Source organism: Trichomycterus rosablanca, chromosome 27 (assembly GCF_030014385.1).
Source record: "Trichomycterus rosablanca isolate fTriRos1 chromosome 27, fTriRos1.hap1, whole genome shotgun sequence".
Classification (NCBI taxonomy): Eukaryota; Metazoa; Chordata; class Actinopteri; order Siluriformes; family Trichomycteridae; genus Trichomycterus; species Trichomycterus rosablanca.
The window spans coordinates 9,481,130-9,548,248 of NC_086014.1; the positions used below are offsets into that span (position 1 = coordinate 9,481,130).

Sequence of the window (67,119 nt, forward strand, 5' to 3'; positions counted from 1 at the left end):
TGTTTTTAAAGAGAACCGAGAGCAGAAGAGAATCGTGGATGCGGACGGTTGGATAGGAGAGGATTTGACGCGCGTTTGTGCGTCTTTCAAAAAAGACGCTCTTTTCCAAGGATGCGCGCGTTCTGATCTAAATCATCTTTAGGATAAAAAGCCCAGACTTCCCTTTTACTTCTGATAGTAAACAGTCTGAGAGAACTTTTTTTTTCTTCCCTAGAGGTGGAGATCTAAACCAAACAGGACAGGGGAAACCTTTTGTCCCCTCTTTCCTTTTTTTCCTATACATCAAATCTTAATTATGGACACATTTTGAGATCTTACCTGTCTGTACAAAGCCCAAACTCAAACCTCTCCATTCTGTCTGCGCGCTGGGAAAAAAAAGAGAGAAAAAAATAAAGAAAACCTGAATTTATAAACGTATGCTCTTCCCTAGCTTGTTACGTGACTCCTTGTGTTTTAATAGAATAAAAAAAAGACGCTCCTGGCTTTTAAATCCCGCAACACAAAGCCGAAAAAGAAAAAGTGCTATAGTAAAAGTGTTTTGGAAGTAGATCTGCGATCGGTGCCTGGGTCCGACACTCCCCCCTCCTCCTTCTCATCCTCCTCCTCCTCCTCCTCCTCCTTCTGGCTACAAACCAGGGGCCAGGGCTGTCCAATCACACGCAGATCTCATCGATGCCTGCGCGCTCACCGCGCATTTCGGAGGCGCACGGACAAAATTAGACAAGCGGGCGAACGGCGCGCAACTCAGTGCGTCTCTTGCTTTAAAAAATCTGCCTTTTTTTTTTTAATAATGGACGTTTAAAGTTTGGCGCGGAGTGTTTGGGATTTTAATGCGTTGAGAGGCTGATTCTCATGGATAATATCATGCGATCGAGTAAGTAGTGCGCCTTTTTTTTGGCAGGAGCACGTATTGTATTGTGTTGTGTTGTGTTGTATTGTATGGTATTGTGATGTGATGTAATAGTGTAATGCATGGTGTGCGTGCATGGTGTGTGAGTGCGTGCACGCTTTCCATGTTGGTGATTTCTCTATTGTGTTTGCTATGCAGAAGCATGTGTCAGTCAGTCAGTCAGTCAGTCAGTGTAAACAGGCGCAGTCTTGTGCGCCTCCATGGGTATACTTCACTATAGCGTGCGTGGTACGAGTGCCTGCAGTAGGCACCCAGAGGTGGAGAGAGCAAGACAGACAGGCTCAAGCGAAACCCATCCGAGGTGGAAGGAGTTAATGTGACAGTGCTTGATGTTTGCCCCCCCTCTCGCTTTTGCAGGACTTTTGAGTGACGCGATCATTTTGGTCTTTTTTTTCTCCTCTTCTCTAAGCTCGCCTGTTGCGGCTGCCAGCTCGGACCGACTGAGAATCGAACTAAGAGCATTTTTCCTCTCCTCTCCTTCCCTTCTTCTCAAACCGATCGACCCTCCGGCATCTGCTTCACCACCCATGCCCGTTTTCTTCGTCTTTTGAACGGCTCCGGGAGCCCCGATGCCAGCCTGGTGAGCGAGCGGCGGCGAGAAGAGCCGAGCAGCTCCGGTTTGAAACTCCGCAGAGACGCTTTAGAAACACGCACACACGCACACACACACCGCAGCAGAAACCAGCACCATGCCGAGGAGGAAACAGCAGGCACCCCGGCGCTCGGCAGGTACCGTGTTTTCTTTATTTCTGTCATGTGTTTGGTTGGGGTAGAAAAGCGCGATTATTTGCGTTTGCGCTCCGAGTGTGTGCGGCACGACTGGGTGATGTGCGCGATTTTCCGGTCATACAAGCGTTTAAGCTTAGAAGTTTTGTTTGGGTTTTATTATTAATTATTATTATTATTATTTTATTTTATTTTTTTAAAATAATTTTAACTTTTTAATTTTAATTTTTATTTATAATTTTTATTTTTGCTTTGGAGCTTATTATTATTATTATTATTATATATTTTTTAAATAGTTGTAACTTTTTATTTTATTTATTATTTTTATTTTTGCTTTGAAGCTTATTATTATTATTGTTGTTATTATTATTATTATTTTAAAATAATTTTAAGTTTTTATTTTATTTATTATTTTTATTTTTGCTTTGGCGATTATTATTATTTTTATTTTAAATAATTTTGACTTTTTATTTTATTTATTATTTATTATTTTTGCTTTGGAGCTTATTATTATTATTATTATTATTAGTGTATTTCAGCTACTTTACACTAATTTAATAATATTATTTTTAATTATTATTTCTTTTTTATCCTATTATTAATCTTAGACCAAATCCATTCATCATGTATTACTTATTATTTACTTATATTTATAGTTTTAAATCTAACTCTTTGGCATTTCGGTCTGACCTTATATAAATAATACAAATCAACCCGTAACGTCTTAATAAACTTTTATACTTATATACTGGATGTTTGGAATAATGCTAACGTATGGTCACTGTGTATGGTCAGCACAACACGTATGTACAAAGGAACCTTATTATTATAGTTATATCAGCACACACGATCAGGATCTGTTTTACTCTAGACTAAGTCTAGAAAACAAATAGTGACATAGATGCAAATGGGATTTTGTGTGCAAGTGTGTTTTTTGGATATATAGAGTATAGCACTTGTAGTTGCATGGGTTTGAACTTGATTGTGGACCTGATTCAGTTCAATGCATTTGTTTTATTGATTTGGCTATAATTAATTTGATATGAACTATAAACTATATCATTTGGATTGCTGGTTCAAACTGTATATACGTGTATACTCTGAATGTATTGTTTAGATTATTTATTCATGTGCCTTTTTTAATAGCTTATATTTAATGCAAAAGGCAAACAGACACTAAACAGACACTAAACAGACGCTAAACAGACGCTAAACAGACACTGTAGCCTTTTTTACCCAACTTTACTTTTTGAGTTTTATATTTTAGATTAATGTTAAATTGTAAAATTCCACAGTGTGATTAGAAGAACAGAATACTGTATATAAGTCTAGATGTACAAGGGAAAACACACATGCTGTGTGTGAGTGAGGTCAACCCAACCCTACAGTAGATGTTGCACTGATTTTCTCAGATTTGATCCTAATAGGAAACGGTTAGGTTGGACTATTTTGCTCATCGACTCTGTTTAATAGGGATCCATAAAGAAACGTCAGGGATAAACAAGGCTTGGGGGTATCAGCTGACTGTCAGTACTTTCTTTGATGCTGCTGTGTGCAAACATTTGATCATTTGATCAACTTCTTTCAACTAGTTTTATTCCCCCCATTCTTCTTAAATCCCCTTTAAACACGGTCTAGTCTGTGGTGCCCGAGTTGAATGGAAAATCGCCCTCTTTTGATTTGACTGCTGATTGATTGGCCGTCATGTGTCTCCGCTTTGATCTATTCATCCCAGATAAACATCAATAACTCACTCGCCATGGTAACGCCAATCCCTGTGACGTCATAGTACCATTAAAGCGTCTCGAAGTTGCTTTTCTTCCAGTCTCCCATGAGGCCACACTTTTGTATATACTCGGTAGTGGCTGAAACAGGTGATTTTTATGATGTATATAATAAACAAAGTTATATAACACATACTTTATGTTGTCGGGTAGATGTTTTAAGGTATTCAGAGTACAGGGTGTAAATTATACTCGTATGATTTGTTGGTTTGTGGTCAGAAAAGGTTATTCTGTATATAACACAGTTTCATCTTTATTCTGATTGTAGCATGTAAGACCCGATTGTTATGCTCTGACATTTGCAGGACATAGCTGTCCTACATAGGAAGCTCTGTCACTGGGGCGGTACCCTGAAGGGTACGTCTTTTAAAATGAATTTCAATACACAATTAGACCATTTTAAAAGGACTATTTATATACCTGAACAAGTTAATGTATCTAGGTACACTGATGGTCCAGGGTGTAAAGTTAAATAATGTCTATTGGTATTTATTTAGATATAAAGCTCCTAGATACAGTTTAAATATACATATGAATATAAAGCTCCCACCCCTATTTTGTCTCCATACATCAGTGCGTTTCAAGGTACACACACACACGTTATGGTGCGATACACTCAAATTAAATACCTAAAGGTACCTAGTTTATGTACTTAATTGATATAGCACATTTTAACATTATTGAGAATTTGGCATGTATAATAATTTACCATGTAGCATTTATTTTGTCTCTAAATTAAGTATTATTGTGTATTAATAAACAAATATGTATCTTATACTCACATATTAAAATTAACAAGCTGATATGTGTGTTATTAGACTAAAGGGAGGAAGTTTTGTACTATTGTTGAATACAATAAATAATACAGATAAGGTTAGGGTAAGGGTTAGGGTAAGGGTTAGGGTTAGGGTTAGGGTAAGGGTTAGGGTAAGGGTTAGCCCCATGAATCAATACAGTATCATGTTAAATAATGTAAACACACATACACTTAAAGGTACATGAACACACATCTTTATTCTGATTATAGCATGTAAGACCTGATTGTTATGCTCTGACATTTGCAGGGCATAGCTGTCCTACGTAGGAAGCTCTGTCAGTGGGGCGGTACCCTGAGAGAGGGTACGTGTTTTAAAATGAATTTCAATACATTATGGCACACATTATGGTGCAGCATGTTCGAGTAGGTCTCTTCTGGAAAATTAAATACAGTAATAAAGTGTATCTAGTGTATGTAGTTAATTAATATAGCATATTATATTATTGACAGTATTACTGTGTGTTTATTAACAAATACAAGCTGATATGTGTGTTATTAGACTGAAGGGAGGAAGTTTTGTATTGTTGGTTGGTTGGTTGGTTGTTGAAATTTAGTAAGTTAGGCACCTGTAAATGTTAGTATTTGTGTAAATTATTAGGACACGCTGTGTAGGATGAGCTCTAAAAGCAGAAACTGGTCATACATATTCTACACCGGAGTCTGTTTTTACTTTTATATAGTTTCCAAAATACAATGAATAATACAGATAAGGTTAGGGTTAGGGTAAGGGTTAGGGTTAGGGTTAGGGTTAGGGTAAGGGTTAGCCCCTTGAATCAATACAGTGTCATGTTAAATAATGTAAACGCACATACACTTAAAGGTACATGAACACTCCCATACACGGGTATGCATGCACACGGGTATAGTAGTCGCTATGAGAAATGGTACTAATAGAGCGAGCCATTTTTCTGTGTTTGGATTGCTCTATCATCCGGACCCCGTCAAAGCGACTTTGTTTCATATTTGATTTAATTGTCTCCCCCCTTGACAGCCACATTCATCAATGGCTCTAATGGTCAATCAGAAGTTGGCAGAGTGAGTGCTCTCATTTTTGCTCCCTCCCTCCCCACCATACGTTAGTTTTGAGTTTTACTTTATCAAAATGCTTTTGCCTAATGGACACGCAGAAGGGGTTGAGCGAGCGAGGGAGGGTGGACTGAAATGAAGGATGACTGAAAGGCTTCTCATTTCACGAGGGCGAGAGAAAAAAGGATTCGGGCATTTACGCCTTTGATGAGTGCATGAAGACAAATACGAGTGCGAGTATGAGTCTTAGGGTTTTTTTTTTTTCCTCCAGACGAGCCAGCTTCCTGTGATTTATGTTTTTTTTTTTTTTTGGTTTAACGCTACCCCCTTTAAGTCATGCCCCTCCTTTCTCCCTCCGTTCTACCTCCCAGCAGCCCTCACAGCTGCAAGTTATAAGGTTGACGAGTGTGCCGTGGCATACAAAGAGTGATGACAAATTGATTGCACCGCAGTGATGGAAAGAGCAAAGGAAAGATGGCAGATGATGGGCCTTGATTAGGAACTTAGGGAAATCCAGTCCCCCTGCAACCTTGAGCTTTTTGCACGAGAACGCTTTGCCCTGCTGCTCCGTTTTCGCCCCTGCCTCCCTGTTTCCCGCTTTTTAAAGTCTAGTCTGGAGGACCTGCTCAGGCGTAGAAAGAGAAAAGTTGTTTTGCCAGCTTCATTAGTGTTCACCTAATTAGCTGTAAAGCTGATGGATTCCTGACGGGCCTAATGATTGGAGATGACAAGCTCCGCACACTGTCATCCAGCCCAATTAGGTTTGCAGCTAGTTTGATGTAATCAAGTTGATATTACACAGTCCTCCATGCCTTTAGTCCGTGCGCTAACTCAATTTGCCGCTGCAGGTGACAAATGGGCCCGGGTACCTGCGTAATCACGTTGACTGGGTAAAATAGTCCGCGTTGAACGGTCAGCGACAGAGATCGGGGAGAAAATACATATCGACACGGCGTGTTTACCTTAGGATTTAGGATAGGTGGTGGTGGGGTGGACAGAAGCATGATATCTAGAATGTTCTTTGCATAGCGCTTGTGTTTTATAGACGTCGCAGATCTAATTGAGGACCACTGTGTATTTAAACACTGGACGCAAGGCAGAAATACAGACTGGACGACATACACACCTACGACCTACAAGCAATTCAGGGGTGCGTTTCCCGATTTGATCTTAGCGATTTACGAACAACTTTAAGAACACCAATTTTGCGAGTGTTTCCCAAAAGCCGAACGAGGTATAAGTAGTTCTTTGTTGACTCCGCCTCCATATATATATATATATATATATATATATATATATATATATATATACAGTATATATATATATATATATATATATGTATATGTATATGTATATATATACACTGATCAGCCATAACAATAAAACCACCTTCTTGTTTCTACACTCACTGTCCATTTTATCAGCTCCACTTACCATATAGGAGCACATTGTAGTTCTACAATTACTGACTGTAGTCCATCTGTTTCTCTGCATACTTTTTAGCCTGCTTTCACCCTGTTCTTCAAAGGTCAGGACCACCACAGAGCAGGTATTATTTAGGTGATGGGTCATTCTCAGCACTGCACTGACAATGACATGGTGGTGGTGTGTTAGTGTGTGTTGTGCTGGTATGAGTGGAGTTTTTAAATACCGTGTCCACTCACTGTCCACTCAATTAGACACTCCTACCTAGTTGGTCCACCTTGTAGATGTCAAGTCAGAGACGATCGCTCATCTATTGCTGCTGTTTGAGTTGGTCATCTTCTAGACCTTCATCAGTGGTCACAGGACGCCGCCCACGGGGCGCTGTTGGCTTGTGGTTGGTTTGTGGTTGGTGGACTATTCTCAGTCCAGCAGTGACAGTGAGGTGTTTAAAAAAAAAATCAGCATTGCTGTGTCTGATCCACTCATACCAGCACAAACTGCTCTGTAGTGGTCCTGGGAGAGTCCTGATCATTAAGGAACAGCATGAAAGGGGGTAACAAAGCAGGTAGGGAAACAGATGGACTACAGTCAGTAATTGTAGAACTACCTAGTACCTACTGTATATACTTAGTACTTAGCGTTATGGATGTTTTGGGACACCTTTAATATGTTTTTAAAAGGTGAAAAGAAGCTGGAGTAGTCAAAGGAACTCACGTAGGCACTGAGTGACCGTAGATGAGGTTTAAACTGAGATTTTCATATTTCCAGCACCCTGCTACTGTGTGCCCCCATGCCACACATACTCAAAAATAGAATATTACACTAGTACACAAACTTGGGGCAGGAATTGGGGCTCACATAATCCTGGAAGTGCCTTAAAATAGAAATAAAATATAGTTAATACATCCAGGGCTCCTATTAAACATGATCAGAGTTTGATTTCATAAGGTTTATGATGCTTATGTTATTTTTAGACGTTGAGAAGTACAGTTAGTCAGGGAGTGATACTTTTAGAGGATCGTAAATGCAATTCTATATGTATATTTATACATATTTAATCCGGAAGGTTTCACTGTAGTTGAGGTCAAGTTGTCGTACCATGTCTTGGGCCTTGCTAAAAAAGGAATACGCCTTAACCAAACCAAAAGCATTTCATTTATTTTATAGAATTTATTTTATATCCCCGTTGAGGAGTGTTTACATACTCTTAGCCATATGTATGCACCACAGATTTACAGTCTTTAACATTCCGTATAGTATACCACACTCGTAGTGTCACATTCTATGACACTGTCCGTTTCCCTTACAGTTCCCCCCTCCAAACGCTCTGAACTCTCACACACTGCTCTCTCTGTCTAGCCGTATTTTTTTCCTCTTCGCTCCCACAATACCCTCCTCCATTCAGGCTCAGACAATAGCATGTACACTGTGGTTACTTTTTTATTTAGTTCACAGGCTTCAAAGCTTCGCCAGACCAAACATATCAATTGTTTTGAGAAGCCTGAGAGAACATCGGGTCCCTGGAGGTGCGGTGTAGAAGTTCCGAACGGGTTCTCACCCCCGATGCCATCTCATCTGCGCCAGTCAGGGTGATGTATTAAGTATTAAGCATCAAGTATCAAGATGGATCGTGTTGACATTGGTCATTATGACAAGTCCTTATAAGATATTCAGAGTTGCTTTATCTGGAGGGCGTCGGGGAAACGCGAACACCTTCGGCGTCGTGTTCGGGGCGGATAAATACGATTCATAAAACGTGTGACGGATGTGAATGGGAGAGAAGCGAGATGGATTGGGGAGCTGATTTCTGTGATTTTAGAGGAAGGTTGATTGATTGCAGATGAGGAGAAGGGATTAATCAAATTCAGTGCTTGAATAGACGGAGGGAGTCAAAGTTGGTCGTTAATTTACATACAGTAACATTTAGTGTCAGTTTTGCTAGTGCTTTATTCTGGTCAGGGTCACGGTGGGTCCCGTTTATTGGGCTGAAAGGCTAGAAACACCCTGGACACACTATCATTTATATACATATCAGTATTAGGTACCACTAATATAAGAATGAATCACTGCAATGTCTTGTATTCATAATTTTTTACTACTGTCCTTTTATTTAGTGTATTTACTCTACTCTATTTTTTGTCTCATCACTTTTCACCGTTGATTAATGGTTGTTTTGATGTAAATTCATTTTATAAGCTTGCGTGTTTCAATTGATATTTTCAATGAATGGAATGACAATTCGTCCGTGTTCTGAATGACTTAGATGAGGATTAATTAACTTCAGATTCTGACAGGCTGACATGTAAGTGCAGTGCAGTAAAACTGGTGGTGTGAGCAGTGTACACTCGCTGATTTATAATGTAATAGCACATGACCAGTAAAGGCATGTATGTCCTACTAGATCCTACTCATAGCACACACACACACACACACACACACGTATATATGTGTATGAATGTATGTATGTATGTATATATACACATGTGTGTGTTCATGTGTGTGTATATATATATATATATATATATATATATATATATATATATATATATATATATATATATATACACACACACATACATACATGTATGTATGTATGAGTGCATGTATGTATATATAATTGTCTTGTGTATGGTGGAACTGCTAACTGGGCTATTAAGCTAACTGTTCGCGTTAGAAACACATTAAAGTTCCCTACATAGTGCACTAGATTGTGTATCAGATCGCGGATTTATGTTCCCTACATAGTGCACTAGATTGTGTATCAGATCGCGGATTTATGTTCCCTAAATAGTGCACTAGATAGTGAATTAGACAATTGGTTTATGTTCCCTACACAGTGCACTAGATTGTATATCAGATAACGGATTTAAAACGCGTTTGTGTGCATGAAGCTTGTCGTTACTGGCAACGCGTCAGCGGAGTAATACAGTTGTGGTGTGAAAAGGCCGTGCTGTTATCACGAATATCAGCACGGTTAGAACGCTTCTCAACCAATCACATTGTAAGGTCGGAAGTAACTGTTGTATAAATAGGCTACATATCACTGGTGTAATGTATAGTACATGACCTGCAAATGTGGTATTACTCTTGTTATTATATGTATGCATATAAGTACAGTACAGTACAAGTGATCCACACTGTATACAACGTTATACTGTAGATTCATAATGTATAGTGCGTATACATACACCTAGAGCTGTACACAGCGGTAGGTCCAGTGATATTTACAATATATCGTATTACTTCCCACATCTGTAATGTGTGACATCTGTAACAGTAGTAGTACTACTAGTTTATTTAACTGGGTGTATAACTAGTCTGTTTACTTTACATCCGCTGTATTACATCGTCCAGGGTTTCCTAAAAGCACAGAGGGAGGCAGAGCGGCAAACGTTCCTCAATTTAATTACTTAAAGTATAATGAAACATGCTGTCTTAATTATGCTAATTATCCTTATTAAAAGCCAGCGCTCATGCCTGATAATCATATGCATTATTAAGGGAAAGGAAACGATAGCGTTAACACTAGTCCCCGGGATTACCTTGAAGTATTCAGTGGAATCCGAGCCTACTCATTTTACAGGTAGTTAGATCTTTCATCAAGGTCCACTTTATTTAAGATTAAAGGTCCACATAGGAAGAAATAGAAGTACATACGGGGTAATTATGATAATTAGGTAAAGTGTCATGCATATAATTGCAATTAAGTGTTTCGTTTAGTAAGTTCTGTTGATTTTATGGCACATTTAAGACTAATAATGATGTATATTCACTTTAATAAATGACAAAAAAACTATTATAGACTATATGGTCAAAAGCATGTAGACGCCTCTTCTATTTAAAGTCATAGGTGTATAAAATAAGCAATGTCTCCAATGGGCATCATGGTGACGCAGTGGGTAGCGCGGTCACCTCACAGCAGGAAGGGCCCGGGTTTGATTCCCCAGCCAGGGTTCTTCCTGTCTGGTGTAGGTTTCCTCCAGATGCTCTGGTTCTTGCTGTCAGGTTAATTGGAGCTACTAAAAACTGTCCTATATGTGTGTGTGCATTGGACTGGTGACCTGTCTGGTTTGTTTCCTACTTTTCGCCCAATGAATCAGACCCACTGCGACCCTGACCAGAATAAAGCGGTAGTAAAACAGACAATGATGAATAAAGCATGCTTTGACAATTTTAACGTAAAGGGACTAGTAATGGATCGCAAGCCAGGTGTCTAACCTCTGGCTTTGGAAAGAGATATCCATCAAGCTCATGATCTGGTGTCCATATACATTTGGCCATGTGGTGTATAACGACTACAGAACATATTTATTTGTTACACAGCATAAGCTGGTCATTTACGTGGCATAAGTTTGTGTATTCTATTAGTTTCCTTTAGAATAAATCACAGTCTTATAAGTCATCACTGTCAGGAAACAGGATATGACATAATTTGGTTTTTTTTTAAGTATTAGAGCTAAACGTGGACACCTAGTCATTTCTGAGAACTGTATTTAGGTTCTGGGACTTGGTCCAAGCTTGGTGTCGGTTACATGACATGATTTTGGATTTTATTTTGTGTCCTGTTTTATTTGTTACAATTTGTTTGTTGTTTATTATTATTATTATTATTATTATTATTATTTACTTATTATTATTATTATTATTATTTATTTATTTACTTATTATTATTATTATTATTATAATTATTATTATTGCTATTATTATTATTATTATTATTATTGCTGTTATTATTATTATTATTATTTATATATATATATATATATATGTGAACAGAACATCCATGCTGTTATTAGCGAAAGGTGCAAAAGCAAACATCTGTCATAGTATAGGGTTACATCAGGAGGCGGTGGTGTATGTTGGCACATATATTGTATAATTTATTAAAATTTTTTATATATATGTATTTATTTATTTATTTCATGTATTTTTTGCAAACATCTTTGTATGTTGGTGTCCATGGCGATGCCAGGCCTCATTCTGTATGTGCTATAAGCCTGGCCTGCCTGCAGGTGCAAAAGCCAACATCTGTCATAGTCTAGGGTTACATCAAGAGGTGGTGGTGTATGTTGGCATCCATGGTTATTGTATGCGCTATAAGAGCATGGCTTTTGTAGATACAGAGCGTCTGTGTCTTCCTGACCTGCCTGCAGTCTTCTGTTGTCAGTGTATGGTGCGTCATTAAGAGAGGAATCCAACAAACCGAGACAAACTGTCTGTTCTGATAATAATAATAATAATAACAGGGTCATGATTAGGCATAACCATAAATATTAAGACAAGCCTAGAATTAAATCTTAGGTTAGTTGTTTTTCGTCCTCCGGACAGTCGGCCGTGACCGTGTGTCTCCATGCTGTGAGCGTTCGGATTATGGGGACATTTCCCGAGCCCAAACCCGGCGCTCCCAGGCAGCCAACTGACACCACGATTAGTTATGGCCGTCCTCTGCTTTTTTACACCAGTGACAATAAGACGGGTTAAGAGCACAGAAGAGAGAGAATGAATGGCGAAAGGATGAAATAAGTGAACGAGGGCGAAAGACACGGGGTCTCCGAATAGCACTTAGCCGAAGGGAGGTTATGATAGAGATAGAGATGAAGGGAGCGATGTGAGAGAGAGAGAGAGAGAGAGTACGGTAAGTTCTCCTCCCTACAGATCCACACCGAGGCTGATTCTCGATAAACAGATTTTTTTTCCCTTCAGAACCTTCCGTCATGGCTCCCATTAGCCTGACAGCTGTCAATTAGGACTGCCTTGGTCTCACGGGCTGCAGTTTATTGCAGGCGGTTGATGCTGTCATTTTCTTCGCAGTTTCGCCTTGAGCGTTATCACGAGCACTGAAACAGTCAATAGCTGATGCATCAGCAGTTATTTCTTAAATTGGCTCACAAGGCTGCATCCTATCCTCATTCCCCCCCCCCCTTTTCTTTTTCCCTCCCTCGCTCAAGCCATACCACCCCACCACCACCACCACCACCACCACTATCACAACCACCACTATCACAACCACCGTCCTCTGTTCTCTTCTCCTCTCTTCTCTTAAGATTGTTTTGTGAAGAGATGACGATGGATTGCGACTGCAGCAGGGTTAGCGAGAGTGCAGCGAGGCCAGCGTAAACGCTTCTGTATTCGGATCTGTTAATATTTGGAAATCGACGCATCGTGTGTAATATTCCGGGACGCCTGAGTGGGGAAAAAAAAAGAGGCGTTTAGGATTCGGGAATGTCATGCTGGGTGGAACTGAAAGGGGCATTTTTCATACGCTTAGCATATTGACTGTAGGGGATTTTGCATGCTGCTTTAGGGTTGATGATGCGTCCCTGTTTGATTTTGTGTCTGCTCTGGTACGGATCCATTTATCTTGCTGGGGATAAAAATAGAAAATCAGTGGAAAGCTGGATAGGCAGTTTTAGTTTGGTTTGATATGGATTGCGCTGATAATATGCAAAATTACGTTGTATTTTTTTAAATAAATAAATTATAAAATAAATAAAAAATAAAATAATTAATAATCAAATAAAATAATTATTTTTATTTTAAAATAATAAAAACAATAATGAAATACATATGTAATTTTTATGTAATTAACATATAATTCAATTCAATATGAATTGTGCAGATAATAGCCCAAAATTATAATTTTAAATAATAATTAAAAATCTTTAAAAAATAAACTATTTATTTATTTATTTATTTATTTATTTATTTATTTATTTATTTATTTATTTATTTATTTATTTATTTATTTATTCATTTATTTATGTGCACTAATAATAATTGCCCCAATAATAATAATAATGTCAATAATAATTCCTTTTAAAAGTAATAACATTTCTTTTTTTTCCCCACAATATAATTTTTTTTTTCTTGGCTGAATGGCCACAAATTCCCACAGACACACTTCAGAATCTTGTGTTTGAATATAATTTTAGTTGTAGTAAAATGTAGTTTTTTGTAGTATTAAAAATAACTAAATTATATAATTTAAAAAATATTATTAAAAAATAAATAAATAATAATAACATATATATATATAATTTATAATGAATTTATTTAAATTACATTTAAATAATAATATAATATATATATATATTATATATATTTTTTTACATAATCTACATAATAATAACAAAAAATGTCAATAATAATTTAAAGTTAATTGACCTATTAAAAGTAATAACAATTCTTTTTTTTCCCACAATATAAATTTTTTTTTTCTTGGCTGAATGGCCACAAATTCCCCACAGACACACTTCAAAATCTTGTGTTTAAATTTAATTTAGTTTTTGTAAAATGTGGTTTTAGTTTGTTTTGATATGGATTGCACAGATAATGGCAAAACATTTTATAAATACAAATTATATAATTAAAAAAATATTTAAAAACGAATTATATATTTTATCATTAATTTATTTCATTTATAAATGTATATATAATTCTTTTTTTCTAAATAAAAAAAAACTATCAATAATAATTCCTATTAAAAGTAATAACATTTCTTAATTTTTCCACAAAATAATTCTTTTTTCTTGGCTGAATGGCCACAAATTCCCACAGACACACTTCAAAATCTTGTGTTTCAATGTCATTTCCAACAAACTCACGGTCAGGTGCCCACATACTTTAACTTTAACTCTAAATATGCAGCAAATGAAAATAACACCATGGATGACGATACGATATATAGTATGTAATATGTAGTAAATAGCGATTAAGTTAAATAGAGGTCCTAGTGAGGGATCCTGTGGTGCCCTGATGAAGCCAACTACAAGCATTTCTATTATTTTGGTCACTTGAGTCATGATCAGACTGGTTTAGTTTACAGTGGCTGTAATTATGAGACGTGAAATTGTGCATGTGTCTGATACAATGTGGACATTACATTGATTCATTTAAATAAAATGATATTAGTGTTAAAGTTGGAGTATGTGAGCTTTGGAGACCCCTGTGGTGAAAATATGGTACTGCAAGCGAAATGCACCACTAGCTTATGTCTATTATTGTCATGTATGAGAGTCTTCAAAAGTGGAATTATTTATTAATTCGAACTCAAGGACGGTTCATACCACTGCTTTATCCTGGTCAGGGTCTTAGTGAGTCTAATTAATTTGGCAAAGATGCAGAAAACACCCCGGACAGGTTGCCAGTTCATCACAGGGCACACACTCTCTCAGTTTAGTAGCTCCAGTTAGTCTAACTGCATGTCTTTGGAGTTGTGGAAACTTTCTTGGACCCGGGGCGAGCATGCAGACTCCACACAGAAAGGAATCAAACCCAGACCCTTCTTGTTAGATGTATTAAAATAGTCCAACAATCCAACAGTTACAATACACAATAATTCGCCATCCACTCCAGCATGAAACTCTTCCTCATTTTTTGCCAAGTCGTCCCACGCCATTCAGTGCTGCCCCCCCTGGGCGGAGCCTCCTGGCCGGTGAGGAAGTTTGGCAGGAAACAGGAAATGAGAAGGGTTCTGCGATTCTTGCTTTGGGCCAGGGTTATTTTTACTCTGCCCGTACAGCGGAGTCGGCGGTGAGCGTCTCGCTGCTATCCGATCAGCCTGAACTCTCGCTGACTGTAGTCTTTTCTCTGTATCTCTCTCTCTCTCTCTTGTATTCTCGCTCGTCCCGGGGTGAGACGTAGATACTGTGGGCCCTTTGTGAGCGAGTGTGTGTTATTGTGTGTGTTTGTGTGCAGGATTGTGCACACTCTGGCAGCTTTGTGTGTAGGGGGATTAAATCTCTGTAAGAGTCCCAGTGTGCTCGGTGAAATATGGCTGTGTGGAAGTAATCCCTGTCTGTGTTGTTGTCATGCCGAGGAGGACACGGGGTGGAGGGGTGTGTGTGTGTGTGGGGGGGGGGGTGTTGTGGAGAAGCGAGAGAGGGAAAGGACGGAAAAGGCAGAGGGGCGAGACGGTATGAAATTGGCAGAGGGTTTGCTGGTTGTCGGTTCCTGCCAGGGGTTCCAGTTCTGAGTGGCAGTTCTGCCAAGTACCTCCACGTCTCTACTGTATTGATTCTTAATGATACACGTTATTAAATTAGATACCAAACTGTTTACGGACTTTAATGCTATACAGCGTTCCACTCCTATAGTCTATATTTCTACTAAAGCTGTCCAGACAGGCAGTCACATGACCATATCTGATATAGGTGTACAATACGTGTCTAAATTTACGGACTTTTATGCTATACAGCGTTCCACTCCTGTAGTCTACGATTCTACTAAAGCTGTCCAGACAGGCAATCACATGACCATACCTGATTTCCAAACTGTTTACCAACTTTTATGCTATACAGCGTTCCAATTCTATAGACTACAATTTTACTAAAACTGTCCAGACAGGCAGTCACATGACCATATCTGACTTCCAAACTGTTTACCAACTTTTATGCTATACAGCGTTCCAATTCTACAGTCTACAATTCCACCAGACCATATCTGATTTCCGAACCGTTTCCGAACTTTTATGCTATACAGCGTTCCACTCCTGTAGTCTACAGTTTCTGAGACCGAGTCACATGACCATATCTGCTATAGGTGTACGATACGTGTCCAAATCCGGGTCGGTACAGTTCACGCCGTGTGTGAGTGTATGTATGATTGTGACTTGCTGGTGCGGGGGTACTTTTCGATGACCATGCCGCTGATGAAAGGCAGACCTAAAAGGCGCAGAGAGCATGAGGCCCCGGTAATCAGGGCCAGCCCGGGCCCTGACATCCTTCTCCAGACTGACAGGCCTCTTCCTCCTCTCTCCACACTACCCAGAGCCGGAGAGAGCGACTCAGCAATGCCTTTCTCTCCTGTCCTGATCAGTCTCAGATGCTGGGAATGACCCACCCCCTTCCTTTTTTGTGTTGTGTTTTTTTTTTATTTAATGAGTAGAGAGGAAGAAAGGGGACAGGGGGGGCGCAGGGGGTGTTGTTAACTCCGGCGGGGGTCCGGATCGCTCGGCGGGCCCGGACGCTCCGGCGCGTTCGGTCCCCTGTAACACGTAGGTGTGTATAAGTGGGTTTAATGATGTATGTTTTCCTGCGATGTTATCTCACGCTTTCCTTCCCGTGTCTGTTTTCGTGTCCACACACACACACACACACACACACACACACGGACGGATCCCGTGTAGCGTGTACTGTTTAGCGCATATGATCACGCGTGTGTGTGTGTGGGAGTGCGAGTGTCAGCGGGTGGCTGAGCATTCTCTACGCCTTGGCACAGCCAGGCAGGTGTGAGAAGCCGAGAGTGAAAGATATATAGCGCTGGGGGGGAGGATGGGGGGGTCGAGAGCGCGAGCGCTAGCGAGAGAGGAAGTCTGTTTTATTTTATAACGTGGGCCTGTTGCTAATTAATGTTTCTTGGTAGGATTCTGTCGGAGTTGAGTAATGTTTTTGATCTTTATGCCTGATAACTGCATACCTAATGAGATTTCAAAGCTTCCCGAGATGTGTGTGCGCGCCGCTCCCCGCAATTATTGACAGATGCCTTTTCTTCGCCATTGGCTCCGGCACCATAAATCCTCGGGCTGTAATGAGCTTGAGAAGTGCCACCCTGCCAGTGAGCTAATGAAAGGGAGCGCGAGAGGCGGGGGCATGTGGTGGTGGTGGGGTGGGGGGGATCACGCTTCCCTGACACATTTTTTTCTTTAAATGCACTCTGCAGATGTCAGGCCCCCACCGCCAGTGTGTTAAAAAAGAAAAGAGACGCGAGGAGAGTGAGGAAAACAGGGATAGGTCGAGGAAAAAAAAAAAAAAAGAGGATCCTCAGGTTGAGGATGAGTCGGGAGTTTCGGCTGGCGAGGAGATCGTGTTTCGCTCCCGTGTTAAGGTCATTTGTCTGCGTTACATCGTTTTTATTTGAAATAGTAGGCGCAGTGTTGCTGAAGTTGACTTTGATTGATACGCCTGCCTTCTTGCTCCAGTTTGAGCCAGATTTTTTTCCTCCTCGTTGCTCTGCCTTCTTTTTTTTTGCTAAAACGACTACTTCTAGACTGCGTTACGTTTCTTCAGGACTTTTTACGACTGTCCTGAATTCAGAGCCCTACACAGAGCGAAAGAGAAGGGAAGAGAAACAGAGGACCGGGGCGCTCCATGCCAAACAGTCGATTTCCTCTGCTCTTCGGTATGGTCATACATCACGGAGCCGCCCTTCTCTCCTGACAGAATGACATGTGTCATTTATCAAACGGGCCCTTGCCAGGGAGCCTAGTGTTAGGGGCCGTCGTTTTCCCTCTGGAGAGCAGTCGCCGCCTCCTTGCCATTGGGGGGAGGGGGGGGGGGGTGTGGGTTGTAGTGGATTGGGGGCAGGTAAGAGAGGCGGATCTGGCGGTTTTGGTAAAAATGCCAATCAGGCCGTTCATTCTAAAGTTCACTTGTTTATAGCTTGACTTGTCAGAAGCTGATTAATATTCATAAAGGTCAAAAGTAAAAAAATAAAATAATAAATAAATTAATTAATACAAGATTTTTAGCACTTCGAGCACTATAGAAATAATAAAAAAATTATGTGTCAAAGACTGAATAATAATTGTAAACTAAATTAAATTATTTTAAATAATATTTTTTCAAATATTAAGTAATTAAGGTGTTGGTTTGCCCTTTGATCTCTGTGTGTTTCTGCTCATTATGATTATTATTATTGTTATTTTAATTATTATTTTTATTAATTATTATTATTAATATAATTATTATTATTATTAGTAGTAGTAGTAGTAGTATCAGTATCGTTATCACTATCATTATTATTATTATTATTATTATTATTTTCATTATTATCATTATTATTAATATTATTATTATTATCATCATTTACCCCCCTAATTTAGTAGTAATCAATTCCTACCTTATGATACAATAACTACCAGCATAATAGAATGATGGCCAACACGTTTTCTCCTAAACAAGCCAGCTAACAGATCATGCATTTTATCATAATTGTACACCCATAGCTAAGGCAAGAGGAGGGATAGGAACTCCACCCTTCCTACCCAAGTAATTACTTTGTCCCTGGCATTTGTCCATACTCAAACTAGTGACCTATAGACTCTAGTGTGACCGCTTTACTGTTAAGTCTATCCAATAATAGTTCACAGTCTTTTAAACTGTTTTGCATTCACATTTTACACAAACAACATTCAAACTAATCCTAGACGTAAACGTCTGGCTGCTAAAATAAACATATGAACAAACAAAAAGCTCATTTGCACTTCGGATTTCATATTTCTTACTTACATGAACATAAGCCATCATGGACAGAGTATAAAGTCCCCACACTGTACGTGGTCCCCACAACGTACGTGGTCCTCACAACGCTTGTCTCATATTGATACTCACTTAAGTTCACAGGGTGTTGCTGTACCACAGATCATTAAAAAAGCCTTTTTTTGGTCCCGTATTTGATTGGTCTTGCCAGGTGTCAATCAAACATGGGACAGGGCTGAACACAAACATGGTTTTCAAGCCAGATAAACAATGCAGCTTTATAAACACCAAGCTTTAAAACACACCTAATGTGGTTCTGGATCTGGATCGATCATTGGTCAGTCTGTATGATGTGATCACTGATGTATAATTGTTCATACTGTGGTATTTTTGCTTGTGCATTTAGTTTAACCTCAACATCTGTACTCTTAGTTGGTATTTCTGCTATATCATATCTAACATACAGATGTTAGCTATGTTAGTTGACTCACATTACAACTTACTGAGCAATAAAAGCTCCTGTTGACTTGTTGCTTGGCTTTATAGAAATCACTGTCATCATGTGATGTTTATCGGTTAGGGCTGTTTTTGAAGTATGGTGGAGGTTGGGCGTTAATCTGCGTTAGTAGTGGTACCGGTCCGTGGGTCATTTATTACCAGGCCGCCCAGAAAGAATAGTTAATTAGAGATCGCTACATCAGCAATGAAAACACTGCTTCCATTTCCAACACACGGGTGTTTATCATCTCATATCACCCCCAGGTGGAAGCAGCGTCTCGTTGCAGTGAAAAAAGCTCAACCTCACCTTAACCTTTCTGTATAGCTTACACTGCTGGTAGTTATGCCACTGATATCGTGTACAGTATAATGATAAGTATCTTGACTGCATTGGCTAACATTGCCTATTAACTAAGATTGGCTATTTTTATCATAGTTTACGATTATATACCGAAACAGACCAACGGGTATCAGTCAAACCCATTGCCCCCGTGCCCTGCTTCTCTTCTCTGTGCCTCCTGCCATCTCTCATGGGGCCTGGATGAGAGAATCGGCGCTCTCTCGCTTTCCCATGATTCAAAGGAGCATTACCGAAGATGGATGCTGCTTAAAAAAAAGAGATGGATGATGGATACAGGCCTGGCCACGTCATTCATCATTTTGAATATTATTTAGACTGGCCGTGTAAAGCTGTAACCCGAGCTCGGTGTGTGTAGGGCTGGGCGGTGGGATAAGTGTGTGTGTGTGTGTGTGTAAAGGAAAAGGTTTGTGAGGCCAGAGATTCTGGCTTTCTCTGATGGATGGGGACAGCTCTGGTCTTGTTTGTTACCAGATAGCAGAGGAGCCACGATCATCCGCCCGCTCTCGCGAGGTCTGTTTTTGCCCGAAAGGGTCTATAATAAAACCAGGGGGTGGAAACGAACCACAAAGCGAGTTTGTTTATTATAGCCGTAGCGTGTAACCCTGGTAACCTCGCCTCTTTATGTCCCATAAGTAGCGTCGTTGACACGTTTTTTCATCAAGGTCGTTAATTTTTCGGAAGGCCCCCGAGGAACGGAGTGACCACTGTCGTCATGGCGGCGAAAGGAGCGGGAACAGCTGGGCTTCATTAGGAGGAAATGAAGTCGACCTTTAAAGAAAAAAACAACAACGCACTGGCGCAGATGCATGGCACTGTCGGGTGCTTTACTGATATGCTAACCTGTGAGTCGCTCTTATTCAAACCTGCGTAACACTTGTGCACCCCTGATCAATTGATAAATCGATTGATCGATCACATAAAGGGATACTCTCGAATTTCAGCTAGCATAGACTAGCATAGGGCTTTCCTAAAATGTGATAAACTTGAGTTACCATGGAGGTCCAAAGTTCATTCTTGTCCGGGAACGTTCTGGAACAACGGGGTCTTTCCAGGTTTCTAGATTACACAGTTAAATTTGTAGTAAAAAAAAATCTACAGCTATCTACAACCTATTTTACTAAACTTTTTTGTCAGTTCAATTTTTTGATTAGTTTGTGCTGCTTTTCATCATAAACAAATAAATAAATATAAAAAAAAAATAAAAAAAAATTAATAATTACATAAAATTAAATAAAATAATAAAACATCAACTTCAGTTAAAGGATATAAAAAATAATAGAACATTATATATATATATATATATATATATACAGTGTATCACAAAAGTGAGTACACCCCTCACATTTCTGCAAATATTTTATTATATCTTTTCATGGGACAACACTATAGACATGAAACTTGGATATAACTTAGAGTAGTCAGTGTACAACTTGTATAGCAGTGTAGATTTACTGTCTTCTGAAAATAACTCAACACACAGCCATTAATGTCTAAATAGCTGGCAACATAAGTGAGTACACCCCACAGTGAACATGTCCAAATTGTGCCCAAAGTGTCAATATTTTGTGTGACCACCATTATTATCCAGCACTGCCTTAACCCTCCTGGGCATGGAATTCACCAGAGCTGCACAGGTTGCTACTGGAATCCTCTTCCACTCCTCCATGATGACATCACGGAGCTGGTGGATGTTAGACACCTTGAACTCCTCCACCTTCCACTTGAGGATGCGCCACAGGTGCTCAATTGGGTTTAGTCCATCACCTTTACCTTCAGCTTCCTCAGCAAGGCAGTTGTCATCTTGGAGGTTGTGTTTGGGGTCGTTATCCTGTTGGAAAACTGCCATGAGGCCCAGTTTTCGAAGGGAGGGGATCATGCTCTGTTTCAGAATGTCACAGTACATGTTGGAATTCATGTTTCCCTCAATGAACTGCAGCTCCCCAGTGCCAGCAACACTCATGCAGCCCAAGACCATGATGCTACCACCACCATGCTTGACTGTAGGCAAGATACAGTTGTCTTGGTACTTCTCACCAGGGCGCCGCCACACATGCTGGACACCATCTGAGCCAAACAAGTTTATCTTGGTCTCGTCAGACCACAGGGCATTCCAGTAATCCATGTTCTTGGACTGCTTGTCTTCAGCAAACTGTTTGCGGGCTTTCTTGTGCGTCAGCTTCCTTCTGGGATGACGACCATGCAGACTGAGTTGATGCAGTGTGCGGCGTATGGTCTGAGCACTGACAGGCTGACCTCCCACGTCTTCAACCTCTGCAGCAATGCTGGCAGCACTCATGTGTCTATTTTTTAAAGCCAACCTCTGGATATGACGCCGAACACGTGGACTCAACTTCTTTGGTCGACCCTGGCGAAGCCTGTTCCGAGTGGAACCTGTCCTGGAAAACCGCTGTATGACCTTGGCCACCATGCTGTAGCTCAGTTTCAGGGTGTTAGCAATCTTCTTATAGCCCAGGCCATCTTTGTGGAGAGCAACAATTCTATTTCTTACATCCTCAGAGAGTTCTTTGCCATGAGGTGCCATGTTGAATATCCAGTGGCCAGTATGAGAGAATTGTACCCAAAACACCAAATTTAACAGCCCTGCTCCCCATTTACACCTGGGACCTTGACACATGACACCAGGGAGGGACAACGACACATTTGGGCACAATTTGGACATGTTCACTGTGGGGTGTACTCACTTATGTTGCCAGCTATTTAGACATTAATGGCTGTGTGTTGAGTTATTTTCAGAAGACAGTAAATCTACGCTGCTATACAAGCTGTACACTGACTACTCTAAGTTATATCCAAGTTTCATGTCTATAGTGTTGTCCCATGAAAAGATATAATGAAATATTTGCAGAAATGTGAGGGGTGTACTCACTTTTGTGATACACTGTATATATATATATATATATATATATATACGTATATATATATATATAAAATGTTATATTATTTTTTTATAATTATTATTTCATTTAATTTTATGTTTTTACCACCACTTTACATTTGTAAGGGTCATTCGTGGGGGTCTAGTGTCCCCAGAATCACTGTCTGCAATGCAGTAACACACCCCAGGCTGGGCACCAAACCATCACGGTGCCCAATCATGGCTTTTTGTAGATGCCTGACCGGCTGATAGCACTGGGGATAGGCTGGGTATTCAAACTCTGGATCCTTGCACTAGTGGGCTGGAGTAATTTAGCACTGTGCCACCCAGACACTCAAGCTGTAGCCTAGTGGTTAAGGTACTGGACTAGTAATCAGATGCTCACTGGTTCAAGCCCTACCACTGCCAGGTTGCTGCTGTTGATTTCATTAATAAAAGTTCAATATATAATTTTAGATTTGACTTTATCTTTCTATTGCAAAAGTCTTGGAACATTCTGGAATGTTCTGGAACAACATTGTCTTTCAGTGGTTCTAGTTATGTTGCATTTTTACCACCGCTTTATATTTGTAAGGGTTACTGGGTTTCCCCAGTTTCCCCAGAATCACTGTCTGCAATGCAGTAACACACACCAAACCTTCACAGTGCCTTGGCTAACCAGACTCCCCCTCAGACATGGCCAATCATGTATTTTTGTAGATGCCTGACCGGCCGATAGCATGGCTAGGGATTCAAACTCTCAATCTCTACAGTAGTGGGTTAATTTAGCACAGTGCCACCTGAACACTCAACCTGTAGCCTAGTGGTTAGTGCAGTGACACTTACATGGTGGTGGTGTGTTAGTGTGTGTTGTGCTGGTACAAGTAGATAAGACACAGCAGCTCTGATGTAGTTTTTAAACACCTCACTGTCACTGCTGGGCTGAGAATAGTCCACCAACCAAAAATATCCAGCCAACAGCGCCCCTTCTTGAAACTTGTTTCCCTGGTTGGAATGAAATTGCTGAAGTAATTCTTTAACCCTGATGGATTTCTGCATTGTTTTGGAAGGAGATTGTGTTGCGTTGGATTGTGTTCGATTTGATTAATCATTCTGCTTTGACATACATTGTTCATATGTTGTGGATTGTTGTAAGTGTTCTTGAACCTTTCTTACTGTATGACATATGTTGCCCTGTGACACGCCTGTAATGCTTCAAAGTGAAGAAAGCGCCATGGGAAATTTTTTATTACCTGGTGTAGCCTTTTTAAACAGTAGACCATCATACTGAGATCATCATACAAACGAGTCTAATTTACTTCAGGTACAGGACATCGAAATTTACATTTACGGCATTAAGGAGACGCGTTTATCCACTAGTTATTGAATACAATGCAAGCAAATGAGGGTTAGGGGCTTTGCTCATGGGCCCAACAGTGGAAGCTTAGTGGTAGAGTGGGTTCGAGGGTTCAAGCCAGCACCTGCCAATCTGCTTTCATTGGGCTTTTAAGCAAAGCTCTTATTGCCAGATTGTTAGAAGTATATTCTGGCCATATTGGGTAACATAAGTACTACAGTTGTGTCCAAGCTTTATGAAGCTTGACGTATTTGGGGAAGGAAAGGAAGGGCAAGAGAGGTAGGGGGAGAATTAGAGAGAGAGGAAAGTTGGAAGCGAGCATTCATCTTTAGTGATCTCTTCATCCATATGTAGAAACTCTAGACGAAAGACAGAGGTCCTTAAAGGACAAGACACCAGTGACTCAGAGCAGCCAGTTTACCTTCTGCATGGCTGCCAGATTGCCAGGCATCAGGCTGCCACCTATTCACTCACACACAAGTTACAGTAGACGTGATTGATTCAATCTTGGTAACCTTGGCATCATTTATTCATTCATCTAGTGATCTCTTCATCCATATGTAGAAACTCTAGGTGCAAGACACCAGTTCATTGCTGGGCTGCCTAATTGACAGGCATCAGGCTGCCACCTGGAGGTGATTGATTCAAGCTTGGTAACCTTGGCATCATTTATTCATTTATCTACAGTGACCTCTTCATTTGATCTAGAAACTATAGGCGCAAGACACCAGTCCATTGCTGGGCTGCCTAATCGACAGGCATCAGGCTGCCATCTATTCACTCACACAAGTTACAGTAGAGGTGATTGATTCAACCTTGGTAACCTTGGCATCATTCATTCATCTAGTGATCTCTTCATCCATATGTAGAAACTCTAGGTGCAAGACACCAGTCCATTGCTGGGCTGCCTAATCGACAGGCATCAGGCTGCCACCTATTCACTCACACAAGTTACAGTAGTGGTGATTGATTCATTTGTGGTAACCTTGGCATCATTTATTCATTCATCTAGTGACCTCTTCATCCGTATGTGCAAGACACCAGTCCATTGCTGGGTTGCCTGATCCTGACAGCTCCTGACTTGACGCAAGGGTTCTTCAAGAACTCTGGTGCTGCGTGGCACTCAAACTACCTAGGTCAGAGACCAATACTTAGGACTAAGATTGATCAAATTTGATGTATTTGAGAAGGGAGAGAGGGATAAGCGAGAAAGCAAGCAAACTAGGGATAGGACAGGGACAGGGTTTTGTTTTTGAGTGCTCTTTTCCCCTTTGCTTGTCCCTCTCTCTCTCTCTCACTCTCTCTCTCTCTCTCTCTCTACCCAGTTTTATAGCAGGAGACATGATTTATTGTGGCCATCCATCTTTGGGTCTCATCCATCACCTCCTGGTTGCTAGGCAATCATGGCAGCAGCTGTTTGCTTTGACTCAGACAGAGGCGCTGTCAATCAAGGCGGGCAGGTGAAAAGCATTAGAAACACACCATTGTCAGAAGGAATAATTAATCAAAGGCAGGAAAGATAATTAAAAAGATATGACCCTCGCTAGCACTTGCTCCGGGTTGTCGGCGCGGTGAGGGAGCGCACGAAAATACGTAGAGTGGGAAGGAAGCGGAAGACGGGGAGAGCACTGGCGTGTGGCATGTCCGCTTTCTCTCTCTCTCTCTCTTTCTCTCTCTCTCGACCCTTCTTTTCTCGCTCGCGACACGCTGAGCGAGTGGAGGCAGGGATGATAAAGCTTACTTACTCCGTCACCGGCCCAGGTTGTAATTAATTAAAAAGAGATCGGAGGAGAGCGAGAGAGGAGAGAGAAATAATAAAAGGGCCGGCTGAGCAGATGAGAGAGAGAGAGGGAACGATCGAGAGAGAATGAACGAGAGCAAGGGGTGGCACATGAAAGCTTAGAGTGCTTCGCTCTGATACGGGCAAATGCTACAAACGCCAACTTTAAAGTGTTCCTCTTCAAACCCGTGTCGCCGGCTGGCGTGTGAGTGTGTGTGTGAGTGTGTGTGTGTGTTCAGACTTCATGCACAGCCTCGGGCCTACATGGCTGTGTGCCTGCTTTAAGTACAGCTAGATGTCTCTTTTGAAACCTGTGCACACACACACACACACACACACCACACACACACAATACCCATGGATTATTTACCAAGTGATAACGTTATACAGATAGGTACAAGTACTCGGGATACCCTTGGGGGTACATTGTGGATCCGGCTCCTTCCGAAAACACTGGGCACGACTGCAGGACATCACACACCCTAGTCTACCCACTCGGCAGTTCTCCCACTTAGCTGGATGGGGCACAGCACTGTGATATGCAAGCCTACCACCACCTTGCCACAGAAGTTTAGCATGGGGCGATATAGCCATTTACTTACTTGCATACAGAATACCCCTTCCATAGTATTCCTGCCTTGCTTTGTTCTTCCTTATAGAACCAGACTTGCCACCCTGACCAGTAAAAAGTGGCTGATGAAAATAAAATGGACAGTTGGTATCACACCCACTGATCAGTTCTCCCACTTAGCTGGATGTGGCACAACACCACCTTGCCACAGAAGTTTAGCACATGCCAGACTAAGTATATCCAAATTGGGGCGATATAGCATGATCCAGTTCCTTCCGAAAACACTGGGCACAACTGCAGGACATCACACACTCTAGACATTTACCTACTTGCCTACAGAATACCCCATCCTTGGTATTCCTGCTTTTTGCTTTGTGCTTCCTTATAGAACCAGACCTGCCACCTGCCATCCGATGGTCCGTTCTTTACTATAGGTGTATTATAATATGTACTGTACCTGTACGGTCATTTGTCGTCACACCACTGATCAATAGGTGTATTATATTATAATATGTACTGTACCTGTACGGTCATTTGTCGTCACACCACTGATCAGTAGATGTTTAAGCAATAGAACACGAGAGGGAGTGTGTTATCGCGAATAACATCACGGCTGTGATTTGGTCGCAGGATGGATATGGGTGATAACAGAGCTCTTAGGAGCTGCTAACTGGGCTATTAAGTTAACTGTTCACGTTACAAACACATTAAAGTTCCCTACATAGTGCACTAGATTGTGTATCAGATCGCGGATTTATGTTCCCTACATAGTGCACTAGATTGTGTATCAGATCGCGGATTTATGTTCCCTACACAGTGCGCTAGATTGTGTATCAGATCGCGGATTTAAAACGCGATTGGGAATAAAGTCTGTGTCGCCTGCGTGCGCGTTTGTGTGCATGAAGCTTGTCGTTACTGGCAACGCGTCAGCGGAGTAATACAGTTATGGTGTGAAAAGGCCGTGCTGTTATCACGAATATCAGCACGGTTAGAACGCTTCTCAACCAATCAGATTGTAAGGTCGGAACTAACTGTTGTATAAATTATATTATAATATGTACTGGACCTGTACGGACATTTGTCGTCACACCACTGATCAATAGGTGTATTATATTATAATATGTACTGTACCTGTACGGTCATTTGTCGTCACACTACTGATCAACAGGTGTGTTATATTATAATATGTACTGTACCTGTATGGTCATTTGTCGTCACACCACTGATCAGTAGGTGTGTTATATTATATTATGTACTGGACCTGTACGGTCATTTGTCGTCACACTACTGATCAGTAGGTGTGTTATATTATAATATGTACTGTACCTGTACGGTCATTTGTCGTCACACTACTGATCAGTAGGTGTGTTATATTATAATATGTACTGGACCTGTACGGTCATTTGTCGTCACACTACTAATCAGTAGGTGTGTTATATTATATTATGTACTGGACCTGTACGGTCATTTGTCATCACACTACTGATCAGTAGGTGTGTTATATTATAATATATACTGTACCTGTACGGTCATTTGGCGTCACACCACTGATCAGTAGGTGTGTTATATTATATTATGTACTATACCTGTACGGTCATTTGTCGTCACACCACTGATCAATAGGTGTTTAATCTATACGTTTAATCTACGTATACGTTTCAAATGCAGGGTGTGTGGTCAAAGTCTTCTGTTATTTCATTAGTAGAAGTTTGTAGCTCTTCTCAGAGACATCTCAGTACAAAATGAATGATTTGATTCATGGTAGAAGCATTTTATAGAGCTGTGTCAATAAAGTGATGCAATAGGAGGAAATGCAGCATTGTTCTGTGTTATTATTTTGGAAAATAAACACAATACGGTAGTCAAAAGTGTACATAAACTTGGAACTGACGTGTAAGCATGTATGGCATGTCAGTCAGGAATCATTTCTGCAACGTTTTTAAATCATTAGAACACTCGTTGGTCCCAAAGGTGGACCAAAAAATAAAATAAAATAAATAAATAAATAAATACATAAATGAATGTATAAATATATTTTTTAAATTATTTATATTATTTATTATTATTTATTATTTATATAATTAATTAATTGAGGCACGGGTGGCGCAACAGGATATTCTCCTAGCACACCAGCGCCGAGATTCTGAACTCCCCGGTTTGAAACTCGGTGTTGCCACCGGTCGGCTGGGTGCCATCTAGCGGGCATGATTGGCAGTGCCTGCAGCAGACACGGTTCTGCTAGGGTGGCATGCCGGACTATGTGGGTGGGGTCTGTGTATATATATATATGTGTATATACGCTTTGTAATTCTACAATTACTGACTAGTCCATCTGTTTCTTTACATACTTTTTTATTCTGCTTTCACCCTGTTCTTCAATGGTCAGGACTCCCGCAGGACCACCACAGAACAGGTATTATTTACAGGGCCAGTGATAGCTCAGTGGTTAAGGTACTGGACTAGTAAACAGAAGGTTGCCGGTTCAAGCTCTGCCACCACCAAGTTGCCACTGTTGGGTCCCTGAGCAAAACCCTTAACGCTCAATTTCTCATCGTGTTCCGCTCATTGTGTAAGTCGCTTTGGATAAAAGCGTCTGCTAAATGCTGAAAATGTAAATGTATTATTTAGGTGGTGGGTCATTCTCAACACTGCAGTGACACTGACATGGTGGTGGTGTGTTAGTGTGTGTTGTGCTGGTATGAGTGGAATTGTTGGTCTACCTTGTAGATGTAAAGTCAGAGACGATCGCTCATCTATTGCTGCTGTTTGAGTTGGTCATCTTCTAGACCTTCATCAGTGGTCACAGGACGCTGCCCATGGGGCGCTGTTGGCTGGCTATATTTTTGGTTGGTGGACTATTCTCAGTCCAGCAGTGACAGTGAGTATTTAATCATAAGTTAAAGAGGATACCAAGACCATGATGTATACAAATTATTATAAGAAGTTCTTACTTGTAAGTGTCTTGCCTTTTTGGTACTAGGCAACTGCAATCGTTACATAATGATGCCGCCCCCAACCCCCTGAAGCATCACTGTCTCGACTAGTTTTGCCAGCCAGTAACTGGCTATTTGGCAATGGAAAAGCTTGGGGCGATCTGGGAATAGGTAGCGACAATAAGAAAGAGGCAGGCAGGCACAGGGACAGTCCAAGAGGACACGTAAGAAGAAAAAAAGACCCGAGGGAGACCTGCTGCTACAGGCAACATGACCTCATATTACCTGCGAGACTCTAGGAACTAAAGAAGGGACCGTTGTCATTCCGGTAGGACCCGGGCAAACACGGCGGAGTGTCAAAACAAATGTCACCGTTCCGCTTCCATTTGAATATCAAAGAAACAGAAATGTGAAGGTAGAAATTGCCATTTGAATTTGTGACAACGCCGACGCGATGTGTAATTTTTATAGAACAATTCAACAAAGGGAGCGGACGATGGATGCGTTCACCTAACGTGTAAAGGGTGTGTCGGAGTGAAGGATTTATTTCGTCTGGTCTGATGTTGGACAGCAAACAAAGGCTCTCAAATGCCGTTTTTTTTGTCCACTGGGTGAATTTAATAATAAATGCCAGAACAAAATAGCTTGTTGTGATTGTATAACAATACACTGATCAACCATAACATTAAATCCACCTCACTGTCAATTTTCTCAGCTCCACTTACCATATAAAAGCACTTTGTAGTTACTCTACTCTACATACCTTTTTAGCCTGCTTTCACCGTGTTTTTCAATGGTCAGTACCCCTACAGAGCAGGTATTATTTAGGTGGTGGGTCATTCTCAGCACTGCAGTGACACTGACATGGTGGTGGTGTGTTAGTGTGTGTTGTGCTGGTATAAGTGGAGTTTTTAAATACTGTGTCCACTCACTGTCCACTCTATTAGATTCTCCTTCCTAGTTGGTCCACCTTGTAGACGTAAAGTCAGAGACGATCGCTCATCTATTGCTGCTGTTTGACTTGGTCATCTTCTAGACCTTCATCAGTGGACACAGGACGCTGCCCACAGGGCGCTCTTGGCCGGATATTTTTGGTTGGTGGACTATTCTCAGTCCAGCAGTGACAGTGAGGTGTTTAAAAACTCCATCAGTGCTGCTTTGTCTGATCCACTCATACCAGCACAACACACACTAACACACCACCACCATGTCAGTGTCACTGCAGTGCTGAGAGTGATCCACCACCTAAATAATACCTGCTCTGTAGTGGTCCTGGGAGAGTCAGGGTTTTAATGTTATGGCTGATCAGTGTATATGGTTGCAAGTGGCAAGTTAGATTTGAGTTTGTTTTCTGATTGGTGCCCAATCGATGGGAAAGTGATTGATTTTAGACTGATAATAATGAGATATGTCAAAAATATGCTGCCAGTAATTGACGTTACGTCATTAATTTCAGCAAGGAGTGGCGGCATGGTGGCGCAGTGGGTAGATCGAAACTCAGCTCACAGACTCGAGAATAATATCTAGCATGTTAAATATGTGGATCATTCGGGCGACTGGCAATGAGTGCGGTGCCGAACTACAGCCAATGAGAATGCAGGATATGGGGTGAGGGGAAAAACATGGGACAGGGGTATAATATAGTTTCAGTATCAGAATACATGGGCACACACACAAGCTTTACAGTATTTGTGGTCTTATCGTCCACGCCAAACCATATTACCCACACTGCATTGCAAAAAATATTCATTAACTTCCAACTCACTACAGAACAGACAATCCATGCTGGTCGCGTTGCCCAATCCACTCACATTTTTGGACGTGCTATCATTAAACCCCTCGTTACTTCTCGTGTGTTTTCGTGAGAAAACGTAGTTTGGTGGACCAGACAGACTCGCCTGCGATTCTTTATGGTGATAGATCATGTAGTGTGAACTTGGGGCCAATAAAAGCTACTAAGAATTGTGAGTGTTTGGGTTAGGGTTAGGGTTAGGGTTAGGTAAGGGCAAAGTGATGGACTGGTGACCTGTCTGGGGTGTTTCCTGCCTTTCGTCCAATGAATCGGACCCACCACGACCCTGATGAATGAATTTAGTGAGAAACAGAAGGGTATAACAAAACAAATGGTTAAGAAGTGCCAAATTCACTGTTTTCTTGAAATTAGATCAAAATTAGACTTAAAATAATTCAACAGGTTAAGATAAAAACAAATATATATATTTTTATAATGTATTATATATTTTTTTTCACTGACGTATATCAACAATAAATAAAAAAAATAAAAAAAACAACTGGCAGCTTACTAGCATCTGTGTCCAAATCTATGTTGTTCTGTACTAATCAAATTATTACTATTTTTTATATTAATTTTTTAATATTAAATATTCTTTTTGAAATATTAATAATAAAATTGAATAAAATTTTTAAATAATTAATATATATTTATTAATTTTTATCATTTTTATTTTTATTTTTTATAATATTAACTACATTGTACGTGATTTAAGATGTTTCTCCACCCACAAACACACCAGTAACACACATCAACCAGTTTTCTGACCCTGTGAACGCAGCCCCAGTCTCACACCCGCACCTGCTGCGTTCTCAGTAGTAGATCTTATCTCACCTCGCAAAATTCAAACAGTCTAGTTTTCGGCACAGCTTGTCCCAAAACGTACATACTCTCTTTGTTTTGACTGAGGAACGGATCAGAGTGCGTGTCAGGAGCACTGCTTTCTGGTTGCCAGTCAAAGCACTCAGAAGTGTTCGTCTATCAGTTGGTATCTGATTGAAGAGTCACTCTGATCCTCACACACAGGTGCAGAATCAGTCAAAACAAAGCAGGAGATTCACAAGCGCTGCACTGCTACAGTCAGCATTTGGGTTATTGGTAGTGGTGGTGGTGGGGTTTCTCTTGTTAACACCCCGGGGTGGGACCGCTGGGACAAGCTGAAAAGAAATGTCAAGGCTTTTTACTCCATGTTAGAGTAAGCATTTTAAATGTCAGTGTCAAGTGGCTTTAAGTGACCCTAGCATTGTTCTTATATGTTGCAAGAGGAAAAGAGCCTCACGGTAAAGCTGGTAACAAATTCCCATATACCATATATTGTAACAGGACTTATTTTGTAATCTGCCAGCCCAGTACCGCTAAGACCTGGGATTTGAATCAGTGGTTCTGTTAGCTGGTCGGGCATCTACACAGACATGATTGGCTATGTGGTGGAAGTGCTGTCTCTCTCAGTGCAGGTCCTAAGCCCGGATAACAATAGGGGGGCTCTATCAGAATTGGCATCCAACAAAAATGGTTCCAGAATGATTAGACACTTTAGTAGGCTCATTAGTAAGGAGGGATGCCCAGGTAATTTTTGCCATACAGTGTTGCATAGAGGCATCAGTTTATCAGCTTGCGTTACTGCTGTGGGGCTTTTTCGCGATTAGCAAACCAGTTGAATTGACATTTGTATCATGTGCTTCAAGAGTGTGAATAAAATTAATTGGATTTCTTTAAAACGATACAGAAAGAGAAATAGTTTATTATTATTATTATTGTTATTATTATTATTATTTGTATTATTATTTTTTTTTTTCTGTAATAATTATAATAATAATAATTATTATTTTTTTGGTATTTTTGTTATTATTATAAGTATTATTATTATTATTAGTAGTATTTTTTATAATAATAATAATTATTATTATTTTATTATTATTGTTATTATTTATTGTTATTATTATTATTATTTATTTTTATTGTTATTGTTATTATTTATTTTTATTATTATTATTATTATTTATTTTTAATATTATAAATTTTTATAATTTGGTTATTGTTTACTTTTGGGATGAATTGGAACATTTTGTTAGCCTGGCTTTTTCATCCAACCCCAACGTCTGACCTCTTGAATGATTATTTGCCTGAATGGAGTACGTCTGTTGAAATCTGTGCCCAAATCCTTGTGAAAAGAAAGACCTTCAATGCCAGGGGGGCACACAGTTTGGTCATATGTGTCCAGCTATACTATGCAGAGCCATGGTTAGTAATGCTGATTAGTAGTGCCATTAGCTAGGATTTGACATGGTCATCCGGTGTTTTGCATAAACGCACTTCTAAAAGCTGACCATAGGATCTCATATAGGGCTTGGGGGGTCATGACTGAGAGTCCAATCTAGTCCAAAGTACACCGATAGTACAAATAGCTTGCTGTGAGGGCCAACCTTTGGTGTTAGGTAATGTAGTAGCAGATATGACACAGTTTAGATCTGTATCTATATAATCAGTGTGTTTCTGTGGTGTGTTTTATGACACGCTCATGGTCTTCCTCACATGTGGGGGCAGGATGTCCCTCCTGACAACGGCCTTTGTGTTTATGAATTCTTCAGGCCTGATCCAGCCGCCCGTAATCTCTAGAAGTGTCAGGGTCTATTTTAATCTGCGTATGTATACATGGTCGTCAACAGTGGGCTGTGTGTTGTGTGTCGGAGGATTAAGATGACTTGGATCCGTTGGGGATGTGAGATGGAATTCCATTTATACTGGACTGTACAGCTGTCTCCAGATGTTTACTAGTGTTCAAATGCACATCACTAGACTTAGATTGTCTGTCCAGTCTAATTTATTTATTTGTCTGTCTATCGGTTTGCCTGTCTGTCCCTTGGTTCTGACTGTCTACTTTTGCTTATGTGTCTGTCTGTCTGCTCACCTCTATCTATCTGCCTGTCTGTCTGTTTGCCTCTGTCTGTCCTTATCTTTCTGTGTCTGTCTGTCTGTCTATCTGTTTGTTTGTCTGCCTGTCTGTCTGTCCTAATCTATCTGTATTTCTCTGTCTCTGTCTTTGCCTACCTGTCTATCAGTCTGTCTGTTCATGGGTCTCTATCTGCCTGTCTGTCTGTCCGCATCTTTTTATCTATCTGCCTATCTGTCTTTGCCTACCTGTCTGTCTATCGGTCTGTCTGTCCATCCATCTCTATCTATGTCTGTTTGTCCGTCCACCTCTATCTATCTGTCTGTCTTTCTATTTGTTTGTCTGCGTCTATCTATCTGTCTGTCTCTCTGTCAGCCAGACTTTATCTGTCTGTCTGTCTCTACCTGTCTGTTAGTCTGTCTGTCCGTCCGTCCATCGTCTCTATCTGCCTGTCTCTATCTATCTATCTGTCTGTATGTCTGTCTGTCTGTCCATCATTCTATTTGTTTGTCTGTCTGTTCTTATCTCTGTCTGTATGTCTGTCTCTGTCTTTGCCTACCTGTCCTTCTGTCTGTCTGTCCATATATTTATCTCTCTGTCTGTCTCTATCTGTCTGTCTTTCTGTCCGCCTCTATCCATCTATCTGTCTGTTTCTCTGTTTGTCTCTATCTACCTGTCCATTTATCCGTCTCTCAATTGGTTTCTATCTATCTGCCTGTCTGTCTGTCTTTATCTATCTGTGTCTATCTATCTATCTATCTGTCTGTCTGTCTGTTCATCGATCTATATCAATCTACTTATTGTCTGTCTGTTTGTCTGTCTGTCTTTACCTACCTATCTGTCAGTCTGTCTACCCATCTGTCTTTAAACCTATCAGTCTAACTATCTATGCAGATTTGCTATTGGTGCAGGTGCCACCTGTGTATTAAAATCAGCATCTCAATATAGAGCTAATCTATATATTTAAACTATATTCAAATACTGTAATACATTTTTAGCATTGCAATATCCAGTATTGATTCAATACAGGTGTTTCCACAGTGATCAAGTCAACACAACTGTAATTCAATACCTTACAAGCTACAAGCACGTAAATATACAACAAGAGCATCAATCCCAATGCAGAAGGGACTGCATTCACATTAACTAGTGCTATAGGAGCAGACAAGCTAGACTGAGAGGGACAAATCTCGCATCCTGTTTTCGCAAGTGTCTGTGTGTAGGTGTGTGTGTGTAGGTGTGTGTGTGTTTTAGGATAGTGACTGCGGCGGCTGCTTTGCTTGCTTATCTCTCCATCGTGACACAGGGAACTGCGCTACATTAATACCTGAGATAGAGACTGTCTGCCTCGTACCTCTCTACAATGCAGATAAGCTACAGCAGTGCAGGATTATCACCACAGCCTCGCTCTCTCACACTCTATCTATTTCTCACTCGCACACGCACACACACACACACACACACACACACACACACACACACACACACACACACACACACACACACACACACACACACACACACACACACACACACACAGACAGAAGGACAGATGAAATGAAACAAACACCCCCGGATCCTGTATTAAGAACGACTTTAAAGACATTGAACTGCTGCTGCAGTATAATATTATTAATATACAATAAATTATGTCATATATATATATATATATATATATATATATATATATATATATATATATAGAGAGAGAGAGAGAGAGAGAGAGAGAGAGAGAGAGAGAGAGAGAGAGAGAGAGAGAGAGAGGATCCGCTGTGGGGTGTGTTATAGAATTCCATACATACTGGACTGTACAGCTGTCTCCAGATGTTTACTAGTGTTCAAATGCACATCACCAGACTCTAGATTCTGTCTGTCTCTCGGTTTGCCTGTCTGTCTTTGTCTACCTGTCTTTCTGTCTTTCCATTTGTTTGTCTGTCTGCCCTTTGGTTCGGCCTGTCTATAGAAAATAAACCACAGACAGCTCACCACGTTGCCAGGTCGCCAGCACACACAAACACACTCACACTTAGGGTCAATGTCAATTTTATCAGCCCCACTTACCATATAGGAGCACTTTGTAGTTCTACAATTACTGACTGTAGTCCATCTGTTTCTCTGCATGCTTTGTTAGCCCCCTTTTACCCTGTTCTTCAATGGTCAGGGCCACATGACCTCCACAGAGCAGGTGTTATTTAGGTGGCGGATCATTCTCAGCACTGCAGTGACGCCGACATGGTGGTGGTGTGTTAGTGTGTGTTGTGCTGGTATGATTGGATCAAACACAGCAGTGCTGCTGGAGTTTTTAAACACCTCACTGTCACTGCTGGAATGAGAATAGTCCACCAACCAACAGCGCCCCATGGGCAGCGTCCTGTGACCACTGATGAAGGTCTACAAGATGACCAACTCAAACAGCAGCAATAGATGAGCGATCGTCTCTGAGTTTACATCTACAAGATGGACCAACTAGGTAGGAGTGTCTAATAGAGTGGACAGTAAGTGGACACGGTATTTAAACACTGTGTCTGATCCACTCATACCAGCGCAACACACACTAACACACCACCATCATGTCAGTGTCACTGCAGTGCTGAGAATGATCCAACACCTAAATAATACCTGCTCTGTGGTGGTCCTGTGGGGGTCCTGACCATTGAAGAACAGGGTGAAAGCAGGCTAAAAACATGTAGAGAAACAGATGGACTACAGGCAGTAATTGTAGAGCTTCAAAGTGCTTATATATGGTAAATGGAGCTTATAAAATGGACAGTGAGTGTACAAACTATATTAATAGTTTAGACCTTGTAATGCTGTGGGGTGTACTAGTAGTCTCTCGGATGTAGCCAGTGCCCAGTCTTCAGAATAGGTGATGTATTTATTTAAGTAGCTAGAGCTGTTACTTTTTATTACTCTAGTCATGCGTGTTTGAAGCAGGATAAACAAAACATAGTCCCGACGTCCCCTCGGCAGGTCTCTGTAGTGTGTGTGTGTGTGTGTGTGTGTGTGATTACCATTGTGTAAGGTATTCAGGGAGTACGACTTTAGCTCCCCCGTGGAGCTCTATCCTGCTCGCACAATACTAGGTGGTAACGCTTCCTCATCCTTACTGCATGGCTGATTTGAGTGTGCGCCTACACGCTGATGCCCGCGCAGAGGAATGTACAAACACGGGAGCGCACACACTTTAATTGGGTTGCGAGAGGTTAATGGTCTTTCTAAGCCCAGGCCCTTAGGGTGTGTGCAAATGGCAGTTTAAAAAGCTTGTACATCTAAACATGAGCTTTTAGCTCTGAGGGGCTTTGATGCAGGCTTTCTCGCTCACTGGCTGACTCTCTCGGATATAAATACACACACACACACACACACACACACACTCACACACACTCACACACACACACACTCACACACACTAGCCCCTCCACCCCTGTACGTTCACGCGAGCCGTTTTAACGCCCAGTGCCTCAGGGATCACTCTTAGGTCCGCTCCGTTTCTTTTTTTTTTTTGTCCGTTTGGCCTCGCGTGTTAATGAGATAATTAAATGTGGCGTCCTTCTTCCTGTTCTATTTCAACAACCCCCTCTCTCGGACAACAGGATCAGTCCAGGCCTTTGAAATGGATACGCTATCAGTTCCCCAGCTGAGCTTTGCGCCCCAGCAATCCACCCCCCCACCCCACCCCAGCTCTGATGAGCTCCGAGCACCGGCAATCCATCATTCACCGAGATTTTTTTCTTACAAGTATCGCGCGTCGGATTCGAACGTCGGCGCTTTTTAAAGACTGGCGTTTAATCACAGAAATGAAAACGCAGACGGTGACGTCACTGCTCGATTTCTCAAAATAAGATGATTCGTACAGACTTTTAATGAACGTTGATGATTCCTTTGTGCAACCAAGATGTTGCATTAATTAGTTCATTTTCCGGATCAGTGGACATGCGCAGAGAATGTGTTTTTATAACCTCTCGGTGATTCAGAGATGAAGAGAATTCAAAAAATCAGTGCGTCAGTGTGGATTTAGTTGCAGCAGAAAATAATGAAATAAATAAATTAATAAAATAAAACATTAAAAAAACCTGCTGTCATGTGAAATTGAAATAATTTAAAAATCAGCTTCGTAACAGAAATAATATTAAAAAAAAGATAAAACAAAATTAATAAGTAAAAAAATAAAAAATAATAATAATAATAAAAAATAAAAAAAATAAAAAAATCTACTGTCATGTTGACTGCAATGTCAAATTGATTTTTTTTTTATTAAATCAGTTTGTAATAGACATATTTGTCAGATTAATATACTGGTAAAAATAAAATGAATGCAAAAAAATAATAATAAATAAATAAATAATATAAATTAATTAATTAAAAAAGCCTCCTGTCAAGTCAACTGAATGTAAAATTTTAATTGTTTTGATGTTAGCATCATCTAGAAATAATATTTGGCTGAATGATCTATTGGTGAAATTAAAATTAAATTAAATTAAATTAAAAAATATATATAAATAAAAATAAATAAAAAATTTAATAAAATAAATTATAAAATAAAATAAAGAATGGTGTACAGTTAAATAAATAAAAAATAAATAAAAAAATGAAAAATAAAGAAATAAAATAAATTAATAAAATAATAAAATAAAATAAAATAATAAAATAAAATAAAATAAAATAAAATAAAATAAAATAAAATAAAATAAAATAAAATAAAATAAAATAAAATAAAATAAAATAAAATAAAATAAATAAATAAATCCACAAACACGCTAGCCCACAAAAACTTGTAAAATTAAAGAAACAGGTTTAAAACAATTGTTACCACAAGAGGAGTGGGTTTATGGTACATCAGGAACCCTTACAGCTTCGGGTTTGTTCCAGAGCTTTGGTTAATATCTTGTGTAGAGTTTTACACTAATGTTACATCTGTGCATTTACCAAATGCATGAATTCATAGTTGCAAGACCTTAACAGTGTAAGATTAGACCCTAGACCACTCCCACCCTTGACCCCATCCATTCCCTCTCTGGGATTTCCTTTCGGTGCTCCAATTACCCCAAAAGACATGGCAAAAGGTGAACATCTAATCTAAATTGCCCCTAATGTAAGTGATTGTAAATGAGCCAGTAAGGGAAACTCTCTGATGAACTGACCCCCACCCTGTCCATTCTATACTTTACCAAAAATGCCAGTGTGTTTAGTGTGTGTGTGCATGACGTCACAGAGCGTTCTGGAATAATAGTGTCTTAATTGCACATCCTGTTTACATCCCACTGCATTTCATTTCAGCACGTAGCTCAGGGAATGGAGAAGTGAGAAGCCTGCTTTCAGCATTCGGCCTGTCGCTGTATTTATGGGGGTCAAATTTAGTGTCCTAACCCCTCTCACACAATCCTAACCCTAACCCTCTGTCTGTCACCCTGGCATGCTGTATCTGGTTCTTGTGTGGTTGTGTTTACTTCATTATCCAGATTCAAAGAATCAAGGTAAATACATAATGACCCTTCTACTTTCCATCCAACACTACAGGAGATTAACATTTGGTCTTGATTTGATGGAATTTGTGACGCATATTTGACTACGGTGACATCTGGATTTAGGGTGGATGGACTGGTATTTGTCCAATGTCTGGATGGACACGCATTTGGTCCTCTTATTTGTAACGATGATAATTGGTTTGTCTGTCATCAGGTTAGAAAGACATAAAACAAAAATTACTTGTATTTCCTTGGTTTAAAGCCACCACCATTGGTTTAAATAAATAAATAAATAAAAATCAATAAATAAATAAATAGATAAATAAAATAGCCAGTTTTTATTTATTTATTTATTTATTAATTTAATAATTTATTTTTTTGTTTACTTATTTATTTATTTCTCCTGATTTAGCATAGACAATTAGTCTTCCTCTGCCTGGGATCCCGATTGCATTTAAGGAGGGCATACACTGATCAGCCATAACATTAAAACCACCCCCTTGTTTCTACACTCACTGTCCATTTTATCAGCTCCACTTACCATATAGAAGCACTTTGTAGTTCTACAATTACTGACTGTAGTCCATCTATTTCTCTAGGTATTATTTAGGTGGTGGATCATTCTCAGTACTGCAGTGACACTGACATGGTGGTGGTGTGTTAGTGTGTGTTGTGCTGGTATGAGTGGATCAGACACAGCAGCGCTACTGGAGTTTTTAAATACCGTGTCCACTCACTGTCCACTCTAACTAGTTGGTCCACCTTGTAGATGTAAAGTCAGAGACGATCGCTCATCTATTGCTGCTGTTTGACTTGGTCATCTTCTAGACCTTCATCAGTCGTCACAGGACGCTCCCCACGGGGTGCTGTTGGCTGGATATTTTTGGTTGGTGGACTATTCTCAGTCCAGCAGTGACAGCACAACACACACTAACACATCAGCACCATGTCAGTGTCACTGCAGTGCTGAGAATGACCCACCACCCAAATAACACCTGCTCTGTAGTGGCCTGACCATTGAATAACGGCATGAAAGGGCTACAGTCAGTAATTGTAGAACTACAAAGTGCTTCTATATGGTAAGTGGAGCTGATAAAATGGACAGTGAGTGACTTTCAAACTGGGTACTGGGTATGTCCGGCTGCTTGTCCCGTAACGGGAGTCGAACAGGGAGGAGGAGATGGTTGTCGAGAGGGTTGTTCGACTGCGCATGGGTTTTTATTAGCTTAATAAATCACCTTTGTTGTCAATCAAGGCGCGGAGAATAATTGGATATGGTTGAAGCCTTGCGTGATGGATTATAAATCATTCCAGATTAAATTAAAAGATAATGCACAAACTTAATGGTTTGTGTTTTGCAGTCTAAATTGCCTCGGAGCTCCGCTGCGTTTTCGCTTTATTGCACGCCGTTTTTCTCCCCTCTAAAACCCAACGTGTTTCCTTGCGTTTTTTTAATTTTTTTTATTTTATAGCACCGGTGCAGCCTGCTCCTCGGCGTCGTCTCCGCTTCCTGCGCTCCCTGCGCTGTGTGTTAGGATCGCTTTGTTTGCGCGCGTAATCGTGTTTAGATTACGTGTCCGCTCTGATGTCCGGCCTGCATCTCAGAAACGGCGCTATCGAACCTAGCAGGGGCAATATCATAGCCAATCAGGCCGTCCCGAAGTCCGTTCCGAACCCCGTCCGTGTCTTCTCACTATATCGGAATGGAGCGAATCTCTCTCTTCTCTGTTTGCCGGCTCAGATTAACCCTGACGTCCTCAACGAGCGTGCCTCGCCTCCATGCGAACCAATCACTCAGGAGACAGGAGCGTTATAGACGAGGCTACATCCCGGACATTATCATAATCGTCCGGAGGACATGACGGGATGGAAAGTGATCATGTCGTTTTATTTAACCTGGACCTTCCGTGCCCCCCTCCTCTTCCCGGGTCTGGGCTGAAGCAGCCAGGCAGGCGAGTAGGTCGAATGACATCTTTTGATCAGAGATGTCCAAAGAGATCAGAGGAGACTGGCAGGTAATGGATATCCTGTGACATGCTGAATGGAAAGAGGCAGCCAGGCAGCGCCTAGTCGACTGCAAGGCCTCCATTAGGAGCTCTCTTCTGTAAGACCCTCAGATTGACGTCTCTACCTAGTACCTAAATCAGCGAGCTGCCATCGGCTAACACCCGGCATCATGAGTTGGAAAATGCCTATTATGCTCCAGAGCCTAGTCACCACCAGACCTAAAGCTTGGTATTATATATCTAGATATACTGATCAGCTTTGTACTTCTACAATTACTGACTGTAGTCCATCTGTTTCTCTGCATGCTTTGTTAGCCCCCTTTCACCCTGTTCTTCAATGGTCAGGACCCCCACAGGACCATTACAGAGTAGGTATTATTTGTGTGGTGGATGATTCTCAGCACTGCAGTGACACTGACATGGTGGTGGTGTGTTAGTGTGTGTTGTGCTGGTATGAGTGGAGTCCACTCACTGTCCACTCTATTAGACACTCCTACCTAGTTGGTCCATGTAGATGTAAAGTCAGAGACGATTGCTCATCTATTGCTGCTGTTTGAGTTGGTCATCTTCTAGACCTTCATCGGCGGTCACAGGATGCTGCCCCTGTGGCGCTGTTGACTGGATATTTTTGGTTGGTGGACTATTCTCAGTCCAGCAGTGACAGTGAGGTGTTTAAGAACTCCAGCAGGACTGCTGTGTCTTATTCACTCATACCAGCACAACACACACTAACACACCACCACCATGTCAGTGTCACTGAAGTCCTGAGATTGATCCACCACCCAAATAACACCTGCTCTGTAGTGGTCCTGGGAGAGTCCTGACCATTAAAGAACAGCATGAAAGGGGGCTAACAAAGCATGCAAAGAAACAGATAGACTACAGTCAGTAATTGTAGAACTATAAAGTGCTTCTATGTGGTAAGTGGAGCTGATAAAATGGACAGTGAGTGTAGAAACAAGGAGGTGGTTTTAATGTTATGGCTGATCAGTGTATATATATAACGAGACCCAGGGGATCACACCAAGCCAGATCTGTTCTCTACCATTACCCTGCAACCCGCTCTAATGGGAGACCGACACAGCCCCGTGATTCCGTGTGAGAGAGATTGAGAGAGCAGGGGTATGAATGTGAATGTTGGATAAACACAAAGGGAGGGGTAGATACTCATCTACCTAGAACCCCTCTTCCCTCCCTTTTGCAGCCCACTCTCTTTATCTAGGGATATCCCACTGTGTGAGTGAGTGTGTGTGTGTGTGTGTGTGTGTGTGCGTGCGTGCGTGCGCGCGCGTGCATTCATGACCTCTGGTTGCCCTACGTTTTACGACTCTGACTGAGCACGTATGAATAACAAAGCTGAAAGGGGTGGAAGATGCCGGGGATTGTCAGTATTTCGGAAAATACACTCGACCAGTATAGGTGTAAGTATAAGTCATGGAGAGAGGCTGGTATTCCTTTTAATTAGGTCATGTGACTTGCTGTAAATATGCGTAGACGCTTATCCAGGATGAAGGTTAGGGTTAGGGTTAAGGTTAGGGTTAGGGTGTTGTATATTATGGGGCTTGAACACAGCAAGAACACAAACATGTGGGGCACAGCGGGCATCTTTGCCTCCAGTCACTGTCTGCAAGTGGATGTTCCGGGGTCATGTTGGGTCAGTCTAGGCTGTCTGCTCACAGCAAGAAGGTCCTGGGTTTCATTTCCAGGTGAATGGTGAAGGTCCTGGGTTCCATTTCTAGGTGAATGGTGGAGGTCCTGGGTTCCATTTCCTGGTGAATGGTGAAGGTCCTGGGTTTGATTTCCATGTGAATGGTGAAGGTCCTGGGTTCCAGTTCCATTTCCAGGTGAATAATCGGGTCCTTTCTGTGTAGAGTTTGCATGTTCTCCCCATGTCTGTGTGGGTTTCCTCTGACAATATAAAGACAAGCAGTCAGGTCAATTAGAGATACTAAAGTCTCCCTAGGTATGAGTGCTTTGTGATGAACTGGCAACCTGCTCTGGGTGTTTCCTGATTTTCAGCCAGTGAAGGAGTTCCCAGTGGCCTCTAACCCTAGATCAGAAAAGCATTGTGATGTCATAATCCAACTCAAGACGCAATATATTGGGTGAGTACACCTTCTGGTGTTCTAATGGTTCTACTGTACACCAGCCAGTGTTGCCAAGCTGTTTAGTAGCTATTAGCTGGAAGAAACCTTGTCTGCATTTCAGTATCCATCAAAGTGGTAAACCGGCGACAGGATCATGGGCGGCCAAGGCTCAATGCTCCATTACGGCTCTCCACGACTCGATCATTCTCCCTTTTAAAAGCGTCTTTAATAACGTCCCCTTTGTTAAGTGTTAATTCATTAAGAAAGGCTGACTGACCCAAGACAAAAGCGTCCTCCGCTTCGGTGCGGAGAGACAAAAGAAGAAATGAGGGAGACACCCGAACTAGCAATTTACCCCCTATTCAGAACCGTAATAAATATGCACACTGATATGATTTTCTACTTCAACTTACGTGAGATTCTGTCTTTTTCGTGCTTTGCGTAGCACATCTGGAATTACTGAATAAAACGTCCGTAATAAACGAGGGAGACGTAGTAAAAATAGCATTAATGGCAGGATGTTTCATACAAAGCCCTTCATCAGCTGAAGCTGAAGGAGGAAAAAAAATGCTATTGAAAATCAGGCCGGTGTTATTTAGGACAGGAAGGTCAGAGAGAGACAAATGACAGATAGCTTTAGGACAATGTGAGGAATTCAGTAATGCCAATTTTATACAGCTCAGCTGTGTAAGCACAGATATAATGAGGTTATGCAATACCTAAGTCTACTTTGTCGAATATTATCATTTTATTATTATAATTATTATTAATAGTAATCTTTACAACCTGAGTATTCAAACTTTTAATTGATCAGAACTTCACCCTGAGTATCAGAACTTAAGCTTGAGCTAGGCACACGTCCACCCTCTCCAACCCACAATATTTAGATATACTCAAAATGCCCCCCCCCCCCACCACAATATTTAAATATTACACTCCTTAATAATAAATGAATAAACAAAAATAAAATAATAATAATACATAAAATAAAAATAAATAAAATAAAAATACAAAATTTGTACTCAATTTCTTAGGACTCTTGTTCCTTGTAATAAAGCAAAAATAAATAAATAAAATTAAAATACAAATTATTTAAAAAATTAATTAATTAATTAAATAATAATAATAATAATAATAATAATAATAATAATAATAATAATAATAATAATAAATAAATTACAAAATATAATAATAATAATAATAATAATAATAATAATAATAATGATGAAATACATGTATTTATTTTTTACAAAATGTACTAAATTCCTCAGGACTCTTGTTATAAAGCAAAAGTAAATAAATAAATAAAATAAAATAAAAATATAAAACAAATACATGTAATAATAATAATAAATGAATTACAAAATAAATGAATATAATAATAATAATAGTAATGAAAAATAATAATAATAATAATAATAATAATACAATACATGTATTTATTTTTTTTAAATTGTACTGAATTCCTTAGGACTCTATTTTTCCTTGTTATAAAGCAAAATAAATAAATAAATAAATAAAATAAAAAAACTAAAATAAATTATTATTATTAATAATAATAATAATAATAATAATAATTAATAATAATAATAATTATAATAATAATAATAATAATAATAATAATAAAAGTACATGGTACACAAAATTAAACCTAACATTAAAACAACAACAGTTAAAAACATTAAATCAATTTTGTTTGGCTCACAATTATTAACTGAATACTTGGTGTTGAACCTGAAATTATTCCATCAATCCCTCCCTACAGAAATGTAACAGAAAAGGATGGTCGGACCATTTTTGAATGTTTCAATCCTCACAGACGATGATTGGACACCTAGATTGTATGAGCTGTTGTGGCATCCGCACCTTCTGCTTTGCAAGATCTTAAAACTAAAGTAATGTGTTGTGTAATACAACTAGCCAGAGTGGGATTTTTTAGTGGGACACGCACACTCGATCATTCCGGTATCACCGTAGTCGAGTCGCCCCGTGTATCCGCGGCTGCTTCTGATTTACAAATATGAGTGATAATACTCTAGATCTGCTGACGCCGAGCGTGAATAAAGCTCTGCTTTATCACGAGAGATTTATGAGTAGGATGTAAAGAGGCTATAGCACATTGTAAATAGCTGCGTACAGGCTGCGAGGTGTAAGGACAACTTATGCGGATCCGTTCACGTTGTATTTTATGTCCGTGGACACCAGTGCATTCTTGTACTGGCTCGGGTATGGAGATGCTGGAGATGTTCGATGTTCGGGACTAGATGATAGATGTTTTGAAGGTGTGAACGGGCACACTTTGTGTGTTCTTGGACCCATTTACACTGGGAATTCCGGTCAGCTGTACACCCCGTAGCAGGCTCAGTTGGCAGTGACAAAATTGGCCACTAATCAGATGAGTGGGAAAAGTGTGTGACTCTCCATGCGCAAGACTGGCCTCACATGCGAATCCATTGGAAGGAGTGTTTGTCAGGCAATTCTAATCCAATCTGAATGTCTTATGTATTAATCACTGAAGGTGCTGGGGTACTGTTTCCGGGTGGCTGGGCGCCCCCTAGCGGGCACAGTTGGCAGTACCAGCAGTAGACAAAATTAGCTACTAGTCTGCTGTGTGGGAAAAGACAGGCCAAAAAAAGTATAAGGACCCTGGTTGGTAGTCCGAGACGCGTGTTAGTGGACTACTGGAGGATCGTGGAGATCGGTGTGTGACTCTCCATACGCAAGACTGGCATTCGCGTTTGGTGGAAGCTGTCGAGCTAGTCTCCGTGCTTTAGCGGGAGTGTTAAGGAGCATGGCAAGGGAAGCACTGCACTACAGAGTGGTTACCGGTTGTCATGCACTAGCAGGGAGAGCGGGGGTGTGTAAACACACACACACACACATACACAAACTGCATACACACGGACTGTCAGAGGCTCTCCCACTGAGTGGCATGAGCTGGCGATTAGTTGTGCTAGCGTCTATGTTTACCCGCTCTGTGTTCGACGCCTGCCGCCGCACCTCCTCGCCTCTCTCTCTCCTCTAATCCGGGCTTCCACTTCTCTCTCCCTGTCGTCTGTCATCACTCGCTCCTCCGATACTCCGAACGCGAATGTTTTCGGGGCGCCGCAGACGCTCGGTTTACGTCTACGGTCCGTAGAAGTGAGCGTCGGGCTCCCGCTAAGTGTTCTGGGACAATTACGGGGAAGTACATGTTGTTACACAGCTGCTGGCCCCGTAGCCTAGATAATTAACAGCCGCTAAGCATCGCATAGTGTGTAAACATGGCCTGAGTAATTTCATAGGTGATACAGCTGAAGTTCAGGTAATACAGCCCTACTCCGCCCACCAAACTACAAATCTAGGGTGGTTATAAAAAGGTGTGTTGGGTAGAACAGGTGAATTAAAACATCAGATCATGATTTCCCAGTAACAATGATCCCAAACTATGCTAGTCTGCCATGTTTTCATTTGTTTTTATTCATTAGAGGACCCTGATTCCATCCAAATACGGTATATTCGCCTGACACATGCTCCCTCCTACCCATGTGCAGTCCACTGACCCCTTTGAATTCACCCCTTTGGATTCTTGCATGAGGCCAGTCTCGCGCATGGAGAGTCACTCGCTGACCTCCGCATTCCTCTACTTCTGTACAGGAGCTTCGAGCTACTTACCCCGTCCTGTCTTTTTCCACCCAGCAGACTAGTGGCCAATTTTGTCTGCTGCAGGCACTGCCAATTGAGATTCGAACTTGGAGAGTTACTCTCCATGCGCAAGACTGGGCCCCTGTAGAGGATGACTAATTGGTTACAATAAATTGGGAGAAAATACATAAATAAAATAATACAAATATATAAATAAATAAATAATAATAACTTCAATAATAATAATAATAATAATAATAACTATAATAATATTAAATGTAATAAATAATAATAATAATAATAATAATAGTAATAATAATAATTAATATATTTGTTATATATTCATTACTATATATTATTATATTTAGTTATATGATCAGTTATTGTGCCTGCTAGGGGTCGCCCAGTCAATCGGTAGCAGAGCTGAGATTTGCATGAATAAAATAGTAAAAATAAATAAAATAAATAAATACAAAATAATAATAATAATGATATTATTAATAATAATAATAAAATAATAATAATTATTATTATTATTATTTTATTATTATTGTTATATTTACTATATATAATAATATTATTATTATATATTATTATATTTATTTATTTATGTATTTAATTTAAAATAAATAAATAAAATATAATAATAATAATAATAATAATAATAATAATAATAACAATTATTATTATTATTAATATTATTATTATTAATATTTCCCCATGCCTGCAAATACCCTGAGTCATCTTAATAATATCATCACTAATACATTTCACTAATATCCCATGTGTCACCTGTCTGTCCGGTCAGAGCCGGGCTAGTGTGGTCTGCCTCTCTCTTTCTTTCCTCTGAGCAGTGCCTCCATCTGTCAGAAGGTCTGGTCGATGGGCGTCTACTCAGGGATCGATGGCGTTCCTGTCCGCTCCCTCGCCCACCCCAGCGCCGAACCTACACACACACACATGCTCTCTCCGGTACACGTACGCACGTACCGGCCTCCCCGCCAATTTGTCCACCAGCGTCGAAATGGTAATAATTAAGCATTATTGATCCCAGATTCAATTAGCTTCATTAACGCTGGGCTAGAGAGGAGAAGAAAGGAGAGGAGAAGATAGGAGGAGGACGAAAAGAGAAGATAGGAGAGGAGAAGAGAGAACGATAGGCTCTATCTCTCCTTCTCCAGCCCCGCACAGACAGCCTGTCTGCTTAAGGCTACAAACCATTTTCCCTCTAATGATATCACGTTGCAGATAGTGCCACATTAGAAGAGAGATACCTCCCATTATAAATGTGGGCTTTGGGGGCTATATATAGCAGATTTAATTACCAAGTAGTTTACTCTCTCTCGCCCTGTTCTTCTCATTCACACGCCCAGAAGTATCGGGGTATTGCGGAGGCCAGCGGACGTCCCGGATTTGAGGCTAACTAGTTAACAACTGAGGGTCAGTATAGGTCCGACACTTGGTGCGGGTGCCAGTTAAACACTTACAGATTCACATTTGAATGTTTTTGGGAGGTGGCATTGACCAGGGACTATAGCACTCAGTCGTACCCTGTCCAAACTGTAAGATTAAGTGATCGCTATGACTACCTTGTGTATGTTTTACAGTCAACAATGCTGTTTAAGCTCCAAAGTAGATAAATTATTCTTATGCCATTTATTATTATTATTATTATTATTATTATTATTATTATTATTATTGTTTTATTGTTATTATTATTATTAATTATTATTATTATTATTATTATTGTTTTATATATTTTTTTTATTAATTATTATTATTATTATTATTACTATTATTATTATTATTATTATTATTATTATTATTAATATTATTATATTTTTATTATTATTAATAACAATAATAATATTGTTATTATTATTATTAGTAATAATAATAATAATAATAATAATAATAATAATAATAATAATAGTAGTAGTATGTTTATTTTAATAGTATATTAATATGTTTATTATTATTATTATTATTATTTATTAATATCAATGTGTTTATTATTATTATTTATTATTATTATTATTATTATTATTACTAATAATAATAATAATAATAATAATAATAATAATAATTTATGCATTTCTCCTTTTTTCTCAAAATTTAACAGTCAGTTAGTCGTTAATTTGCACATGAGGCCAGTCTTGCGCATTCCTCCTCCACTTCTGTAAGGGTCCTCAGGCTACAAACCAGGGTCCTTACACAGCCTCAAAGACCCCACTCCCTTTTTAGTCCTGTATTTTCCCACCCAGCAGACTAGTGGCCAATTTTGTCTGCTACAAGCACTGCCAATTGTGCCTGTTAAGGGGCGCCCAGCTGACCGGAAAAGGTGACTCTTACCTCCGGCGATCAAAGCTGTGTTCTCGACTGGCCGTGTCTCCGGATGTCCGAGTGTAAATTAGATCAAGTTCTACCTACCAATGCTGGTTCATCGGGAATGCTGTTTTCATACTGAGCACAAGTCCTCTCCTCTCTGCAGCCGAGCATCCTGTTCTCTAATTAAAACAGCACCTGTGAGGTGTGTTTAGATTGGCGCTGGTTAGGGAAGTACCCAGGGATGAACTCACTGTACTGTATATGTATTATTTTCAGTCTCAATGCAGAGACTGATGGTGTGTTGGGTGCTGTGCAGCTTGGATCTGGATCATAGCCATGGCAGCCCGTGTGTGTTTATATACGTGTGTGTGTGTGTGTGTGTGTGTGTGTGTTTGTGGTATTTGAGGTCTTTCCAACCCCCCCATACACACACTAGCACCTCCGTTCTCTCTTTCCCCTCTCTGTTTAGTGCTCTGCTTGGCATGGGCCGACTGCCATGTTGTCAAGTAGGTCTGATTTCGTATTCAGTACCTGCAAATTATTTTGGATTTTTGTTCTTGTGCTTCTCTGCGTACATACAAATGTGCAGCTAGCAACTATGGGGCCTTATGAAATTAATATGAAATCGTACATACATACAGATAGATAGATAGATAGATAGATAGATAGATAGATAGATAGATAGATAGATAGATAGATAGGTAGGTAGGTAGGTAGGTAGGTAGGTAGGTAGGTAGGTAGGTAGGTAGGTAGGTAGGTAGGTAGGTAGGTAGGTAGGTAAATATAAATATAAATATAAATACACAGCATATTAATATAATTATTATAGAATTTATGGTAATAACAATAGCAAAAATCATAATAATAATAATAATTATAATAATAAATAAATAAATAATACAATTATGTAAATGTAAATACACAGCATATCAAAATATGTATGTTTTTATATTAATAGTAATAATAATAATAATAATAATAATAATTATTATTATTATTATTATTATTATTATTATTACTACTATTATTATTATTTTCAGTGTTTAGCAGTCACCTTTATCCAAAGCCCCTTACAGAGAAACCTGGTAGTGGTAGGGCTTGACCCAGCAACCTTCTGATTTCAGGTCTAGGCTAGAACTACCCAGTGATTTCAATACTAATTCAATAAATCAATGCTAAGCATTAAAATAAATGTTAGGATCAGTTAAGGTAGTGTTATTTTGGGACCGGGACAACCTGTTGCAGAAGTGTATGGACGTAAGGGTAAATAAAACAAGCTTTAAATATTATCATGTTAAGGCTGTTAAAAGACAAAACACGGTTTGTATGTAGGGCCATGTGTGGATCGCATAGAAGATCCATGACATGATCTGATCAGCAATGCAAAGTATGTGTACGCTAGTACACATCATCAGTAAGCTACACAATACAGCCTAACGTATGTGGACGCTTGACCATGAGTCCAAATCCTTAGACAATACTAAGAGAGTTCCTCTCTCTTGCTACAGCTGTCCACAGATTTATCAGACATGATGGACAAGCAGGACTGGCTTGCGATCGATGTTCCAGTTTGATCCCAGGTGTCTAATAGGGTAACAGGGTTGAGGTCAGGGCTCGGTACATGCTGCTGTCATTTCTGTACATCTCTATCATCAAATATCAACCATATCTTTATGGACCTTGCTGTGTGCAGGTAGGTAAAAGGTGTGACTAAAACACCAGCTGTTCCCGGTCTGCAGTGGTCAGTATCTATCCAAAGTGGTCCAAGGAAGGAAGAGTGGTAAACCGACGACAGGGTCATGGGCGGCCAAGGCTCATTGCTGAACTACTGTAGCTGAAATTGCTAAAGAAGTCAATGCTGGTTCTGATAAAAAGGTGTCAGAATACACAGTGCAACACAATATTAGCAAAGTGGCCATAATGTTATGCCTGATCGGTGTATAATATCTCCGTCCAAGGTCAGAATACACGTTATTTGTTCTGGTGCAAGGCCCAATCAGTTCCTCTCTGTCCCTTTAAGGTATGTGTTTGTATTTGTGTGTTGTAATCTCACTTATAAAGGCGGCTTTCGTACCGTCGCTGTTCGGCCTTGATGTAAAGTGCTGCTTCGCTTCCTGAACGAAGGCATTGTTCTCTTAAACAGCTGTCGTCGTGGCTAATTCAGAACAGATGGCAGCGTACACAAGCGTGAGTGTGTGTGAATGCGTGTATCCTAAATGACGGCAGTCGGGACCGGATCGTGTAGAGACCAATTAGCTGTTACGGCCTGCCTGTGATCCGGGTAAAACTGAGTAAAAACGTTATAACGACGTAGCCGTCGAGTCATGATGCACTTTTTAGCATAAAATCTTAGTAGTAAGTTTTATCCCTAGTAAGTAGTAAGTAGTAAGTTTTATCCCTAAAAGGTAGTTTTAGGGATAACAAATCACTTCAGTGCGTCGTGAATGCGCAGGGTTTTGTTTGTACGTCTGTGTAGGCCTGCTTGCAAACCCCTCTTGTAAAGTGTCAGCCCTTTGGTCAGGGGGTATTTAGAAGTATTTAGGAACACTTTGCCTTAACATAATAGATGATGTCTTTATTAAAAAATCATTATTTTTGCACCTACTTTTGGTTTATTATAGATTTAATTAAATGTGTTTTATTGCTTTTTATTTGCTTTATATAAATTTTAAATTTTAAAATATATAATAAATTTATATAAATTTTAAATTGACTTTCTATTTTTATTTTTTTACTTTTTTCTACTTTTTTATTTTATTATTTATTATGTTTTTAATGTTTATTTTATTTATCACATTATTATTATTATTATTGTTTTGTTATTATTATTATTTTTATTGTTATTATTATTATTATTTATTATGTTATTTATTGTTTTTTATTGTTTTTTAATTTGTAATTTTTATTTTATTCATCACATTATTATTATTATTTTATTATTATTATTATTTTATTGGTATTATTATTATTATTATTATTATTATTATTATTATTATCCGGGTGGCACGGTGGCTCTGTGGGTAGCAAGCAGCTCCTGGGTTCGATCCCCAGGTGGGGTGGTCCGGGTCCTTTCTGTTTGAAGTTTGCATGTTCTATATATGCATATATACGTACTGTATATATACACACACACGTATATATATTGAGGATGGTATATTGTTGCTCACGCCTCCTCCGACCCGCGCACACCCCTTTATGGTACCATTTTTTTACCCATGCATTCTGCACAGGCACTTCTATCTGCCAATCAGGGTCCTTATACAGTGTTTGAAGACCCCGCCCACATATTCATGGCCACGGTCATCCCTCAGCGCAGGCATTGCTAGTTATGCTCATCCGACCGGGATACCGCAATACCGAGTTTCTAACCGAGGAGTTCAGAATCTCGGTGCTGGTGTGCTAGCGGAATATCCGGAATAAATAAATAAATAATAAGTAAATTATTATTATTATTATTATTATTGGTTATCTTGAACACATTTTCACAATTCATTACAGTAATGCATCACTTTCCCGCCGATCATCCACCCCAGTGATCAGCGTGATCATAAATCTAAACGTATATTAACATGTAACTTGGTGAATTTGACCGAATAAAATCGTATTTCCCGGCGGGGAGCTGCGAGCATTAAAAGGCTGTATAACGGTGTAGAACGCCTAAAGGCACGATCTGTGTTATTCAGCTCCGACTGAAAACTAAGAGGTGTGTGTGTCTCTGCTAATTCCATAGCATCACACTGCCGAGGGCTACGAAAACACTATCCGTGTGATCACTGAGCTTTTCACTTTTCATTTTTATACAACCTGGGAAAGTTTCATTTCATAATATTTTGTTTGTCTTAAATGTGAAGTAATTACAATCAGTTTATCATTATACGTGTATTAAAAATATATTATATAAGTTTGCTGATTTGGCTTGTAGTGAACTGAGGTGATCCTTAGATGATATATATATATATAAATAAATGCAGTATTTAAATAGTATTTATTTAATGTATTTAATAAAGCAAATAATAATCTAATTATTAAATCCAATATGTTTATTGCATATGTATATTTAAATAAATTAATAAATAAAGGTGGAATTAAAATTATTTATTCATTTATTATTATTATTATTATTATTATTATTATATTTCTGTTGTTATTTAGTATTATTATTTTATTACTGTTGTTATTTTTTATTGTTATTATTATTATTATTTTATTAATGTTGTAATTTATTATTATTATAATTATTATTATTTTACTGTTGTTGTTTTTATTATTGTTATTATTATTATTATTATTAATTTATTAATTAATTTATTTTTAAAGAAGTTGTTTCAGGCAGAACATACAAAATAATAAAATACATTGTGGTTACATACAGAAGACCAAATTTATCAAAATAAGGGTGGAAAAAATAGCAACAAAGCATCTTGGCAATAAAAAAATATAAATTAAATTAAATAAAATTAAATAATAATAAAAATAATAATAATAAAATTAAATTAAATAAATAAATAAATAAATAAATAAAAACAACAACAATAATAATAATAATAACAGTGCAGTCGAGTACATGCACAAGTTTTAGGTAGTATCGCTCTTTAAAATCTATACACCGTGTGTTGAAATTGTAGCTCTTCTGCTCTGACTCTTGTAGCTATTTAAAATGATAGATACGCTCACTGCGACATCCTGCTTACTGTCCCGACTCGGAGCTGTTTACATACCTGGTCAATCCGCCATGAACAGTCACATACAGGAATGTGTGGAATCACCACTATATACTGTATTAACCACCCTCTCGAACCCAATCCACTCCCATAATCCATGCATTCTTTCTCGATCTCCCCGAAAGAACAATAAATAAAAACAATCAGATGGTTTCCCACTTCAGGTCCATAAATCCCGCACAGGCTTTTGTGTCCAGACGTGAGCCGGGCGCCCGCACTCCCGGGCTAAATGGTAAATAATAACTTTCAACTTTCTAATCTCTCATAATTGACGCAAATGCGTTTCAGGGGGTAGGATTTACACCCCGAACCCACATACATCCGTTCTTATTTACGAGCCGGCGAGGCTTCGCCGGGGTAATGAGTAAAAAAGCTTTCTTAATTTAAACGCCGAGCGTGTCTGTTAGGGAATGCATTAGAGGCCGCGGAAGAACCGTAAGACGTATTAATTGACAGACAGGAACCGCCGTCTTTAAAGTTGATACGAGTAATTTATTACTTCAGAAACGAACGCCACCTCCGGAATGTGCTTCATTAATTTCAAATTTAGTTTTAATTTCAAGCCCTTGTCCCTCGAGAAAAATAAGGTGGCAAGTTTGGTTTGAAACAACATTTTTCCTCTCTTTTTTTCCCCTTGGTCTCTTGGTCTCGCTCCTAAGCACTGTCATCTCTCAGATAGGGGCAAACGTACCCGTTCGATTCCTATTCCTTACTAGTCAAGTCAAGTCAATTTTATTTGTATAGCGCTTTTTACAATGAACATTGTCTCAAACCAACTTTACAGAATCCTGGACCTATAAATTAAACCCCCTGTTGAGCAAGCCGGAAAAACTCCCTTAAAATTACAGGAAGAAACCTTGAGAGAAACCAGACTCGGCAGGGACCCCCATCCTCCTTGGGTGGCCTGAAGGATAATTTGAATTAATAGAATTAACACACATCATACATACACAAAATTAAATTAAACTAAAAGTCCGTAGTGAGTTCTTGGCATTTTTGGTGCAAACAAGCCAGGTCTCTGTCACATCTAGCAGGAGCAGCATTGTTGGCACGGCAGTCTCGACCCCCTTCAGAACCACCTCAGGGTAAAACAACAGAAGATGTAGTTAAAATGTGAAACTATTAAGAGTAAAATGTCAGTTTTACAGAGAGTAGCATGAGACTCCGGCACCCCTAATTATTACAGCATAACTAAAAGGTAGAGCGAGCAGGTAACAAGGTCATCAAACCTGAGTGATCGGACAAGAGAGGCAGAACGACAGCAACCCAACATCCCTGATCAGCACAAGTTTCTATGACCAAGAACCCTCAAGCTTTGCGCCTTTGTCTATAGTCAGGGTGGGCAGCTCCGGTCCTAGAGGTAAACGAACATGAGAGCACCAGACCGTCCAGACCCCAGACATCCAGGACCGGAGCCCCACACCCCTATTTTAAAAAGAGTCGAGAATCAAAAGCCTGAGTAAATAAATATGTTTTCAGTCTAGACTTGAACATCCAGAGTTTGTAGTATTTTGTAATTAATGCGGAATTTAATTGGCAGCCAGCGTAGAGATGATAGAACAGGACCAATATGATCAAGTATCGTTTGAACTGACTTGTTTTGAGCCGTTGAATTCAAAACCCCCTGGAACTGGATTGGACAAGGCAATAAATAACAATCGTCTTTGTGTTTCTTTGCTGTTTCCTCAGCGTACGTTCCTGAGGAGCTCAAAGATGCCGCCCTAATGGACGAAGACGTCGAGGGCGAGGATTCTGCGATCGAGGAGGAGCCTGCTGTCAAATACATGTGCCAGGACAAAGAGTACTTCTCCAAAGACCGCCCGGGCTTCCGCGACTCCCCGACCGCGGACCTCTCCAGCCATGAGATGGACAGCGAGTCTCACCTCAGCGAGACGAGCGACCGGATGTCAGACTTCGAGAGTGCCTCCGTGAAGAATGAAGAGGACGCCGCTAAGGAGCCACTTGCTTCGACTGGATCCGTGAAGATGACGCCACCGGCTCCGCCTTGCAGCGAAGAAGCTCCTGCTACGGGACCGGACAGCCTGGAGCAAATGAAGGCTATTTACACCAGCTTCTTGACCAATTCTTACTGGTCGTCCTTGAATATGACGCAGCCGCCGGCCGAGAAACCTCCCCGCAGCCATAGCAGTAGCAGCAGCAGCAGCAGCAGTAGCAGTAGCTGTGGTAGCGCGGGTTACGACTGGCACCAGTCGGCCGTCGCGAAGACCCTGCAGCAGGTCTCGCAGAACCAGAACAGGATACTGCACCCTGCATCCGAGCCTAACCTGTTTAGCACTGTCCAGCTGTACCGACAAAGCACCAAGCTCTACGGGTCCATCTTCACCGGTGCCAGCAAGTTCCGCTGTAAGGACTGCAGTGGCGCGTACGACACGCTGGTTGAGCTCACGGTGCACATGAACAGAACTGGGCATTACAAAGATGACAACCACGAGACAGACGCTGAGGGCACGAAGCGTTGGTCCAAGCCACGGAAACGCTCCCTGCTGGAAATGGAAGGGAAGGAGGACGCTCAGAAGGTCCTCAAGTGCATGTACTGTGGCCACTCCTTTGAGTCACTACAAGACCTCAGTGTCCACATGATCAAGACAAAACACTATCAGAAAGTGCCTCTAAAAGAGCCCGTGACGCCCGTAGCAGCCAAGATCATATCCTCAGCTCGGAAAAGAGCCCCCATCGAGCTGGATCTCCCAAGCTCCCCGGATTCCAACGGTGGCACTCCAAAACCCTCTCTTTCAGACGCCAATGACCTCCTCGCAAAGACAGCGAATCCGTACATCACTCCCAATAACCGTTACGGGCATCAGAACGGAGCTAGCTACGCCTGGCAGTTCGAGTCTCGGAAATCACAGATCCTGAAATGCATGGAATGCGGAAGCTCCCATGATACTCTTCAGGAGCTGACGGCTCACATGATGGTGACGGGGCACTTCATCAAGGTCACCAACTCTGCCATCAAGAAAGGCAAGCCTATTATGGAGTCACCCCCTAACCCACCCCCTTGCACCGTTGCCTCTACTGAAGATAAGGTGCAATCGGTACCGTTGGCCGCCACGGCCTTTTCGCCCCCTCCTCCGGCACCCCCTCCTCCTAGCGTTTCCCCGGCTGCTATGGAAATTAAGAAGGAAGAAAAAGAAGTCGAGTGCAGTAAGGACATGGTGAACATCAGCAAAGAAAGAAAAGCCATGGATGATGATGCCGAAGAGAAGTTTGACATTTCCTCCAAGTATCCCTATTTGACCGAGGAAGATCTTGAAGAAAGTCCCAAGGGTGGACTCGACATCCTGAAGTCACTGGAAAACACGGTCACTTCTGCCATCAACAAAGCACAGAACGGCACGCCAACCTGGGGTGGGTATCCCAGCATTCACGCCGCCTACCAGCTTCCGAACATCATGAAGCTGTCCTTGCGCAACTCGGGAAAGAACTCTCCGTTGAAGTACATGTTTTCAAGAGAAGAGCTCCTCTCCCCAACCAAAAACCAGCCTCTTATTTCTCCTCCAAGCTGCCAGACTTCACCTCAGCCTAAAAATAACTTTCATGCCATGGAGGAACTTGTCAAAAAAGTAACAGAAAAAGTGGCCAAAGTGGAGGAAAAAATGAGGGATCCGGTTGCGAGAGCTTCCCCTCTGAGGCGGACTACTCCCTCTCCTTGCAGCAGCGAGGCCGGGGACTCCGCCAGAGGCGATTCACCCAAAGAAAGCCGAGGAGCCAAAACCCCTGAGACCAATGGCACACTGAACGCTCACAAGGACTCCAACGGCGAGGCCCTGACGAAAGAATCCTTGGAGAACGGCACCGACCACGTCGTCAAGACTCCCGTCTCGTCGCGGTGCAATAGCACCGCGATCATAACCGACCATCCTCCAGAACAGCCGTTCGTCAACCCCTTAAGTGCACTTCAGTCTGTCATGAATGTCCACCTTGGTAAAGCTGCTAAACCTGCCCTTCCATCCCTGGATCCTATGAGCATGCTCTTTAAGATGAGCAACAGTCTGGCGGAGAAGGCGGCAGTAGCCGCATCTACTCCGGCTCAGACCAAAAAGACGAATGAGCATCTCGACCGGTACTTTTACCACATCAACAACGACCAGCCGATCGACCTGACCAAAGGCAAGAGTGACAAGAGCAGCTCCCTAGGATCGGCTGTGTTATCATCCTCCACCTCGACTCCTTCCTCCGTGTCACCCTCGTCGACCATAACGATGGCCAAGGCGTCGTCCGCGGTGGCGTCGTTCATGTCCAACTCCCCTCTGCGAGAAAACGCTCTGTCCGACATTTCTGATATGCTTCGTAACTTAACGGAAAGTCACGTCTCCAAATCTTCCACGCCGACCAGTTTGTCCGAGCGGTCGGACATAGACGGTGCTATGCACGAAGACACCGATGACATGTCGCCGGCTCAGAAGCGTAAAGGTCGGCAGTCCAACTGGAACCCTCAGCATCTCCTGATCCTGCAGGCCCAGTTTGCCTCTAGTCTGCGGCAAACGAGTGACGGCAAATACATCATGTCTGACCTCAGCCCACAGGAACGGATGCACATCTCCCGCTTCACTGGGCTCTCCATGACCACCATCAGCCACTGGCTGGCCAACGTGAAGTACCAGCTGAGACGGACAGGCGGCACGAAGTTCCTCAAGAACCTCGATTCTGGCCACCCTGTGTTCTTCTGTAGTGACTGTGCCTCACAGATACGCTCCCCTTCCACCTACGTCAGCCACCTCGAGTCCCATCTAGGGTTCCGACTCAGAGACCTGGCAAAACTGTCCGGGGAGCAACTGGTGAGCCAGATCTCACGGCATTCCAAGGGACTCTCTGAGAAACTTCTGTCTGCCCAGGCCCACGCTTTAACCCACTCGATTACCAACCCTAACTCCAACCCTAGCCCGCACTCCAACTCCCACTCCCCTTGTCCGGACGAGGAAGGCAACAGCACGACGTATCAGTGTAAACTTTGCAACCGGACTTTTGCGAGCAAGCATGCTGTCAAACTCCATTTGAGTAAGACTCACGGAAAGTCCCCGGAGGACCACCTTATGTACGTTTGTGAACTAGAGAAACCTTAGCACCGACCCATTTCATTGTCCGAAGCCTTCTCACTTACCTTTCTTAAACCCGAGATAAACCAACGGACGATCGCGAGACTAACGAGTAACTGCACATAGACGCCATGATTCTAAACTACTGTTTAGTCTTGGCACATGAATTTGGGACGGGGGCTCTTCCTTCTGGTTCAAAGACATTGTTTTTTTTTCCCTCACGCTAGATTAAAAATGACTGAATAGTGGAAGAAATTTTTTTTTCTAACTGTGCAGTGTTGAGTAAAGAGGTGCTGTTAATACTGGTAAAATATGAAGGCATATACAAGAATTAAAATGAACTTGTATGTATTTGGACGTCGTGTAAATTGGATTTTTTTTACTTTACTTTTTTGTTTTTCCGCATCTCTGAGGTGCAGTAAGCTGCATGCATTGATGAATCGGTTCCTTTTAACTTCTAATAGCATAATCTTCACAGGGGCCCAAGCAGCGAAGGAAAATTGCTATGTTTTTTTGCTAAAATTTGACCTCTATTTCATTGCAGACAGAATGAACCTGAGATATTTCATGCTTTGTCTGGTCAACTTCATTTCATTTATTAATAAACATCCATTCCTGCTTTTCAAAAGTTGGGACAGTAAAGCATTTACCACTTTGTAACGTTGCCATTCCTTTTCACCACACTTCACGCCACAAAAGTCGTCTTGGCACTTTCTTGGTCTTGGTGCTTTCAAATTCTCCACACGTTCTCTACTGGGGACAGGTCAGGACTGCATGCAGGCCAGTCCAGTACCCGTACCCTCTTCTTCCGCAGCCATGCCTTTGTAATGTGTGCAGCCCCTGGAAAAGATGACGTCTTGAAGGCAGCATATGTTGCTCTAAGATCTCAATGTACTTTTCTGCATTAATCCTGCCATCACAGAAGTGTTAATGACCTTTACCAAGGGCACTGATACGACCCCATACCATGACAGACCCTGTCTTTTGGGCTTGTCTGGATGGTCCTTTTCGTCTTTGGTCCGGAGAACATGGCATCTATTTGACCACACGTTTCCACTGTGTGATGGTCCATCCTAGATGCCTCAGAAGCCCAGAGAAGTCGACGCCACTTCTGGACAAGGTTAACATAAGGCTTCTTTTTTTGCACAGTGAAGTTTTAAGTGGCATTTGTGCATGTAACTCTGTATTGTAGTGCTTGCCAAAATAATCCCTCACCCATGTGGTTATATCAGCTATTGTTGAGTGGTGGTTGTTGATGCAGGCCTCCCAATTCCTTGAATGGTTTAATGATATTATGCACTGTAAATAGAGAAATATGCAAATCCCTTCCAATCTTTCTTTGAGGTACATTGTTTTTGAACATTTCAATCATTTTCTCACGCATTTGTTGACAAACTGGAGATCCTCTGATCATCTTTGCTCGTTAAAGGCTATGTCCCAACTTTCTTTGGAATGTGTTGCAGGCCTGAAATGCAGAAATGTATGTTTATTAACAAATGAAATAAAGTCCAGCAGACGAAACATGAAATATCTCAGGTTCAGACTGTCCGCAATTAAATAAAAGTCAAAGTAAATGTAAGGAACACTAAGGAACATTTTTATTGTATTTGCATTTTCCATCCTGTCCCAACTTTTTTCTGATTTGGGGTTGTAATTCTTAATTTTAATGTTATTTTTGTTTTTATTTCCGTTCTCGTGACCTACGTGCGCTGAAGTCGGCAAACAAAATTTAACCCTCTGAGTACGTCCAAGCACTTGTACACGACCACTCCAAAAACACAGATACAACATACAGTACGATTGAAACCTATAGTATAAAATAAAACAAAATACGACACCACGTTATTGTATTTTGGATAAATACGAACCGACAAGCAAGGAAACGTGCGGATTCTAACAATGAAAGTTTTGAAATCAGGGGCCTTTTGAATTCAGGTCTGTGTAAAAATATGTACATAAATAATAATAATAATAATAATAATAAACATATAAACTAATTTCTGTTTAAATTATGCATCATTTTATATTTTTAATTTAAGAGTATGACTATCTACTGGTGCACAATATATGAAGACGTTAACGAAATTGTTTTGCACAATAGTTTTATAAATGTTATTTAATCAGATGATATTAAAAACACCTCGTGCTCAAAGGGTTAAACTTCTTGTACAAGTTCCATCGTTTCTTGAACGTTTGACAAAACGGTTGTACAAAAAGATGCAAGGAGGAATTCCACACAAATGTAATCTATTATTTATAAGCACTATGGATTGTTGTTTTATATCGTATAATGCCTTCTTTTGATTGGTTACCTTTATGTTGTTCTGTCTAATTATCTAATTATTCCCATGATTCCACACTGCAGCTTTATCTATAGGTTTTTTTTTTTTTTTTTAAGGGGGGGATATGTAAGGTAACCATACTTACCTTCCTTGCAATTGACGTTTCTTGTACGTTTTGTCAGTTCATTTGCTGACCTAACTGACAGCTGCCGGTGAATGGAAATATAATGTGTAAAATATTGGCATGTAAGCAGCACAGGCACTGTTATGCATTTCTGTGCCGTGATTCTACCTTTTGTTGTTGTTGACAATGAATCGCCCATTATATGACTTCATATAACCCTTTTTTCTACTGCAGCATTAAAATGAAAATGTTTGGTTTTTTGCAATAACGTCACGTGTCGTTCTTGACTCACGGGTTTGTTCGTTAATGTGTAATATAATGTAGGTCCCCTTTTTGCTGCCAAATTAGCCCTGACCCTTCAAGGCATGGACTCCTCTAGACTCTTGAAGGTGTGCTGTCATAACTGGCACCAAAATATTAGCAGCAGATCCTCCTTACTCCTCTAAGTTGTGACGTGGGGCCTTCATGGATCGGACTTCTTTGTCCAGCACATCCCACAGATGCTTGATTGGATTGAGATCTGGGGAATTTGGAGGCCAAGACAACGCCTCAAACTCATTCTTGTGCTCCTCAAACCATTCCTGAACCGTTTTTGCTTTGTGGCAGGGTGCATTATCCCGCTGAAAGAGGCCACAGCCATCAGGGAATACCGTTTCCATGAAAGGGGGTACATGGTCTGCAGCAATGCTTAGGTAGGTGGTACGTGTCAAAGTAACATCCACATGGATGGCAGGACCCAAGGTTTCCCAGCAGAACATTGCCCAAAGCATCAAAGCACCCTTGCTCAGGGGCCCAACATTGGCAACCTGGTAGTGGCTTGAACCAGCGACCTTTTGATTACTAGTCCAGCACCTTAATCACTAGGCTACAACTGCATATATATATATATATATATATATATATATATACTGGTGCTGGTCATAAAATTAGAATATCATGAAAAAGTTTATTTATTTCAGTAATTCCATTCAAAAAGTGAAACTTGTATATTAAATTCATTCATTACACACAGACTGATATATTTCAAATGTTTATTTCTTTTAACGTTGATGATTATAACTGACAACTAATGAAAACCCCAAATTCAGTATCTCAGAAAATTAGAATATTACTTAAGACCAATACAAAAAAAGGATTTTTAGAAATGTTGGCCAACTGAAAAGTATGAACATGAAAAGTATGAGCATGTATAGAACTCAATACTTAGTTGGGGATCCTTTTTACATTTACATTTACATTTTCAGCATTTAGCAGACGCTTTTATCCAAAGCGACTTACACAATGAGCAATTGAGGGTTAAGGGCCTTGCTCAGGGACCCAACAGTGGCAACTTGGTGGTGGCGGGGCTTGAACCGGCAACCTTCTGTTTACTAGTCCATTACCTTAACCACTGAGCTATCACTGGCCCTTTTGCCTGGATTACTGCAGCAATGCGGCGTGGCATGGAGTCCATCAGTCTGTGGCACCGCTCAGGTGTTATGAGAGCCCAGGTTGCTCTGATAGTGGCCTTCAGCTCTTCTGAATTGTTGGGTCTGGCGTATCGCATCTTCCTCTTCACTAAACCCCATAGATTTTCTATGGGGTTAAGGTCAGGCGAGTTTGCTGGCCAATTAAGAACAGGGATACCATGGTCCTTAAACCAGGTACTGGTAGCTTTGGCACTGTGTGCAGGTGCCAAGTCCTGTTGGAAAATGAAATCTGCATCTCCATAAAGTTGGTCAGCAGCATGAAGCATGAAGTGCTCTAAAACTTCCTTGTAGACGGCTGCGTTGACCTTGGACCTCAGAAAACACAGTGGACCAACACCAGCAGATGACATGGCACTCCAAACCATCACTGACTGTGGAAACTTTACACTGGACCTCAAGCAACGTGGATTCTGTGCCTCTCCTCTCTTCTTCCAGACTCTGGGACCTTGATTTCCAAAGGTAATGCAAAATTTACTTTCATCAGAGAACATAACTTTGGACCACTCAGCAGTCCTTTTTGTCTTTAGCCCAGGCGAGACGCTTCTGACGCTGTCTCTTGTTCAAGAGTGGCTTGACACAAGGAATGCGACAGCTGAAACCCATGTCTTGCATACATCTGTGCGTGGTGGTTCTTGAAGCACTGACTCCAGCTGCAGTCCACTCTTTGTGAATCTCCCATCTCCCCCACATTTTTGAATGGGTTTTGTTTCACAGTCCCCTCCAGGGTGTGGTTATCCCTATTGCCTATTCCTTCCCTTTGCCTCTCTATTAATGTGCTTGGACACAAAGCTCTGTGAACAGCCAGCCTCTTTAGCAATGACCTTTTGTGTCTTGCCCTCCTTGTGCAAGGTGTCGATGGTCGTCTTTTGGACAACTGTCAAGTCAGCAGCCTTCCCCATGATTGTGTAGCCTACGGAACTAGACTGAGAGACCATTTAAAGGCCTTTGCAGGTGTTTTAAATTAATTAGCTGATTAGAGTGTGGCACCAGGTGTCTTCAATATTGTACCTTGTCACAATATTCTAATTTTCTGAGATACTGAATTTGGGGTTTTCATTAGTTGTCAGTTATTATCGTTAACATTAAAAGAAATAAACATTTGAAATATATCAGTCTGTGTGTAATGAATGAATATAATATCCAAGTTTCACTTTTTGAATAGAATTACTGAAATAAATCAACTTTTTCATGATATTCAAATTTTATGACCAGCACCAATAAGTACATATATCTATATCTATATCTATATCTATATATCTATATCTATATATATATATAAAACTCAATATATATAGAATCAGTCTTCATTCCATATATATCAGTTTCATTCCATATATATCATTTTCATTTCGTATATATCAGTTTCATTCCATATATATATATATATATATATATATATATATATATATATACTGTATATACTGTATATACTGTATATATATATATATATATATATATATATATGTAATTGGTACTGTGACCACTGATTTGCTGCCAAATTGGCCCTGACCCTTCAAGGCATGGACTCCACTAGACTCCTGAAGGTGTGCTGTCATAACTGGCACCAAAATATTAGCAGCAGATCCTCCTTACTCCTCTAAGTTGTGATGTGGGGCCTTCATGGATCGGACTTGATTGTCCAGCACATCCCACAGATCCTCCCACAGATCCTCCCACAGATCCTCATCACCATTCCTGAACCATGTTTGCTTTGTGGCAGGACGCATTATCCTGCTGAAAGAGGCCACAGCCATAAAAGGGTGGACATGGTCTGCACCAATGCTTAGGTAGGTGGTACTTGTTAAAGTAACACCCACATGGATGGCAGGACCCAAGGATTCCCAGCAGAACATTGCCCAAAGCATCACACTGCCTATATGTGTATATGACCACTCTCCTAATATAGTGTAGGTCCCCTTTTTGCTGCCAAATTTACCCTGACCCTTCAAGGCACGGACTCTACTAGACTCTTAAAGGTATGCTTTGGTATCTTGCACCTTTAACTACTGTAAGTTGCGACGTTGGGCACCCATGTTTTGTCCAGCACATCCCACAGATGCTCGATTGGATTAAGATCTGAGGAAATTGTAGGTCACATGGTCTGCAACAATGCTTAGGTAGGTGGTACATGTCAAAGTAACATCCACATGGATGGCAGGACCCAAGGATTCCCAGCAGAACATTGCCCAAAGCATCACGCTGCCTATACTGTATATATTTACATTTCCTACAGTACTGTGACAGTAGCTTGTCTAAGCAATTAAGGGTTGCTCAGGGGCCCAACATTGGCAACCTGGTAGTGGTCGGGCTTGAACCAGCGACCTTTCGATTACTAGTCCAGTACCTTAACCACTAGGCTACAACTGCCCTGTGTATACTGTGACCACAAGGTGGATTGAGTAGCTGACGCTGACCACAATCACAGTTCTTTGGTGGTGGAGCAGCTATTTGTGGTGCTTTACTGTACAGTATTGAATTGACCATATACACCGATGAGGCATAACATTATGACCATCTTCCTAATATTGTGTAGGTCCCCCTTTTGCTGCCAAATTAGCCCTGACCCTTCAAGGCATGGACTCCACTAGACTCCTGAAGGTGTGCTGTCATAACTGGCACCAAAATATTAGCAGCAGATCCTCCTAACTCCTGTAAGTTGTGACGTGGGGCCTTCATAGATCGGACTTGTTTGTCCAGCATGGGCGTGGGCACCCTGACTGGTCTGCGGCTATGCAGCCCCATACGCAACAAACTGCGATGCACTGTGTATTCTGACACCTTTCTATCAGAACCAGCAATCCGAGCTACAGTAGGTCGTCTGTACGATCGGGCCACACGTGCATCAGTGAGCCTTGGCCGCCCATGACCCTGTCGGCGGTTTTGATAGATACCGACCACTGCAGACCGGGAACACCCTACAAGAGCTGCAGTTTTGGAGATGCTCTGAGCCAGTCGTCTACCTTACATACTCCCCCCCTAAACTGTTGTGATGAAGAGATAATTAGTGTCATTCACTTCACCTGTCAGTGGTTATAATGTTATGCCTGGTCGGAGTACCTTTTTTCTTCTTAAATATTTTATTCTCCAGATATCACTACTGTATATGTAAACATACTTAGCATGTGGTAATGAGTGCAAAGAAGGAGGAATGAACAGTTGGAATCAACGACTCCTTTCTGTGTGGGGGTTCATGGGGTGCGTTACGTACTCGTAATTTACTCTACACACTCCAAAACCCGAAAAAAGGATGTCGTATTTGCTTTTTAGCAGCATTGTTTTCAGTCCCACGCTTGCCTTGTAGCGAGCGGCGCGCCGTAGCCCGGGCTTACATCGCGAACAGAGCTTTCATATCAGTCTCTTCATTTAGCTCGCTGCTCGGTGACACATCCATTCACTATCTCCTAATATGGTTTAACTCAGGGAGCATCAGACAATGTGAAGTGAAAAGTGCCCTTCCCCCCCTCGATTTCAGAGCAGGGATGCAGCAGATAATTGCATAAACCCTGGCATTAACTGTCTCATTTTCACCGTTTTATTCCAGGCTCTGTAATTAGCACAGACTTCTGTTTTACGCGGATGGATTTGTTTGGGCTTCGTGCGGCGTGGCGACAATACCACGCTCAGAGCGGTGTGACTCCTACATCCTAACATGTACTGTATATGTACACTGATCAGCCGTAACATTAAAACCACCTCCTTGTTTCTACACTCACTGTCCATTTTATCAGCTCCACTTACCATATAGAAGCACTTTGTAGTTCTACAATTATTGACTGTAGTCCATCTGTTTGGCAGGTATTATTTAGGTGGTGGATCATTCTCAGCACTGCAGTGACACTGGCATGGTGGTGGTGTGTTAGTGTTTTTAAATACTGTGTCCACTCACTGTCCACTCTATTAGACACTCCTACCTGGTTGGTCCACCTTGTAGATTAAAGTAAAGTCAGAGATGATCGCTCATCTATTGCTGCTGTTTGACTTGGTCATCTTCTAGACCTTCATCAGTGGTCACAG

General features: G+C 40.7%; 1 protein-coding gene and 1 long non-coding RNA gene across 2 annotated transcripts in view; one reads left to right on the forward strand and one right to left on the reverse strand.

The window, feature by feature from the left end:
• The window catches only part of LOC134304365 (uncharacterized), a 17,662-nt gene extending 17,293 nt beyond the window's left edge, over positions 1-369 (reverse strand). The window contains exon 1 of the long non-coding RNA XR_010007833.1: positions 319-369. This is a non-coding gene — a long non-coding RNA (uncharacterized LOC134304365). The remainder of the gene's footprint in view (positions 1-318) is intronic.
• A 1,102-nt stretch (positions 370-1,471) lies between these two features.
• On the forward strand, positions 1,472-59,475 carry tshz3b (teashirt zinc finger homeobox 3b). Its single transcript, XM_062989681.1, has 2 exons — positions 1,472-1,639; positions 55,863-59,475. Exons 1-2 carry the CDS (start codon positions 1,600-1,602, stop codon positions 59,255-59,257), a joined length of 3,435 nt encoding a protein of 1,144 aa, XP_062845751.1. The 5' UTR covers positions 1,472-1,599; the 3' UTR covers positions 59,258-59,475.
• The last annotated feature ends 7,644 nt before the right edge of the window (positions 59,476-67,119 follow it).

Coding starts and splice junctions, on each gene's coding strand:
- tshz3b (XM_062989681.1), top strand. CDS start 1,600: ATGCCGAGGAGGAAACAGCAGGCACCCCGGCGCTCGGCAG. Junction 1,640..55,862: donor GGCACCCCGGCGCTCGGCAG/GTACCGTGTTTT, acceptor CTGTTTCCTCAG/CGTACGTTCCTGAGGAGCTC.